This window comes from Tachysurus fulvidraco, chromosome 10, assembly GCF_022655615.1.
Source record: "Tachysurus fulvidraco isolate hzauxx_2018 chromosome 10, HZAU_PFXX_2.0, whole genome shotgun sequence".
Classification (NCBI taxonomy): domain Eukaryota; kingdom Metazoa; phylum Chordata; class Actinopteri; order Siluriformes; family Bagridae; genus Tachysurus; species Tachysurus fulvidraco.
In genome coordinates this window covers 6,676,285-6,748,373 of record NC_062527.1, presented here as the reverse complement: position 1 = coordinate 6,748,373, position 72,089 = coordinate 6,676,285, and the positions used below count along the sequence as shown (strand labels likewise).

General features: G+C 40.0%; 2 protein-coding genes across 3 annotated transcripts in view; one reads left to right on the top strand and one right to left on the bottom strand.

The window, feature by feature from the left end:
- Positions 1-10,769, top strand: part of snx33 (sorting nexin 33) — a 19,741-nt gene extending 8,972 nt beyond the window's left edge. For both annotated transcript variants that reach the window (XM_027173064.2, XM_047819374.1), the window contains one exon: positions 8,438-10,769. In XM_027173064.2, coding sequence (XP_027028865.1) covers positions 8,438-8,691 — 254 coding nt within the window. In that variant the 3' untranslated portion in view covers positions 8,692-10,769. The remainder of the gene's footprint in view (positions 1-8,437) is intronic.
- Positions 10,770-21,283: 10,514 nt separating this feature from the next.
- cspg4 (chondroitin sulfate proteoglycan 4) lies at positions 21,284-67,513 on the bottom strand. The gene is made up of 10 exons (XM_027173486.2): positions 67,215-67,513; positions 41,326-41,489; positions 37,245-40,802; positions 35,646-36,116; positions 33,272-33,448; positions 29,206-29,404; positions 26,654-26,785; positions 25,604-25,764; positions 24,593-24,776; positions 21,284-24,499 (listed from the first exon to the last, which is right to left on the bottom strand). Exons 1-10 carry the CDS (start codon positions 67,282-67,284, stop codon positions 22,668-22,670), a joined length of 6,948 nt encoding a protein of 2,315 aa, XP_027029287.2. The 5' UTR covers positions 67,285-67,513; the 3' UTR covers positions 21,284-22,667.
- Between the last annotated feature and the right edge of the window lie 4,576 nt (positions 67,514-72,089).

The following is a 72,089-nucleotide window of genomic DNA, read 5'->3' as shown; positions in this document are numbered from 1 at the left end:
GACGCCGATGTCATGTGCGCCAACTTTCTGATGACACTTCGGCTAAGCATTCAGCACGTTGCGAGTCGACGATGGTATAAGTTTTCCGGGAACGTTCTTCAAATCATCTGCTGATTTTGAAAGATCTGTCTTTCCAGAAGAGAGAAATAAATATCCCCAGATGTCTGATGTACAGATTCATTCTGCTGTAAATCGGTCTGAACTTGTTTTAGCTGCTTTCCTTCACGTCAGCATCTCGTCCTCTGGTAGATCAACGAGGCTACGTGTCACGTTCACGCAGTCAGGCAGGACTTTACATTCTGCTTTAGGGAAGCCACGTTGTCTCAAAGCAGCTATACAGACGTATAGAAACATCTAGTTACTATATATCTCGAACATCTATCCCCGATGAGCAAGCCAGAGGCGACGGTGGCGAGGAAAAATTCCCTGAGATGATATGAGGCAAAACCCTTGAGAGGAACCAGACTCAGAAGTGAACCTCTCCTCATTTGGAAGACTCTGGTCAGTAAATAACCTAAATGTAAATAATGTCCGTCCTGCAACTGTTTGGAATGAACACTTAAGGGGTGAATCACCTTCAACCGCACTTTCAGTTTTGCTTTAAACTCGATTCATTTACTAACTTTTTGTCCCCTGATGCTTTAGAACCTTGCAGCAGAAGGTTTCATTGTTTAAGGATTTAACATTTTTTCATTCAATGCTCGGTTTATTTTTGATGTTGGGTTTTACTTTCTGTACATCTGCAACATTCAAAACTGCCAACGAATGCCGCGTCAGTGTCTAAACGTTGCCGTTTATCTGCTTTCCAAGTGATTTAGCGACATCCTGACCAGCTCTTTAAAAACGTCCTGATCGGTGTCGTGTGCTATGTCTCAAATCGTAAACTCATAGCCTTTACTACCGAAGAAAATCCAGAAGACTGTTACGCAATACAGATCGTTTCATCTGTAGGTTCCATGGTTTGATGTTTTAAAATACAACCTCTAAGCATAATAGGAAAACGAGTTGGTGTTCAGTAACACTCTGGAATAGCTGAAGCGAGTTTACAGAGCTCGAGCTTTTTCAGCTGCCTCGTCGAGACCACAAAAAATCGGTTGCCGTGTAGAAAGCTGAATTGTAGCTCAGCCCGTTCTCTACTAACCCACCAGACCTGAACTCAGGACATGTGGAAATGTAGTGAGTGGAATTCCTGAACTTTAGCTTTACCATATGTGTGATGTAATCAGCGTTGAAAGGTGTTTTACTCGCCATGCTACATTCTTGTAGAAAACGTTTACAGCACAGATCATGTTCGAGGATTGTGCTTTATAAGACTGAATTGTGAAGTTTGCTTTGTGGGCTTGGCTCATATTGGCTCCGAGCTCGCATCGTGCCATTTCGTCATTAAGATTACAGAACAATAAGGTCCAGCTGGGAGGGAACGCTGTGACTTGTGCTATCAGGGTGGGGGTGCGTGAGACCAGTACACTGCTGTGCTTGGCACCGCTGCCACATTTATTCTGTCGTTATTTAACCTTAAACAACAAGACTTAATTTAGACTTTTACAGCTTCTCTAACATGGTAGAGATTATAGAATGCAGAGGCAGCAACGAGGCACGTCATCGTCGTCTTGCATTAGCTCCTGGGCCGGAAACGGACCCAGCGGTGGGTTTCGGTGGATCGAACCGAGTACCTCAATAAATATTAGCGCATGAAGCATAAACGTTCTGCAGTCCAGCAGTTCTAACTCTCAAATCAACCAGGTCGGAAACCGTAGCAGAACCTCAGCTGCGATTTATCCGGCGTCCTACATTTATGGAAATGATTTAGCTGAAGGCTTTTCATCAGAGCAGAGATACAGGCTTTCATCCATATTCAGTTATTCTTTCTCATCTGATCTCCGGCTCATTTGAAATAGTCGGCGAAAAAAAGATGTTTTTAAGGGAAGGAGAAAGAAGTACACATTTATTCTGGCTTCAACACATCCATCGCTCATCTGATATTCAGAGTCCGTGGCATTACAGATGCTCTTTGTCCAGGTCATGTGCTCATTTGTCTCGCTATCTGACAGCAGGTTTTATCTGTAGTCTAATGCAGGGGTGTCTAATCAAATCCTCAGAGGATCGACGTGGCTGCAGGTCTTCATTCCAATCAAGCAGGAGCCACATCTGATTATACCCTTAACCCTCAGTTGCTCAGTTGTAAGTCACTCTGGATAAGAGTGTCTGCTAAATGCCGTAAATGTAAGTGTAAATGTAAACCAGCATCCAAATCAGTTTTTTTTACCGAAAATGACCGATCCCCGAGATTTCAGTAGAAATAACAACACACCACTCTCGTCTAATCCGAGCAGGAGGAAATAACTAGAAATGTTATTGCAGCAAAATCTTCTGGGCTGATTTCATACAGAATTTATTACAGCACTGAAATAATTAAACTGTCCGGAATATCGATCTAAACCTCAACCTTTTTGTCAGTTCTAATGCATGTTAATGTATTAATAAATCTTTTGCTTGTTCAGTAAGTTTCCGTCGCTGGGTTTTTCCCATTCTTCCGTTTTTTTTTTGTTTTTTTTTATGTTTTGCTTTTGAATGTCATTTTAAGGAAGGTGATTTAAACACGCAGCATATTTAGCCAGTGTGTCATTTCCTTGTTCCTGCACACACCCAAATAGTAAATGCTCCTTTATGTACTTTCAGATTTGGTACTTTTGTTGTCTAATTTTATACAGAATGTCCTGTCGCAGGGTTTTTCTTTTACACACGTGACGTGTCGTGTCCGTTCATTTAAAGTGATCATAAAGAGTTCTAAAGATCAGAGCCTGCATTCATGAAAACTCTCAGTACAGAGTCGCTCCTGGTGACGATGGTATAAGGAAATTCTTAGAAATTTGGCCATTTCACTTTCAAATGAAAGAGAAGATCAACTTAAAGATAAAAGTTATGCATGAAGCATCTTAACCCCTTAAAAGAGCTCATAAGGTCAAAACGTGTAGTGAGGAGGACTTTTAATAGGTTTAAGAGTTTCTTTAAAGGAGGAGAAAATGGCCGAAAGGTGAAGATCAAGAGAAACTATTTTATAAATAAATATAAATATTTTATTTTATTTAAAGAACAGAGATTGATCAAAGCGGGGTGCACGGTGGCTTAGTGGTTAGCCCGTTCGCCTCACACCTCCAGGGTCGGGGTTCGATTCCCGCCTCTGCCTTGTGTGTGGAGTTTGCATGTTCTCCCCGTGACTCGGGGGTTTCATCCGGGTACTCCGGTTTCCTCCCCCAGTCCAAAGACATGCATGGTAGGTTGATTGTCATCTCCGGAAAATTGTCCGTAGTGTGTGAGTGTGTGAGTGAATGAGTGTGTGTGTGCCCTGCCGTGGGTTGGCACTCCGTCCAGTGTGTATCCTGCCTTGATGCCCGATGACGCCTGAGATAGGCACAGGCTCCCCGTGACCCGAGGTAGTTCGGATAAGTGGTAGAAAATGAGTGAGTGAGTGAGATTGATCAAAGTCTGACGTTCATGACGTGTGCTTGTGGAAGGGGATCATTGTTGATTTCTGAAGAACTTTACACAAAAAGTCATTGTTGCTCATCAGGCTGGAAAAGGGTACAAAATCCTCTCGGGTTTGGACTCGTAGTCATATAGATTCTGTACAAATGGAGGAAATTTAAGACCATTGGTACATTCCCAGAAGTGGTCAACCAACAAAGATCACTCATGTAATATTCTGTTGGGTCAGAAAGGAATACAGGATAACTTCTAAGCAACTAAAGGTTAATGTTTGAGTCTGGCATCAGGTGAACACTGGACAACGTTGGTGTACGAGGCAGAGTTGGCAATAGGAGGAAGCCATTACTCTCCAAAAAGAACATTGCTGCCTATGAAGATCATGTGGACAAGCCAGAGGACTATTGGAAAAATAATCTGTGGAGGAATGAGCACGAAATAAAACCTTGTTTGAAAATTAGAAGCATTATTTTTAGAGGAACGAAAGTACTGAATTCCACCATAAGAACCTTTTACCGTCTGTGAAACATGGTGGTGGTAGTGCTTTGGGACCCTGTTGCTGAATCTGGGTCAGGAAAACTTGCCATCATTAATTCAGAATTATTGCAGTGATCTCTAAATGAAAATGGCAAGACATCTGTCCATGAACCGAATCTCAAGAAATAATGAGTCATACACCAAGACAACGAACTCAAGCACTCAAGTCTGTCTAACAAAAAAAAAGATTAATGAGGACCAGAGATAATGTTTTAGAATGGCCAAGTCAATGTCCTGACTTTAGTCCAAAAGAAAAATTGTGGAGGTCCTGAAGCAAGCAGTTTAAGTGAGGACACCCGATAAAATCCGAGTGTTGAACCCTAACCCCCAAATATTTATAAATAAAAATCATGGAAATTGTCAGGGGTTCCTAAACTTTTGCATAAGACTGTGTATGTATATGTGTGTGTGTGTGTATGTATGTATGTGTGTGTGTGTGTGTATATATGTATATGTATGTGTGTATATATGTATATGTATGTGTGTATGTATATATATATATATATATATATATATATATATATATATATATATATATATATATATATATATATATATATATATATGTATATGTATGTATGTGTGTGTGTGTGTGTGTGTGTGTGTAGAATGAGAGTGTGTGTGTGTGTGTGTGTGTGTGTAGAATGAGAGTGTGTGTGTGTGTGTGTGTGTGTGTGTGTGTGTGTGTGTGTGTGTGTGTGTGTGTAGAATGAGAGTGTGTGTGCCCTGCGATGGGTTGGCACTCCGTCCAGTGTGTATCCTGCCTTGATGCCCGATGACGCCTGAGATAGGCACAGGCTCCCCGTGACCCGAGAAGTTTGGGTAAGCGATAGAAAATGAGTGAGATGAGTGATATATACATACGTATATACATGTGTGTATATATGTATGTATATGTACACACATTTATATTAGTTATGTACAGGTGTTAAAATTTTAGCACATCTCTAATATGATGTCACAAACATGAAGGCTTATAATAGACCAGATTTTAAAAGCGTACCTATTTTATTTATTTATTTATTTATTTTTTGGACAACCAATCACAGACTTTAAAAGAATGTGTTAAGCCCCGCCTCCTCTCTAAGATAAAAGTCGCTGTATTGTCCTTGCTTAGAGTTGCTCTGAGATTGGTCCCGAATCACTTTTAAGCTAAGCTAATTAGGCTAAGTTAGACATTTTTAAGCTTAATTTGGAGCTTCCTGAGGTCAGTCTTAGACTCTTTATGAATATCGGCCCTGGACACTTTAAGCCACCCCGAATGTGATTCACATTTAATCCTCACAAACAGAGCTATAATCTCATGACATGATCCAGTGACCTCTTCTAACTTTTAGCACTAATTACTCTACAGTATTAATATTATTCTATTGTTACTTGTAGAATATATATTGTTAAAACTGAGCTTAACTTGTCATCAATATTTCTATCACAGTCTCACAATCGCCCTGCGATGCCGTCCTTTATAGATGCCCTAAAACTAATAAAATGTTGGCACCTTTCCACAGCTGAAGCAAGCTTTACACTCCAGGTTAATAGAATCGGGGAGAACGTTAATAGAACAATAGATAAAAAAACGGATCGATTTCAGGCAGACGAGGACAAAAATCTTCACTCACCTTCTACATAAAAGTTATTTATGGACTTGGTGGAAATATTTAGTTCAGCGTGACTCCATGAATGCATTGATTAATAGATAAAAGGTTGATAAATGAGGCCCAGAGTCCCATTTCAGCCTGAACGATGGCGTATTTTTGCGTTTGGAGCTTCGAGGAATTGATATACGCGACCCTGATATCATCGACATTCATTTTAATGTTGTCTAAAGTACATTATGAAGAATATTTTCTGTCATGGTCTGATTCATGGATGTTTTTTTTTTTCCAAATCATTAAACTCTGTATATAGAACATCAAATAAAGTTAGAAATAAACAGGTAGCACGTATCAGTAATCGTTTACAACCATAACAATCTACTGACATTAGTAGAAGAGGTCGGCTTAGAGATTTTGGTTCGTCTGCCATTTTTTTCCTGAGCTCAGAGGCTTGTTGAGCATATGATGAGAAAGACAGAGAGAGAGAGAAAGAATGATAGAGACATAGAGACCTTATAATGTTCTGTGCCCTGACTACTGAACTACAGAGCTGATGGAGACACACAGAACCTTCTCGAATTTGACTCAGTTGTTACTGTGGAAATCTTTATCATAATCCAAATCAAATTTTCTCGCCCAGCACTATACGTCTTTATATATATATACGGTTAAAAGTATGTGCACCCCTGACCATCAGGTTCTTTACCAAACTTGCCACAAAGTTGGAAGAATGCGCTTGTATAGAACAGCATACAAAAATGAAGCTACTGAAAATAAGATGATTGCACCTCAGACCTCCTCGCTAATGCTCTCGTAGCCGAATGATCGTGAATCCCCACAACCACGCTTCAACGTCTATGGAACACTTTCCCTGAAGTTTAGAGCTTTTTTTATTTATAAGAGCAGAAGTGGAACGCGTCTGGAATGAGACGATCAACAAGCACATACGTGTTCTATTCAGGTGTGCACATACTTTTAAACCTTTAGTTGTACTTGCTGTATGAAGATATAGGGTTTAGGATTTGATTAACACTGTGGGATTGAGTCACCATTTTTGTTCATTTCTTGCTGTGACCTCATCTGAGAAGATTGTACACAATTGTAAGGTGTCATTTAAAACCTGCCTGGGATTTTGAGCTTAATTCCAGCTTGATTAAAGCCGAGAGCTCGTATGACACTTCTCAAAGCTTTCCCTCAATGTGATTTAATCTTGAATGGGCAACTTAGATTAATACCTAAACAATGATTCTGTATAAACTGGACGAACATTACAGATTAACCCTACATAGTTTAATTTTCTCCCACAAACATGTAGAATACGTTTAGGTGACGTTCGTCTCTAATAATTAAGAAGTCAAACATTTTTACTATTTAGATCTTCCCTCCACAAGGAACGGAAAGGAAGTCAAGTTCCTTCTGTGATTGGTGCGTTCGAGGAAACAAACATCTCAATCAGCCAATCACAGTGGAGGAGGGTGGGAAACCTGTCCACAAACGCAGAACTTCACATCATCCAAAGTGCCATAAATAGATGATTACACAGCCAGAGGTATAATTACATGCCAATGAACTGTGACGATGTCGAGGACACGAGGGCACGTTAGTGGTCACATAGACACAAAACCGACTTGGTAAACAAACCTAATGAAGCTTTTAAAGCTGAACGTGTGTGTGTTTATTCAGACATGAGCGCTGTTCTGCCTGTAGCTCTTTAACACCACAGCATATGATTCTGTATTACATTCTCAGGCTATGATAATATATCTCTAATTATTAACCAGGGCCAAAGTGAACAGAAAGCGAGGGGTGACGTGTCCACAGGCGTGATGTAAGAGTAAATAACAACAACGTGATGTAAGAGTAAATAACAACAATGTGATGTAAGAGTAAATAACAACAACGTGATGTAAGAGTAAATAACAACAACGTGATGTCAGAGTAAATAACAACAACGTGATGTCAAAGTAAATAACAACGTGATGTAAGAGTAAATAACAACAATGTGATGTAATGGTAAATAACAACAATGTGATGTCAGAGTAAATAACAACAATGTGATGTAAAAGTAAATAACAATAATGTGATGTAAAAGTAAATAACAACAATGTGATGTAAGAGTAAATAACAACAACGTGATGTCAGAGTAAATAACAACAACGTGATGTCAGAGTAAAGAACAACAACGTGATGTCAGAGTAAAGAACAACAACGTGATGTAAGAGTAAGTAACAACAACGTGATGTAAACGTAAATAACAATGTGATGTAAACGTAAATAACAACGTGATGTAAACGTAAATAACAACGTGATGTAAACGTAAATAACAATGTGATGTAAACGTAAATAACAACGTGATGTAAGAGTAAATAACAATGTGACGTAAAAGTAAATAACAACAACATGATGTAAAAGTAAATAACAACAATGTGATGTAAGAGTAACAACAACAACAACGTGTTGTAAGAGTAAATAACAACAACAACAACAATGTAATTTCAGAGTAAACAACATCAACAACAACACTGGGATTTCAGAGTAAATAATTAGATCAGATTAGATTAGATTCAACTTTATTGTCATTGTGTACAGTACATGTACAAGAGCCAATGAAATGATGTGACAATGTGATTTAAGAGTAAACTCATTCCGACTCTTAATAATGAAATAGTTTCTGTAGCGTTTTTCAGCACGCCACAGACACGGTTGGCTGTTTACTTCTTGTCCAATGTACTACCCTGTCAGATGAAACAATAGCCCAGCATTCTCTAGTTCTTCGTTGTTACCTTCCTTGACTCTGTGACTCTTTTCCTTTCACATTTCAGGTGCGTTCGCGAAGGTAAAAGAGTCCCAGCGCATGAGCGACGAAGGAAAGATGGATCAGGATGAGGCAGACGGTATCCGGAAGCGCTGCAGGACAGTGGGCTTCGCCTTGCAGGCTGAGATGAACCATTTCCACCAGCGCAGGGAGGTGGACTTTAAAGACATGATGCAGGCCTACTTACGTCAGCAGATCTCCTTCTACCAGCGCGTAGTGCAACAGCTCGAGAGAACCCTGCACATGTACGACAGCCTGTAGATCACAACCGACGACAACATCATTAGGATGCAGGAAGGCCGTGTCAAGAGCTCATCCTGCTTCTGCACAAGAGCTACTTCTTCTGTCTTCAACTCCTGGTTTACAAAGACACCCACAGCTGAGAAGTGACCAACAGATTCCTGGACTCGGTCAAGCCAATAGAATATATGCACACGTGGACCAAACACTAGCTCATGCACTTAAAATGTCACTTTCTTGGCCGTCTTTCACGGCCAAAGCGCACGATTCTAGGGACTTGCACGGTTGCCTTGATAAACACATCCAACATTTTGTTTCTCATATACCATTTAATTTAATTATATTTGCTAAAAGTATTTTTAGATCATGACCTCATCAGCAGCAGCAGACGTTATTAACCCTGCTAGCACGTTCGGCACGTGGCGTAAACGACTCCTTCATTTTCTAGTTTATTTACTATTTTCAGCCGATGATCTAGAGCTCACCGAATCCTGCCGTCGGAGGAGGAGAGCGAAGCGTCCGGCTTTTAATTTAAAAGTGCTTTCTGAAACACAAGCTTGCGATAGACGAACTTGAATAAAGTTAGCAGGAGTAGCTTTCATTTATCGATTAAACATATCATGCTTGAACGTTTTTCAAATGAAAACCTGGACACTGACAGATTATCCTGATAATATTTAAACAGCTGAACGCATACATCCCAACCCTCTAAATGTCTGAAAGTATATTTTAAAAAAATGATTAAGAATGAATTTATAAAAGTTGCCCCCGTACACTGACTGATGAACGTACACTGTATTAATCAAGGGCTTTGGAGACGTGTTCATCTTGCTTGTAGAGAAGAACAAGGTGACTCTTTATATAGGAAGTATTTGAAAGAACTGCTACTTGTAGTGGTATGTTTATTTTCCTGGTTATGTTTTTGGGTTAAAAAATGTTCCACTTTTTTACTCTTTTCATTTTTCTGCTGAGATTTTAATAAAAGTACGTTAGCGTGCTCAGGGGTGGTGTGCTTCTGAGCAGTAGATCGTCCTGGGACACGATGACAGATGATAGATGTTAGCTGATGATGTTTTGCGGTGCAGATCCATCGCCTTGATTCCTATAGGTGTTAGAGGTTCAGGTGAGGTTAGAGGGTTTAATAATGTAATAATTCTATGTTTTTTTTTATTTTTTATCGTAGCTTCATTTGTGAAATCGGGCTATTTCAGGTCATTTCTACATTTCTCATTTGGAGCTCTTTATTTATTTACCAGATCACAAATCATCCATTACTGGCTAAATTAGATGCTTTTACCACCAAATAAACAAAATACTTTAACGGTAAAAGATTCCACGGTGGGGATTTTGCATCTCCTGGTCCAGCTTTATGTATATGAGGTCATGGCTCAAATGACAAGATCATCATTTGCATAAGCATTTTGTTTCTCTCTCCTGTTTCTTCTCTGGCATTTGGCTTTGCTTCACAACACAGTGACATGTAACTGTAGTGTAGCTGAAGGAAAGCAGGATGATCTATTATGGTATCGTATTACTGCCACATGAAAAAATAACTGTTTAGGGGGAAAAGAAGGCCATGGAGTGAGTCAAGACTGTTTGTGTCCATTTGGGCAATGAAGCACATTCTTAGATGGAGCTGATTTTTTGAGTAATGGGAAAATAAAGTGTTGCTGCTTCATTTGCAAGCTGTGTAACTGCTATCAGACCAAAGTATCACCGTTTGTAGTTGGAGTCAAATAAATAAGGACTATTTTTTCCCATATCTCACATTTGGGTACAAAAAGGCTCAGAAAATGCCGGAAGTGTGACATTACGGATCTGGAAACAGTCGAGACGGCAGAATAAACAGAGAGGACGATGATACCGGAACGATGGCGTCGTGCCACGATTGCTAAGTCAGACCTCTAAAGGACCATAAGCTTCACATGGATGATTTGAACACTTAAAATGTTGTGAGGTCGGCTGTAAAAAAATGTACATGTGAATGATGTCTTTTAGAAAGCAGTCGCAAAAAAAAAACAACTAAAAAAACAAACGAAAAAAAATTGTTTCTACTCCAGACCATGCTGAGTCTTAATAAAAAAAATTTCAAAAGTAAACCTCAAGGGATTGTTCATGTTTGACTAGTATTATGTCTAACAGTCAACACCAAGCCACACCAAGCCCTCTGACTTCACACTCATACCTTGAAAATGAGATCAGGAGCTGAGACGGAGACGACACAGCTGTTCGTATTGAGGAGAGATTTGGTGTTTCAACAGGATCCTTTGGAACGGTTCATGTATGAGAAGCTGCCCATTGAGAACAGAGTCTCGCACCTATCGTATGCAGAGCACATGACTGTTTAGATGCAGATCTTAAAGGCTTTTTGCAGCAGAATACTTGCTAACTTGCTAACGGATTAGCTAATAAATATGCCGACGTCTCAGGTTGCATTTATTTTTTTTTTTCACCATGCACAGAAAGACACATGGGAAACACATTAAAAGCAAAAGTGCTGCACATGTCCTTCAAAGCGGTGACATGCAAGAGACGACGGAAACCGACGCTCTTTTAGTTCGGCAGAAAAGATTGTAAATATGCCTCGCATAGCTGGGGCATGATTAAGCATTTTTTCCTTCTCTCTAGAGGAAGGATTGAAATATAATGAAGTGTAGTCGCCAGTTTTCTTTTAAAATAGTTATTTATGAGAATTGGCAGACCGATGCTTAAAACATTTGGTTTTATGAACCAACACAAATGCACTCCAACTGTTTGCCGGGACGTCCGGTCTTTCTAATCACGTTCACTTCTGAGTCTGACACGTTACAACGTTTGCTGGTTTATGAACTCTCTCTCAGTGCAGCAGTTTAATGACTCCTCATAATGCGTGATAATTCAGTTTTTCACTTCAATTCACTTTTTTAATTAGAAAGGTTAGAAAGCACTTTCTAGGCACGTCAAAACCCAAGATCTAAATTTTCCATACAAATTGTTTATTTATCTAAAGGCAGAGGTTTCCACTGATAATTAAAAGACTGTGACTATTGCTGCCTTCATACACACTGATTTTATCCCTGCAAATCTCCAGTTGATGTACTATGAAGTTCCTTCTACTAGTAACAGCGTTTCTCATTGGGTGGCGCAAGTAGCTTTCCGGATCGGTTTTCTTGCAGCTAAAATAAAACGTCCTGTAGAGACGTCTGGTGTTTGTATATAAAATCCAGCAGTATATCTGCATCATATCATGCTAGATGAAGGCAAATCGGTTCTTTATCATGTGTGTCGTGACCATTACTGTTCACTCACAGTGCATTGAATTGCTGCATGTAAAAATGAATCTCCAGGAGCTCTGATGTCCCGAGTCATTGTATGTGAACATTGGAAGTGTCTGAGTGCCCTGAAATATAAATCATAAGGCATTCCAATGATATTATTCCATAGCTGGGAAGCGTTAAAGGAAAAACCTCAAGATTTCTGTAATCTAGGTACTAATAATGAACCTGCACCATTTGATTGAAGCGGATGCTGTGGATCAAAATTTCCCTCAGGTACTTAAAGCATTCAAAGGTCAATAGTAGTATTTTATAATCAGTGTGACAATTCTGTTAGCCACAGTGTTGTGGAAAAGGCAGATGTAATATAATGAAACTTTTAGGTGTAACTCTTACTACAGTAGCTGTTGTATTCTGAACTAACTGAAGCTGCAAAGCTTTTATAGAGATGTTAAAAGCTTCATTTGGTTTTCATCATGCTATGACTTCATACTGATGCTATTTATGCTTTGGTGGTGGTCTTAACTACTGGTCTTCCTACTGTACTAAATAAGAGTACTGGATTGTTTTTTATTGTCCTATTGAAACCTTTTTGTATTTAGGGAAACTGTCCATAAATGCAATTTTTCATTCATTCATTCACTACCGCTTATCTGAACTACCTCGGGTCACGGGGGGCACTCTCTCATTCACTCACCCACTCATACACTACGGACAATTTCCCAGAGATGCCACTCAACCTACCATGCATGTCTTTGGAGCGGGGGAGAAAACCAGAGTACCCGGAGGAAACCCCTGAGGCACGGAGAGAACATGCAAACTCCACACACACAAGGCGGAGGCGGGAATCGAACCCCCAACCCTGGAGGTGTGAGGCGAACGTGCTAACCACTAAGCCACCGCCCCCCCCATATGCAATTTTTAAATCCTGAAATTTCCATCTAATCCGCCTGCATCGTGTCAGCATTGTACCACGGTGCATTTTTTCCACACAACAACGTACTGTCAGCAAAGTTCAAATATTCTGGCAAAAATCCATTTCAAATGAAACGAGATCATGATTATCAATCATTTCAGACTGGGATAGTTTGAATATTGTTTGTGATATTTATTTATTTATTTATTTATTTATTCATAATAATTTTCAGTATTAACTCTGCTAGTACTGTGCTTTGATAATGAAAGATGGCTTTAATGAGCATTACTGAACCCTGCGGGAATGTGACGGAAATGTTCTCTCCCCCAATGCTGAACTCACACTTCTACAGTCATCTGGTAATTATCAGTGTTGACAAGGCTGAATAATGTGTCCAGTGTATCCTGTTTTTTAAGAACATTACCAGTCATTATGTAAAGTCTGTGCAAAGCTATATACTGTACATATAGAGTGTATACATATAGACTGGCTCCAGAAACCATTAACCCCGGCGATTATTTCCCTTTTTTTGCTGAGTTCTAACATCAAATTGAAGTACACTAGGTTGACATTTTTTTTGTGCCAAGATCCTTGCTGTGCTCTCCAAAGAAAGAACTATTAATAACTAAATTAAATAAAAAAAAAACACCTAAATACTACTTGACTTACTTCATAAGTTTTCACCCACTAGATTCAATACTTAATGCAGCAAGTCCGGTTTCTGTGAATTGCCTCGGTTACAGTAGGTCTCTGTGAACCTTTGCACTTATGCACATTTTAATTGTGCTATTTTCTCTCATTCCTCAAAGCAAATTTTCTCCAAGAATCCCAAGGGAAGTGGAGAATGTTGGTGGACTGCAATTCAGGTCATGCCACATATTTCCAATTGGATGTGTCTGGCTTTTGACTCAGCTGTTCCAAAACAAACCTTCACTTTTCTAGAAATTGCTTCGTCGATTTTGCTCCGTGCTTTGGCTCATTGTCCGTTTGGGATGTAAATTTTCACCCTGGACATATTTCTGGCTGAGTGGATTTTAAACAAAAATAAAAATTGTATGGCTGCTTGTATTTGGTGCTCGATCGCAACAAGATTTCTGCTGGAAAGCAGCCCCAGACTGTGATGCTACCACCACCATGTTTGATGGTAGGAATGATTTTGCCTCTGTGTTGGGAATGTATTTGGCCTGCACCAAACATAACTCACAGATTTTGTCACATGCCCTCTAGCAAACTCCAGACTTCCATTTTACGTTTGCCTTTATCAGCATCGGCTTCCGTTCGGTTGCTCTCCCCTAGAGGCTGGCTTGTTCATCTACTGTTTCATCCAGTGAGCTCTGTAACCCCTTCAAAGTTCTAGTTCTCTTATTGAACACTTTTCTGACAGCTGCCCTTCCTGCCCGTGTGCTTGGTTTATAGAAGCACAGCCTGATCTTGGCAGAGGCTGCCATATTTTTTCCACTTAGTTATAATGGATTTCACAGCACTCCAAGAAAAGTTCAAAGCTTTTCTCGTCTTTTTAAAAATCGCCTCCATCTTTTATTCTCCTAACAACTTTATTGCAAAGCCTCAGAAGCATCTACACGACTGATCTGAGCTGTCGTTTTAGATGTCAGAGCTTCCAGACGTCAGAGATATTTATTGTGCAAGCCTGCATTTAGCCAGGGGTGGATTTTATAATGAATACACCCTGTTTAAAATAACTACTCTGAGCGCTCAAGGAAATGAATTACTTTATTGTACTAACGAAAAGATTATTTATTCATTCAAAAATATATCTGAAAACATCTAATTAACTGATTTAATGTTATTTCTGTTGAAATAAAGAGACACTTATATACTAATATAGTTAAATGTGATTTTGCAGCAAAAACAGCAAAAAGCTGTGCAATTATTTACTGTTAAAAAAGCCTTATTTGCAACCTCTTTTCTTGTGCGATGATGTTTTGCTAATATATTTCCATGTGGCAAAATAATACATGAACTTTGGTGGCCGTTATGTAAAAAAATGTCGACTTTAAAGGCTGCTCCTTACACTGACTTAAAAAAAATCTCTTTTTTCCCCCAATCTTTGGAGCCCTAAAACTAGAATTTCAGGTCAGACAGCAGTATGAGAGAAGAGACACACCTTTAAGCTCTGTTTGCTCCTGGCTCAAGACACATGCATGATAAAATTCTGTGATTCACAAAGCTGCATGCTGTGAGATATTAGGTGGATCTTATGTGTCAGAAGGGGTGAGTCAGGATTGTGGGGAAAAGCATGAAGCAACGGCGTCATCTAACTGACAATGTTATCGCTGAGCTCATAGACAGGTAACAGTCACAGGCAACACTATCTAGATGCAGAAATATCAGTATACCTGCTTCACAGGTTATCGAATAAAACCTTAAAAGCTGTTTATTCAACTGGAATATCGGATAATGTCGGTTGTTTGGCCTCACCATGCATGAAAAAGAGTTCTGTACTCTAGCACATGGTTCCTATCATGTAGTGTAATTACAGATCCCCACCTGCTGTTACGTCATTTTATCAGTGACTCCAAGTATCCTTTTTATTTTATTTTATTATTATTTTTTTTTACTATAAATTACGTGAACATGAAAGAGACACTAAACCATCAAAGATCAAGGAAAGACTTTCACTTTTGGCCTCATGGCTGCTTCATGCAAGTACGCTGTTCCCAAATACTGTAGCTTTCCCCTCGTCATGCCTCAAGTAGCTCCTCCTCCGGCTCCTCCCACGATCCGTCCCCTTATTCCCACCCACAGCCCTGGAGCCAGATTGAGATCCCAGAGGAGACAACAGCCACTTCCTTAGAACACGAAGTCCACATTCCCCACATTCTCTCTGACCTCGACAAACAACATTCCAGTTTTGGGAAAAGGCAGTCTATCACTATTTCTCCTCCTTCTCTCTCTCTCTCTCTCTCTCTCTCTCTCTCTCTCTCTCTCTCTCTCTCTCTCTCTCTCTCTCTCTCTCTCTCTCTCTCTCTCTCTCTCACTGTCTGTCTCTTGCTTCAGATTCAGATCCATCATCCATCAAATCCAGGGTCAAATATATAGTACAGTGGGGTTTTTTCAAGCTTGCGTCTGCCTGTCAGGTCAATCTGTTGGCCATTATTTACACCCAGTGTATACAGGATACAGTCGCTACTTGAATCAGCAGAGACCTCATGCAAACAAACAAAAGAGATAAAAAAGCAATACTGCAGAACTGTTATGCTTTTGGCTTTAAGACCGTTGCGTGAGTTGGTTAACAAAAACGGGGTAGTGTGTGATTTGCAAGTCAGAATTCTATTAACGAAGAGCTGCGTACTTCCTGTTTACAATAATCTCATGGGCCAGAATTAGTTTTAACAACATGCTGTGTAAATGAATACATATTTGACTGACTCAGCTTCAGTCTCCGAAAAGCAGGAACACAGATTTAAAAAAAAAAAATCAGCTTGAAATAAAACCGATAGATATGATCTACAAACAAATATTATACAGTAGGTCTATGCCGTGTTGACATAACACTGTTTGAGCCTGAGTAAATGAAGACGAAACTATTTCTGACTAATAGCAGGTTCTTTCCTACACAGTGAAACCAAGGTTATTTGACCTGTATTTAAAGTCTAAATCCTGCCTCCACAAGCCACTATTGTTGTTGCTAATATACGTTGGTTGGTGTACTATTTCCACAATAAGAGAGAGTGTTGTGTAAGTGTTAGTTTAATCAGATGTAAAATGATAAAGAGAGAACATGCTGCATGTTGCTTTTGTTTTTGTTCTTTAATTTTTAGTATTATGGTCTGTATGTGTATCTGGGGTTCAAAGCGAGAGAGAGAAAGAGAGAGAGAGAGAGAGAGAGAGAGAGAGAGAGAGAGAGAGAGAGAGAGTCTGCCAGACGGTTGACACATACTGAGAGATAATACATAAAACGGATTATGAAAATACATTTGGAGCACAGATTTATAGAGGAAAATAGTAATTGTTTACACTATCCTGTGAACCGCCCATTTTTATGACGACAGAATAAAAGTCTCAGCGTGTTTAATGTAGAGATAACATTGCTACAGTTGCCCAAAGACAAAACCACAACAAATTTATAACCTTGAGCTCTCTTTGCGCTTTTGTGTTGGTCGTTGTGTACGAGGGCCGCAACCGAGAGTTAACCACTCAGTGGCTGTGCTGGTTCAAATCGAATCCGGGCTGTGGCAACGAGAGGGTGGGATCTTGCAGCTAGACCATCAGATGACCCATAGATTAAACATGTACCTGTATATATATTTACTGTTCATGCTGTGGGGCACGGTGGCTTAGTGGTTAGCACGTTCGCCTCACACCTCCAGAGTTGGGGGTTCGATTCCTGCCTCCGCCTTGTGTGTGTGGAGTTTGCATGTTCTCCCCGTGCCTCGGGGGTTTCCTCTGGGTACTCCGGTTTCCTCCCCCGGTCCAAAGACATGCATGGTAGGTTGATTGGCATCTCTGGAAAATTGTCCATAGTGTGTGATTGCGTGAGTGAATGAGAGTGTGTGTGCCCTGCGATGGGTTGGCACTCCGTCCAGGGTGTATCCTGCCTCGATGCCTGATGACGCCTGAGATAAGCACAGGCTCCCCGTGACCCAAGAAGTTCGGATAGGCGGTCGAAAATGAATGAATGCTGTGATCATATCGCTTGTGTTGACCTTTTACGAGTAATGACCTTTATTTGTACGCAGCATTTGAAACACAAAGGAAGAGGCAGACCAGCTTATTTTGTTCCCTATTTACAAAGAGAAAATGAAAACGAGAAATAAGATGGTGGAGTTACATGAAAGCATTCAATTTAAAAACCATTTATATCTCTTTGTAATCCTTGGACAAAGAGTAACAAAGGTCTAGAGCAAGATTCCCAACACTACAATGACTGAACACAGGCTTGCTCGTGATAAAGTGAGCGAAGCTTCGGCATGACGTCTGTTTGCTCTGCAGTTACGTCGTATTGTTTGTGGAAGCCACCCGAATATCATCTCTGCTTGAAGCATTGAAGATTCTCTCCAGAAATGGCGTGCTAAAATAACAGGCTGATCTCCACATGTTTATTCTCCAAAAACAACAACAACAACAACAAAAAAGCACCACATTCACCCAGAAATGGTTACAACATGTCCAAGCTCTCAGTAGGATGTCATACCACTTTGGTGTTTCAGCTTTGGACCTGGGGCACTTACCTATGGCAAGATAAATGTGAAAAGCGATTTTAAAACTCCCTTAAAAATCACATTTGCTTAAATAACATTTATTTAGTTAGTCTGTTACATGATGTCACATTTTGATTGGTTGTCTGATTAAACGTGTCTCACGTATTAGCCTATGCTAGGTTGTGCTACGTTACCTTAAATTTCTTGTGGTACACTGCATTTTATTTTCGGTTTTGGAAATAGATTAAATAGACAGCTTTGGGTCGTGATAAAAGTGTGTGTTATAGTAAACAGACATAATTTATTTAGTTGATCCTCTGTGGTGAGCCTGAACATGGTGATAAAGGACAACAACCACATTTCCTGGAGTAAGATTATTCAGGACTCTTAAATAAAACTCTTAAAATAAAGCTTTTTATTTTCATGTTGTAGTACTAAAAAAAAATAAGAAAAAGGTTTTCAGGGAGTTTCTCTGCAGGAGTGGAAATAAAGGATGTGTGTAAAAGTGCTTCGAGGTACAACCGGACTCCATTTACACAAAGACAAGCATCTTCTCTCCAAACACTCCACTAGTTCTTACCAATAGAGACCAGTTTAATAAATATTTGTGTTTGACCACAAATTCAGACTAAATTATGTATAATTAGTGAGCATCATACATCATCAGAAATTGCTTTTTGTTTTCTCAGAATGACTATGAGGCATCATCAAGTGAGTCAGTGGTTAGATTGTTAAAAAAATAAAACTGCCCCACTAGTGCAGTCTAGTACAATGTGTCACAGTAGCCAAAGGCCAAACACACACACACACACACACACACACACACACACACACACACACACACACACACACACACACACACACACACACACACACACACACACACACACACACACACACACACACACACACAAAATGATTTGCCTAACTTCCTGGTCACAGGGCAGCTGATGTTGTCACTTCAAGCATAACAGTGCTAGCTGTGGAACATTTGCTGTTCACTGTGGTAAGTAAAAGAATGAGTCTTTATTCCATTCAGAGTGAACACAGGCCCAGTGTTTGACCCCGATGCACCCAGATTCGCCCCTGCAGAGCTCCGTGGTTTGTAGCTGGTCTCAACGAATCATAGTCTAAAGACTCTCCAGAGCTCGCCAGCTGTCTTGAAGTTCAGCGTCATATGTTCTCATGCTAAGTGCCACACTTAACACGGCTGCTTCGAACAGCTGTCTGAAGATCTGCTGGAACACCACAGGCTTTCGGAACGTTACATGTTATGTTATTCATCGATTTTCTATATTTAGAGAGAATCCCATGGAGTCTGTTATTCTTAGAAAGTCAAAAAGACCAAATTAGCTATTTGGTTTGACTGTAAATTGTTTTGCCAGTTGACTTGATGACTTTAACATGGCAACACATTGTAAAAAAACAAAAAAAAACCCCCACAATAATGCACAATAAAACTCACTTATAGCGTTCTTATAGAAGTCATCTGTCTAGATGCAGTTTCATGTCTGGAGGCTGTCAGACAACTTCAAAGCTAAACTGCATGGACTCATTTTAGATTCTAAAACTGTCTGAAGCTGTAAATCCTTACACAAACGCACTGGGCTTTCTGGTTTGATTAGCAGAGTAAACGCAGTAGTTTAACTCGAAAACCAGGAACAATAAGGTACAGAAAAAGCAATAAGTCACTGTAGATAAAAGGACTATAGCTTCTCGTATGGATTATTACATTTTATATCCAGAACATTTTCTTCCAGCTTCTTAAAGGCAATAATAGTAAATATAAACATTTTAAAGTTATACATTTTATAGTTAGAACAATTGTTAAAGGAAGAAAAAGGTCTAAATAGATTCAAAGACACATAACAGTCACAAAAAGGAAGATTACAATAAAAATGACTTATTTAAGATTCTATCAGATTATATCCTAGAAGACTGAGCATGTCTAAAGCATGAGCAAGAAACGCCAAAACTTCGATATGAAGGAATTAACATAAATTAAGGTGTGTATATATAAGGGAGTCTGGGGCACTTTTGAGTTGCCCAGTTGGCTTTAATAGGTAACTTCTGCAGAAAAAAAAACTTGTCAAAATGCTGAAATGTGCAGCAAGAGAAAATGCCGTATGTAGGAAGGAATGAGTGCAGCTCAGAGGCTTGTTAAAAGCTGACCAATGACTTGTTTCATGACTGAAGAATTTCACACGTGTCACTGCGCCACCTGCTGTTCACTACGCGCGCAGCACACACTGGGGTTTAGCATGAACCAAAATACAGTATAAAGAAAAGCAGCAAACATCTGCATAATAATACATTTATAAGTGACATCATTTGTACTAATGGAAATGGCAACAATGATCGCAAAATCTGAAAAAAAAAAACATTGTTTCCTTTCTCTCTTTCTTTCTTTTTTCTTATTTTCTTTTTTTTTAAATTTATTTTGTTTTGTTCAGCAATATCGACAAAGAATATCAAGCCTGGAATGCAACAATAAATAAGGAAAAAACCAAAAAAAAAAAAAAAAAAACCTAGTTACATGAGCACACCACAGAATTTTGCATGTTTAGCCAGTCTGAAAAAAATTTTTTTTATATTTACAAAGAACACTGACATTAAAAAGGGCTGGTTGATAGCAAAAGAAATGCAACCCTGTTTGCAATATATTCTTGATAAATCATGGTATAAATTCTCTAAACCTAAAACCTGAGTTATATTTCATTCTCTAATTAGATAACAGTTAATAAGAGCTCCCAGGGCTTAATGCCAGCTACACAAACACACACTAGTAGTAAATTTAAAGAATCTTTTAAAAGATACTAGCTATTAATTTCTACTTTCAGGGAAAAGAAATATTAAATGAGTTAATGATGTAGACTAAATAATGCAAAATATGATAAATATTGATTTCAGTGAATTTAAACTGTAAGAATGGAACTCAGTGACATTACTTTCTGTGTCCAAATGTCTGCATGGACAATTTAAAAATGTGAGAAAAAAAAATATATATATAACACGTGAACAAACCAAATACACCAGAGAAAATAACAAGGATTGGGTTTTTGGAATAAACTGAACTTCATTCCCAAATCCTAGTCTTACTTTTAAGAAAGATTGTGACAATTCTTCATATAGGTGTATTTTCTCCTTATTTTCAACATATATCACATTAATATATGAAACAAAACAACTCCATCGGCTAGGGAATGTGTACACGTAGGTCACGGACAATGGGCCGAGTCACTGAGGTGCTTTAGGAGAAATAAAATCCACTGGGCAAACCATATAGTCTTATTTTTTATAAAAAAACAAACAATTCTCTAAAACACAAGTAGAAGTGGTACAGTATGTACTAGAAAATATAGAAAGTATGTGAAACCCTTAGAGCAAAGAATAAAAAAAATAGGCAAAGTCACTAAAATCAGCCAGATGAGAATACCTCAGACCCTTGAAATATAATATATCTGGAAATGTTAAAATGACAAAAGCACATTTTCCACGCTTGTGAAATACAATACAAGGGAATTGCTCATCAGCCCATATTTTCCTGTGACTAAATACATAATTATAGCTTTATTTTTGATTACATAAATGGAAAATGGAGCCACCAGTTTAGAATAATGACCTCATCAGCCATATCGACCAGTAGAGATGCTGAGTCACTTCCTTTAGGCTTCAGTAATATATATTTCTAGACTTGTATAGAAATTGTCATTCAGTGCCTTAAATCAGTCCAGTGGATGTATGGATAAAATCTCAGCTGTTTCAGTTGTTACATCACTAAAGCACTGAGGGTTTTTACGGCACAATGTGCTACAGATAGATTGAAACAAATTGATATTTTTAGGCAAAAAAATAAAATAAAAAAATCATATATTCTCTTTTAGATGTTATAAAAAACAATTATATATATATAATTATATATATAATTATATATATACCCACCACCATATGTTTTGGTGAGTAATTTTTACACTAAAAATTCTGTTTTCAGTTTACTAAATCATATGGGGCATATTTCATCATGCATCATTATAATTACTATTATTATGAAAAATGTACAATTTATTTACTTTCAAAATACATACAAGTTTTTCAAACATAGTGAGTAATGTTCATGTCCAAAAGATCAATTTAAATATTAAAAATGAATGTCAGTCTATCAATTGCTTGTTCTCTATCTGGATAAAAACAACAACAAAGAAACAAACCAAAAAAACCTTCTTAAAACATCTTCATTGCTGTAATGTACATTGTACAATGTTTTGGCAACTAACTTGATGTTTAACCTTATTAACTAGTAACGGAACACGCTAACATATTTAGGCTCTAATCGGACATTACTGAGTCTTTTTAGGCGAACCTTTATGTAAATCGGTTTCTGACAATGAAAAGGTGCATAAACCAGTCCTCATAAAACTTGGTCCTTCATCAGTGTAAGACGGAAGCAGATTCATGTGTTGGCATGCACTCATCGCTTATGACAACTAATGGATCAAAAGTTAATTAATCCAACAACATGATTTTTCTCAGCCTCTTGTATCTTTATAATACTGTTAGGAATGACTCTTGAAAGTTTTTAGAACAAACAAAATCCTATGTGTGAATCTGTCACTACAAACTAAATGTCAATACAGCATGATGAATCAGAGTCCTAGTTTTCTTCTCTCATACCCAGTACTGGTTCTTTTTCAGGGGTGGGTTCGTTGTCCGACAGTGCTGCAATAATTCAGGATCTGTGTCTTTAGACTCCACATTGGACATGGGGATGTTATTAGCTGGATCAGTTTTTCTGAAGGTTTCCTGAGCAACCTCTCCATTTTTTGGCTTGCTGGCAGCATTCTGGACATTGTGCTTTCCAGTTTTGTTGCGACGCACCAAGTAGTATGCTAGCATACCAGCTATGAGCAGTAGAAGGAGGATAACTAATATGGGGATAAGGATGGCCCATAGTGAGTTCCGTCTAGAAACAGGGGATTTATGGGAGCTGGTAGAAGGTGTGGTGGGACCTCCTTCATATGTCCAGTTATCGTCCCCTCTCCATCTGGCATCAGGCTGGCCTGATTTACTTTTGTCAGAGGTGTCCACAGATGTAGGGACCTTAAGCACTGTAGCACCATAGATTCCTTTTGCGTCATAAGGCACTGTCTGGAAGGAAAGAATGCACTCTGCTGGAGGGACTCCATGTGCCTTAAGGAGGAAGTGAGCCTCATCCTGATCTTGACCTTTATCCTTTGCATCCCCAGTGGAGTTCAGCTCTAGAGCCACTCGTCCCTCATCGAGATCTCTCTGGGAAAAGGATTCCACAGGCTGGCCATCCGCAGAACCTCCTCTTCTTATGAACCTTGCTCCCTTTGGCTGCTTTGTCACGGTGAAGGTTGGTGAAGTTTTAGTCTTGTTGGCAAGTGAGGTTGCATCTAACAGCTTTCTGTCCACCAGAACTACAGTGCCGCGTGGGAGTAAGGGATTCTTGGCCAATTTTACTAAGGGTTTGACTCTGATGTTGAGGCTGGAGGAAACATTAGCTGCGCTGCTGCGGGCTACAAAAGAAAAACTGTCATTTGAAGATGTGGACTTGATAAAGCGAACACTAACTCTCCCTTCCGTAATCTGTCTTTGGGTAAAGGCAGAAGTAGGCTGCCTGTCCACCATCACTACTGCATACTTGGGAACATTTGTAATTTTAAATATTACTTCTTCATCTACTGGCCCTCCTGTGGTTGCTTTCAGCATGGCTTCTGTGATAGGAGTCTCATCATCTCCCTGCTTGACTTGGATCTCTGGAACCTTATTAAGCACGAGTTTCTTAGCCAAAATGCCGATGTGCAACATGTATGGTTCTGACTGGTGCTTCCCATCAGAAACAGTGAACTCCATAATGCCATCAGACAAGGTACCATCGCTCACAAATGCCACCTGGCCCATGTTCACCTCCTCTTGGGTGAAATGTGTGATCCTGTCCCCAGTATCCTTGTGGATGATGTTTCCATTAATAGGGCTTTTTAAGATGGTGAACCTGACCTCATCTGGTGTACTGTCTTGGTCTATAGTATTTAGGTACTGCTTGGACAGTACAGTAGTAGATCCTTGCAGAGCCTCCAGCAGAAGGTCCAGACTGACTAGCTCTGGAGGGCTGGAGTCCCTTCGTCTGACAGAGATAAGAAAGACCTCCTCCAGCATCACGCCACCTGCTACAGCCTGAGGGGGGCGACCATGGGGGTTCAGCCGCACACGGAAAGAAAAACTGTCTGAAGATGCTCCTGAGTCATCATGATAGTATTCCAGCTTCCCTTTAACAATGTCCTCTTGCATGAAATATGGTGCATCACGGGGAAGGTCATCACCTCCAAGAGCGAGTCGGCCATGTTTCGGGAACTGCCGTATCTCAAAAACTATGTCCTGGCCTATTCTTTTTTCCTGTGGTACACTGCCTCGCAGGTTGGATGCATCCAGAATGGAGACATCAAACACCTTAGATTGCCCCTGCACCACTGACATACCTGAAATCGAAGAACAAAGCAAAACATCATGAATATACTGCACACCAGGAGGTAAGCTGTTTAGAAACTAATTTAACAGATGTAGCGTGGTACCTTTGTTCTTCCACAGCTGTGAAGACACATTGCGATGGGTGGCGTAGTATGACACTGTAACAGGGAGAGTGTGTTGGAGCTTTGCCGCTGGTGGTGATGACAGCTCAAGTTCTACAGCGTCTTTAACCACCCAGAAGGCCTCTGATGGCATCTGGTGTTCATAATAAACTGCACCAGCATCCAGCTAACGAATAAATCAAGAAAGAAATGAATAATGGATAACAAATCAAAGGTTTATTATGGTATAGTTATTAGGATATGATCAAATCTAAATGTACTCTCTCTTAGTGGAACTAAAATGAACCAGGATTATCGGTGACATATCCTCACTAACAGCATCATTTTATCGATAGGTTTTTATCTCAAATTCAAACAGATTATTTTTAAACAGCTCATTCACACCTGGGGGAAACACGGGCATCACCGATCCACCTATTGAGGTGTTTGGTATTTGGGAGGAAACATCAGAACACTGGGGAGACAGTGGAGCTGTGAGGATGCACTGTGAGGATACTACCTAGCGCACCACCATGCTACTGTACAACCACCTTGTTTTGTTAATTACCTTAATTTAGTTGAGGTCTTCAAGCACATTATACATGTGACTTTCTACTTTACACAGTCCCTGCTGTACAGTACTACCTCACATTTTTCAATCTAGCCTGTAATATTTGCTCAGAAACCTGAATTAGTGACTTTGCAGATGGGTCATCATCTACTGTTAACTGTTTTTATGTCAGTTAATCCGTACTCAGTCCATGTTGTCATTGTTAATAATGTATACTTATCATTATTATCATACTTATGTTTTGTATTGTGAAGAGGTAAACTATATGGCAAAAAAAAGCAGTCTAATTTTCGGCGTGACCGGAGGGCCGTTCTTTGAAAACTCTAAGATCATTACATCCTCAGATGAAGTGCGACCAATAAACATTTTAGCAAACCACTGAATCCCGGACAAACTAACTTTAAACACACTGAAACAACCACACAGATGTGAGATCCGCTCACCTCGGTTTGCGTAAATTGGCTGATTTCCTCAAATTGTCCACTCTGGTTGGGCTTAATGAGTCGTCCTAGTCGTGGAGGCCTAACAAGAGAATAGTTTATATCATCCCCATCCTCACTGGTGATTGCTCGCAGGATATCACTGTTGATGACTTGCCTGGTGCCTGGGACAACAGCAACACAAATACATGAATTCAGGTAAACATACAGAAATTAGGGTTTTTATGCAACTGAGCAATTGAAGGTTAAGGTCTTTCCTCAAGGGCCTTGCATTTGTCACGTGGTAAACCTGGGATTTGAACTCACAACCTTATAATCAGTGGTCCACCAGTTCAAACTTTACGCTTCCACATCCCAAAGCTTGTATACATTTATACCCTACATAAAATGTTGCTATATTACACAATTGCTTACACTTTACTGATGCAATAGCTTTCCTGGACATCACAGTTCTGTGATCCTCATGTATCGATGGTCCCGTGTGTTCACTGTTCTGTGCTTGTATATCCTGTACTTATCTCATACTGTTACATTTTTGCATTATGGTCCCGGACAAATGATATTTGCTTGTATACATTGGAAAGAAATGAAATTTGTCCAGAACCATGGTCCTGAACTAGATGCTGAGATTTAGTTTAAAAAGTCTTCAACTCCATTTCTGAAAGTGAAATACATATTCTCAAATAACTTTGGTTTCATAAGTAGCTACTAGCTATCACTCGCTGTATATATATTCCATTAATTTCATTAAAAATCACAGCTATAATCTTCTAGAATAAGTGGCAAATATATCTGGCATTTCTATACCGGATTATCAGATTACTATTCTTGCTTTGCAGACCAAGACCTATATTTGCCTTGATGCATGTGTGTAGAAAACATACACAGGCCACTGAAAGTGAACAGGATGCTCACACATACAGTACTAAGTGTTCTCACCATACTTTACCCTACAGGCCCAGAACAGAAGTTTGTATGTTCCTCTCTGGGGAACTCTCTGACATGGCTTTTTGGGTTTGAGTTTAAAGATAGAATTACTAAGAGACAACGTACCAGGAAAGACCAATAGCTCGCCTTGTACTTCCACGGAGATCGTCAGCTGCCGGACAGTAACGACGAAGCGGTGAAGAGGAGATGTGTGGTCTCCGTCTGTCACCGTGAAACTGAAACCACCAGATTCAGATCCTGATGGATAAAACATGAAAACTTTGGTTAGACAAACATGAATGACATAACTTGAATGAAGTTTACATTACTGTGTTTTGGACGTGTATTTTTCTGATCTTGATCTTTTTTGCACAGAAGAAACTCTGTAAACATGGAATGAAACAGTGGGGCTGTATCTCACCCCCGATTGTGGGGTATTTTTCCTAAACAGAATGTTTTAAAGTGTTTTATTCAGGTTGTGATGGTGGTGGGGCTTGAACCCTTGACCATCCCATCGACAAGCCAGAGCCTTAATCATCAAGCAACCACTGCCCTTATGTAGGCCCTATGTATGCTTTATGGCCATAATAATCTATACAATGTTTTTATAATATATAATATAAAATCCAAAAAAAGGAGGGGGTCACAACTAGAATATGTTTAGTATATGCAGACACCTTTATCCAGAACAACTTGCATTACATACAACTGAAGATTAAGGTCCTTGTGAAATAGACTGGTATGCTTTGTCTGGTGGACCTGGGATTTGAACTCACAGCCTTCGGGATGGTTGCCTAACACCTTAACCACTAGGCTACCACATCCCGCTCAGACTGAGAACCGTGGAAAGTTTTTTTTTAATGATAGTCAGACAACTTACAGTAGCTAATATGTAGGTAATCTGAGGTTATTATCTATAGCTAGCCAACAATTGTTCAATTTCTAGTTCTCATGTAATGTGTGTGTTCTACTAGATTTGTTTTAGTCCATATATGCATGTGGTCTTGTGTGTTTTGTCTTCTAGTTTCTTTCTTTATTTAGATAGATAGCTCGCTAATGTTCGGCTTGTGTAGCAGAACAATAAGCAAGTACAAACACGCCATGGCAATGAGAGATGAGGTGGCCAGATGTGAACAGTCTGTCGAGGGACCAGAGCTAATCTCCTTGTCTCCTTGCTGTGGCTTCAGCAGAGGTGTGTCTGGGACTGTTATTTATTTATTTATTTATTTATTTATTTATTTATTTATTTATTTATTTAATCCAATTTCCTCCCATACTCACAGACACTACTGACTCATTCCATCTGCTCAGGCAGCTGATAGTTCTACTGTTACTACAGTATTTCTCAGAATATAAACAAAACAAGTCATTTCATCCACCTCGACCCTGATCAGGATTAAGAAACACTATAAGTTACATGTTCCTCAGTGCTGCATGCACACCCATTAACATCTCATCCTTACTTTGGCCAACCTTCATATTTGACTTCATATCTTAGCTTAAGAGTTTCAAGGTTAAGATTCAGGACCAATCTTAGAGCAACTCTGAGCAAAGGAAAATACAAGAACTTTTATCTTAGAGAGGAGGCGGGAGTTAGAGAGGAGGCGGGGCTAAACCTGTTACTAGGTATGACATTCTTTTGAAGACTGTGATTGGTTGTCCGATAAATAAAAAAAGGAGCGCTTTTAAAATCTGGTCTATTAAAGGCCTACACATTGTCCATGTGTTAAGATATTTGTCTATATCCTGCAGATATTATGTTCGTCACCGATCATATTAGAGATGCGACAACATCGGTATAATTGTAATAAATGTAATGTAAATGTAAACATAGCGCAGATGGTATGAGATGTTAGCATATCTCTAAATGCCATACAATACATTTCTTCTTCCTCTTCACCTTTTGGCTGTTTTCTCCCTTCTTAATAGATGTATGTCCCTTAAATGGACACTTTATAAGAACTGGGTTTTCTTTATCAATACTAAAATGTCCTGGAACGACTACTTGAGTAAAACTGTTTTTTTTTCTTTTCTTCACACAATCACAAAATAAAAAAGGTTGTTGATGGAGGAATTAAAAAAGAGTTAAACAAACAGAAATGCTTCTGAGTATCTGAATGGAAGGCAGAATGGTACATTTTTGGTTTCCTGAAATGGTGAAAACAATAATAAATGAATTAATAAATATAGTATCAAATATGATATAAAATGAAAAACATATATGCAAATTAGGCACATTTAAAGGGTGAAAAACGGTTTTAAAGAAATGTTAAAAATCTAAAATTCATCTGATATTTCATGCTTTACATGAGAATAATCTCATAATTTCATTAAAAATTTAATTTAAACACTGTGGTATATATTTTATCTTACATTATCTTCATCTTGTTATATTAGGGCAGCATTATCTCGCCATTTCATATGATCTCATTTTTATCTTTATTTTATCTTATGATTAAGGATTTTTGCATCCTTGCTGAAAATAAACCAACAACCGTCAGTGGCGATGATAATAGCGAACAACTTCTAATTCAACAAAAATATCTCTTAATGGTGTTGAAAAGAGACACGTGTTTAGCCGTGTAGGATCAATTCAATTTGACGTTGTTCTCATAACTTTTCTATCCACTTATCCCACTCCAAGCAAACACAAGGACATTTGTAATGGCCTACAGTACCTTTATGGAGGAAAATGACTTCGCCATTGTTGATCTGAGCTTGGGTGAATTTTTCAACACTGTAATCAGGTGACTCTTTCAGAGCAATGATGCCACTCGTGGTTGCCTCGATGTTGAATACCAGCTCGTCTGGAGGGGTGTCCATATCTTCGGCGCTCAATGATTTGCTTGTGATTTCTGTTTCTTCACCAACAAGAAGCTGAGCAGAAAGGGATTAGGGGTGAGGGAAAATACAAAACATGGTTAGGGGCGGAAAAAAAATAAAACAAACCGACTGTGGATTCCCTAAAAATGGATTTCTTTGTTTGTTGTAACATCATGGCATGTTATCCAAAGATAAAGTGCATTGCTGAAACGGTTAGGTCTCTCAGGCCTCGATGAGCTCTAATGGACCTGTAATGGCTGGAGAGCTGAATGGAACATTAATTGAAAGAGCCCGAGCTGAGAGCAGAGCTCCTGAAAGACATTCTTAAATAGCAGGAATCAGCAGGGAGAACAGAGAGGCGTGTACTGAAAGGCTCATATCGATTTATTCAGGCTCTCTCTCTCCACTGTTGCCTTCATCTACTGCTTTCTAGACACAACCAGAGAGGTTTAAAAAAGGAGCTGGCACAGAAATTTATGAAGCAGTGGACTGAACAAGCAAGTACTACAATTCCATTACATTTATCCAAGCTATTTCCATTCAACACATGCCTACCATTACAGCACCTACTTACTTGAACACCATGAACAATGTGTTACAAAATATTCAGAGTAATCTGTCAGAAACTAAGCCAGGAGGAAGGCCTGAAGTGGTCTACACCCCAAATATAGATTGACAGGTAATAGATTATTGCATGGATTCCATGTCAATGCCCAGATCCTGTCTCAGTCAGGGTCACAGTTGGATCTGATGTACATTCCAGGAACATTTATGACCCTTCTCGGGAACAACATACATTTTTAACTGATTTGTAGATTAGATGCAATTTGTGGTCTGGCAGTGACAACATGATGGATCTGGTATTCAATCTCCCAAAATTCTGATCAGTAGTCCAACACCTTAACCACTAAGCTACCACATACAGTACACCATAGATAGGACATGAGTGAAAATGGATAACCCCAAAGAAAACCACCCAGATATGTGGAGAACATGTACAGAAACCACACCGAGATCGACTCGAGGTCAGAATCAATAGAGATGGAGCTGTGCACCAACATGCTGCCTACATAGATTTAAGTTTTTGCCATCATCCATCCATCATAGTTGTTATCCTACACAGAGTCACAGAGAACCAGTTGTCAATCCCAAAGTCTCAAGAGGAATAAGGCAGGGGACACACTGGACACACAGGACACACAGGACGGAGTGCCAACTCATCAAACAAGTTTGACAAGATGCCAATCATTCTAAAAAGCATGTATTTGGACTGGGAACCAGAATACACAGAGGAAACATTGGAACTCCAAACACACACACAGGGTAGATATGAGAATCAAACTCTTAACACCGGGACGTTTGAGTCAAACGTGCTAACCACTAAGCCTCCATGCCTTGCACAATAAGTCTCACTACACTTAAAAAATATGCAGTGCATAGAAATTAGTTTGTTTAATTCTAAACACAGGTGGCTTAGTGGTTAGCACGTTCGCCTCACACCTCCAGGGTTGGGGGTTCGATTCCCGCCTCCGCCTTGTGTGTGTGGAGTTTGCCTGTTCTCCCCGTGCCTCGCCGGTTTCCTCCCCCGGTCCAAAGACATGCATGGTAGGTTGATTGGTATCTCAGGAAAATTGTCCGTAGTGTGTGATTGCGTGGGTGAATGAGAGTGTGTGTGCCCTGCGATGGGTTGGCACTCCGTCCAGGGTGTATCCTGCCTTGATGCCCGATGACGCCTGAGATAGGCACAGGCTCCCCGTGACCTGAGAAGTTCGGATAAGCGGTAGAAAATGAATGAATTCTAAAAACAGTCTGTTACAAACTGAAAGCACCATCAATGTGATAGCAAAAAGTCAAATGCTTGCTTAGGAGGAAAAATAGACCATGATTTAATATGCATTAGACTTTTTGATTTAGAATTTTTTTTTGTGAAGGCTAGTTATTGCATTGTGGATATCCATGAAATAAAAGTAAACTTTGACACGATGCCATGGCAAAGTTTTTTGAGATATCAAAAATCCGTTTGTAATTTCGCATTAGATTCAATCGCATAAATCCTCTAGGAGGAGTATTTAAATGTTCAATGCATGCGACTGTGAAAAAATCCACCTTTGTGACTGACACACTTCCTGGGGCCTGTTGGTGGCGCTATACCCAAGACTCACAATAGGCACATCGATGCGATCGGAATCCTTGGCCGAACATACACACCGCGTGTCATCCCAATAAGACATTTTTTGCTTTGATATTAGACATTTCCTGTTTCTCTGTATTCACCATTACTTAGTCGCCTCGCCATGGCAGCACCGTTCGAGATATCAAAAATCCCTTCACAATTTAGCAAGTGCAATGTCTCGGCATCATGTTCACCACGTTTGGTGTCAATCAATGAATTCCCTAGGAGGAGTATTTAAAAGTTCACCGCATGCACTGTGAAAACATTCACACGCATCCTGTTGGGTGGAGCTCATAGTTTAGAGCGCGAAAGTTGTTCGGGTCGATGCGTACCAACTCTCGTACATGTGCGTACATAATTGCTCGATCTTTGCACAAATGTTTGTTTTTGCATTACAGGGGGCGCTACAGAGCCCCCCTGCCACGCCCGTATTCCAGCCTTTGCCCAAGCCTAGCGTCGCCTGACTCTGACATGTGTGCCAAAGAGTTTTAAGAGTTTTCGAGCATGTTAAGGGACCCCAATTGGCCAATTTGTGCACAAAAAAAGAAGAAAATAATAAACCTGAGCAAAAACAATAGGGCTTTGCACCAGTCGGTGCTCGGGCCCTAATAATTCACAGCATTAGTCACATTAACTTTGCACTTCCCCATGTCTGGACTGAAGGTGTCACTAGTATTTCTACCACACAAATGAACACTGCAGATTTAATGACACGTCTTCCACCACTTGGTGGCAGTGTTACTATATATTTGTGTCCAAACTGTGATTGAAATCGTGCTGGAAATTTATATTTTTACACAATGTATAACGCATATAACATTGATCAGAAGCTGTGCAGCAAATTTAATTTAAGCTCACAGTGGGAGAAGGGCTGTGCTTGAAAGAGACTTAACAAGCCATCATTAGAGCAATTAGTAATCAGTGTCTGATTGAACTACTGGGTCTCCTAGATTTTAGATAATGCAGAGACTCCACAGGCTGCTGGAATGAGAATGTGCAGTGTGTGTGTGTGTGTGTGTGTGTGTGTGTGTGTGTGTGTGTGTGTGTGTGTGTGTGTGTGTGTGTGTGTGTGTGAGAGAGAGAGAGATCCTGTTGTACTTGTGCATGTTAAATAAATGAGATAGGCGTATGATTGAGGCTTCGCATTAAATAAGAGCACGAGGCAGACAGACACGGTGCTGAGTATGTGTTTGGAGGAAGGATCTCTAATGAACACCAGCTGGAGTCTGACTGGACAGGATCTGAGGCCCTGAGCCTGTGTCCTCACTATGTTATTCATCATGTCTGATCATCTGCTGTAGGTCAGACAACACTGAACTTTCCTGCTTTAAATCAATGCTAGCTCGAAAGCAAAGAAATGAATACATGGGAGAAGAACAGGGAAGCGAGGAGTAAAAAAGAGAGAGAGAGAGATAGTATACACAGTGTACGCCTGGAAAAAGGCATATCATTACTTCACATTCTGTGGGAAAGTAATGGAGAATGATGATTGGCTGGCTTGATCTGTCTCCTAAAATCCAAATTCCTGCCACAGACATGGTTTTTCCAAAAATATGAGCTCCCAAGCTGATGTGAGACCACAGACAACGTCGGAAAACAAAACAAAAAAGATACTCAACTTTTCCTGTTGGTATTTTCCAACCCTGTATCTGCTCCAGAGCCTTTGAGGTTTTTGAGTCACCCTTTAATTCTAGAAAGATTTCGGAGTTATAACAAGTGGAGCTGAGATATTTAACGCTGTACTGTACCTCCAGGCCTGTGTTGTGTATCAGCTGCGGCGCCTCGTCGTTGACAGGGATCACCGTGATGCTGATGGTGATGGGGAGACTGCGGCGCATTAACTCAAAAGCAGTGGCTATGAACGTGAAGTTGTCCTTTGTGGACTCGCTGCTGTCATGAAGGTAGTAGACAGTTCCCTGCTGCACCTGAATACAGCACAGTAGAGAAAGCACACAACTCAGACATACTTTATATAATAATAATAATAATAATAATAATAATAATAATAATAATAATAATAATAATAATAATAGAAGCATACTCATGCACAGGAAATAGAAACTGTATGTTCAGACTGTAGGGAGCTGCCGCTTAACACAGCAAGATGTACAACAAACAATCACATCCTACACATCGAAGAGCACATTAAAGTAGCAATAAGCTAATATAAATAGTTAGAACACACCATACTACACTACAGCAAAGGAATATCTCTCATAACCTGGGCTGGATTATAAGAGTAATATTTAATCATTGCACACTCATGCAGATATAAACAAAGCTTGTGTTTATATACATTTATTGTAGGCGTTTAATGCTGATGTGTTGATGTGCTTTTACCCCAGGGGCTGTAACAAAGAAATGATAGCAGATTGAACACAGTGCTGTGTGCAGATTTTAAATGGCCTCCAGATGATTGCCGCCTCACCAAGGGAACAGCTTAGTATGTTCTCTGATTGCAAGTGTTTATCTGGTGCCCTGGTCTTTTAGAAAAAAAGCGACTCTACTTATTTTGACACATTTGTTCGACTCGTTCTGTTTCACACTCATGAATTCCAAGTCCTAGTGGCTGTTACGTCTCATGCCAAGCCTAATAGTAGGAGTCTGTTGAGGAACACACAAACTGTTGCAACTGCCCTGGTTTGATATTACACCGAGCCACATGCACAGTACAGTAGCATGAAAAGAGCCACTGGTCCCGCATGAGTGAATGGAGAAATTCTTACTGATGCCTGATAATGAGAATGATGCAGGCCTCCTTCATTTAGGGACCATTATTCTCAGGTTTCAGCTGTTTGCACAGCCAGTTAGCAAATTTTTCCCCCCTCTCTCTCAATATGGAACTCATTTAGACCGCTGCTGAATTCTGTCATCTACGGCTTCTGGTGTTATGGAACAAAGCGCTCTCTAAAGACAGAACAAAAAGGATGCTATAGAGAAAGAAAAACTTGTAACATTTCAGTAGACTAGACTTTATTTGTCCATACATTTTGCAGATGAGCGTTTAGCAAGATTTCAAGGTGTCGGGTGGCGTGAAATTCTTGAGGTACTTTGAAACCCTGACATTTATCCCTAATGTATCCAAGAGGATCTCACAAGAATTCTCCTAAGAGATCTCAATTTATGTGAAAAGTAGCAGAGGTTAAGGATGAGTAAGGGTTTGTAGGTTTTTCTCATGGAAACCTTCTGATTCAAAGCAGCTCCTAGTATAATCGAATAATCCTAGAAATATCATACACAAACACCGAAATAAAACTACAGAACATTTCACTTTCAATTTTTCTGTTCCAGTCCGTTTATTACGACATTGAATCAAAACGAAGTTCAGGTTTACGATTCTCCCAATCTGGAACTACACAGTCCGTCCTAACAGAGGAGTTATTGACAGGCTGGCACTGCACAGTCAGAGCTGTGTGTGGACGCTTTATTATAGGATTATATGGGCCAGTTTATTTTGGCTTGGGGCAACCGGACATCTCCGTCAGAGTTTCCACTGGTTCTTACACAGAGGAGGAGCTGAGGCCAAGCCCCATACTTTACCGTTAGGAACAGTGTCTAACCACCTCCCTGAGGCTCAGCACTGCTCAGCACTTAGTGCTTTTCCACCAGAGACCAGTTATTTTACTCTCACACTTTCCACTAGCAGACATTTGGACCAATGCGGTAAGCATCCCACAGATAGCAGCTTCGGCAAAGCCTATTCTGAGAGGATTCAAAGAGCACTAAGATCACTGTGAACACTGTGAGATGTGAGAAATAGAAAGGAAGAAAGAGGGAAGACATTGATTCCTTTTGTCACTGGAACACAAAGAGCACCAATGCTCTGCATTACAAACAAGTGGCATGATTAAAGTCTGGCATGGCTATTGTTCAGTGAATGGCTTATAATTAAGACGGTATTTTATTTTATGCTTGTCTGGTTTAAATGATGTCGTTAATCTGGAGAGAAAATCTATTTGTCTCAAATAATATACGTTTCAGTCGTCGTCTTTTTAATTGATACAAAAATATCCTCAGTTTTCCCTGCCTTTTTGTCATCAGGGTTATGAAAGATTTCCGAGCAGAACAGAATGGTGGGATCCACATAGCACTCTGCAAACAGAGAAAATAACGTGTACTCACATCATCCCAGGTGAAAGACACAAGCCCTTCTTCATCTCTGTTCTGATATCTGATTTGTCCATGCAGAGGTGCCTCCTCCATAAGGAATTCGATATGAACGGACCGGTAGAAAGGGTGCGTGATGTTGAGAATGTCTTCGGAAAGAGTCACGGCATCTCCTTCCCTCACTGTGAGGTTGGCCACTTGGACAGGTATGATCCGGGGCATGACCTCTACCTGCACCTCGAGGTCCTTGATTGTAGTGAAGCCATTACTGACATCTAGAATGAACCTGTCTTGACCCTGTAGTGAGACTGACACATATAAGACCGTGCCCATGTTTATGTCCTCTTGTGTGAAAGACTGGATATAGTCCAGCACAGGAGACATTGTGCTTTCTGTATCATTGGTCAGTTTGACCAAATGGCCGAGCAATGGAGTTTCTTTAATGCTGAACACTATCTCAGTAGGCGAGATGTCGGCCTGCTCCACCTGAAAGAAACGTACGATGACATAAATCTTAAATTGCTACTAGATAACATTCATTCATTTTCTACCACTTATCCGAACTACCTCGGGTCATGGGGAGCCTGTGCCTATCTCAGGCGTCATCGGGCATCAAGGCAGGATACACCTTGGACGGAGTGCCAACCCATCACAGGGCACACACACACTCTCATTCACTCACACACTCACACACTACGGACAATTTTCCAGAGATGCCAATCAACCTACCATGCATGTCTTTGGACCGGGGGAGGAAACCAGAGTACCTGGAGGAAACCCCCGAGGCACGGTAAGAACATGCAAACTCCACACACAAGGCGGAGGCGGGAATCGAACCCCCAACCCTGGAGGTGTGAGGCGAACGTGCTAACCTCTAAGCCACCGAGCCACTAGATAACATATTAATATAATTATACTTTATATACTGTAAAAATGTGATCTGTGTTTCTCTTCAGGTCATATGCATTCTTTTTAAATCCCTAAGTTTAGTATAAATACATGTTCAGACAATTCAGTCTCCTATTCAGATGGACTCATAGCTTATAATGATAGATTTTAGGGAAAGCTGGCACAGAAATTGTAAGCAGGCTCTATTTTTTACCATCTATTATGCATGTCATGAACCTGAATAATATTAAAGACAGGGTCTTGTGATTCAAATAGAAAGTTCAACCTGTCATTAATCTAATTGTCAGGCTTAAAACCATTTTTAAACATTTGTTAAATATTTGACCTCATTTAAATGAATCAGATTTCACAAATGTAAGCTTTTCTCTGCACTCGAATGACCATTTATCACCTTGTGAGATTTAAATCTCGCTTTGACGTGCGAGTCAAGAAAAATGAATAATAGTGGATGTACTACAGTCAGGTCAGTTTAAGCTTTGACGAAACATATTTACACTTCTTTCAACATAATTTCCATACAGTTTATGTGTTACACACTTTATGTACTTTATCAAACCGATACTCTAAGTTTTATGTTGCGATTTTATGCGATTCTGCACTGATGAATAATTTTGTACCCCATTAATTGTGGTATTCTTATTATAAAAAGCCGTCATAAAGTTGTAAACCAAACGAGAAATAAGATGTCCTCAAATACGCCCTTACCCTGAGATGATCTTGATCGATGACTGAATGTTCACCTTCATATGCAATGAGCATTACGTTGGAGGTAACTTGAGGTTCAGACATATATCCTTGCTTGAGTATCTTAATTCTGAAAGTGCCTTTCATTGACATGTTCTTTGCGCTCACGGTGAAGGTGAAGGAGTCCGTGGACCGGAGGCTCTGGTCACTGTGCTCATAGGAAACTACACCTTTCTTGAGGTCTTCCTGAGTGAACTGGTTAGCCTCAACACCACTGACTATAATTCTGCCATCTCTAGGAGGAGTGTTTATTTCATATATCATTTCTGAAGCACTCCTAATGTCCATGTTGGACTCTGTGCCCAGAAGACTGGTGTCCAGAGTCATGGTGCTGCCGTAGTCCATGACAACCATTGTGTTATTGACTACATGCAGGTACGGATCACCTGCCTGCACCTCTAACAGTGCTGTGGTCTTGTGCAATCCATCAGACACTTGAAGCTGAAACAGATCCCGGTCAGCACCATGATGGACAAAGAGAACATTCCCATCTCTCAGGTCTGCCTGTGTGAAGCGGTAGAGAGGTTGTGAAGTGTCTGTCGAAGACACGATGTTACCTGAGAGAATTCCCATTCGAACATAAACCAGTTGAGTGTCATTAAAGCCGGAGTCATCATCCCTGAATAGTATGTCATCAGTGGTCAGTAAACGTTGGCCATTTCTTTCCACATGAAAAGGTTTATTAATGACTCTTTGAGGTACATAATCATTTCTGGATTGAATTGCTATATTAAACGTTCCTTTGAGCACCTCCTGTCTTCCGGTCTGAACATTAGCGCTAGCTGTATTTACTTCGAAGACGAGAAAGGTGAATTGGTCATGGTTGGTCTCTGAGCCATCGTGTTTATAGATGAGCCTGTTTAAGAGTATATCTTCGTTACTGAAGACTTGAATTGCACCGTCGAACCTTTGCACGCCAGGAGGCGAGTCCCGAATGAGATGTCCATGCACAGGGTCTTCTATGATCCTGTAGACAAAGTCTGTGGACTGCGGAGACTGCACCCAGAGGTGTTCTTTACTAAGGCCACTTTCATTCCCTTCTAGCACCAGCAGTCTCTCATTTGTTAGTACAGGTATATTGGAGACAGCCTTGACACTGATTGGGTATGTGTATAATTGAGAGTACTCATCCTCTGCGAAAACCTTAAACTGAAAATTGTCCTCCGTATCAAAAGCCCTGTGAATTGTGGGTCTGTAACTGATATGTCCAGCCTCAATATCATGTTGGGTGAAGCTGTCTTTATCTGAAAGATCTCTATCCCGCAACATCAAGGAACCTAGTATCGGACGCTTCCAAATGACGTATCTGATAAAAGCCGAGTCAATATTTTTCCCTTTTATCATAGCTTCTAACTCAGATTGTTTGATAACTCTTGATTCCCTTGATACGATTTCAAGAGGGACGATATTTACCGTTACTATCTGAGCAGGCATGATCTTAATGACGAATGTATTGTCTGGAAGAGATAACCGTCCGAGCTGAATGTTAAAACGCATATACTCTGTTTCTGTGGCCTCCAGTTGAGCTGATGTTGTAGTACTGTACATAAGTCTATTCTGCTCCAGATCAGACTGAGAAAATTGTGTCACTCTCTTTGGCACACTGTCATGTCCAATCATTTTCAGTTCTCCAAATCTCAACGGTTGCGTGATATTGAATATGATATCTCCATTTTTGGGAGTGGCAGACACAGCCAGGTTCTCTATCCCTATGGTGGAGTTGCCTCCCTGAATGAGTTGTAGCCCTGTGTTTGTCACCAGGCTCAACTGTGGCTGAGTTACTGCCAGCCCAAAGGTGGCTGAATGGCTGTTCTGATTACTGTCTGAAACTTTTAGGGTAAGTGCATCCACTGAGCCTCCTTTGTGGACATAGTAAATAAGTCCATCCTTGAGCTGTCTGCACGTGAACTCTCTCAGGTTCCTTCCAGGGTGCTCTGAATTCTGAATGTAACCATGAGGGTCTGGATCAGAGGTAACAGTGACAATCAACTTGTCACACCGCTTGTCAGAATCAGCAATTTTGACAAGGTTGGGGCTTAAACGAGTGCGTCCATTTGCTGTGATGGCAATGTCTCCACCGCTAAGCTGGGGTATGTCATTGACAGGAAGAATTTCCACTGGAAGTGTGTATTGGTGGGGGGTTTTCAAACACTCTGGGAGGTTGGAACCATGAGCAACCACTTCTAGTTGGATTTGATCATTGTGCTTTTCAATACCATCATGAAGATACTTAATCTTTTTATTCACAACATCTAGAAGTGTAAATTTCTGAGTGCGCCTAGTGTTGATGTTCATGTCTACTAGCCCAAACCAAGGATCACTCTGAAGGGTGAAGATAATTTGCGACTGTCGTATTCCTGCAGCATTTAGATTGAGCGTTGGGTTCAGGTTGTGTATATCTATAAAAGCTTCTCCCCCCTCTGGAACCAGGAGAGGGGTGATGTCCAAGAGCTTAGAGACATTTCGAAAAATCTCTGGCATGTCTTCTGTTGGTAAACAGTGTCTATAATCTGGGGTTACATAAACATATGTTATCTGTGGCGGGGCTGTAGTTGTGGACGCTTCATCGTAATAGGTGGAATATTCTTCATAATCTTCTCCTTCACATTTGACATGAACATCTTTGGTGATCAGGGCATCCTGAAGACTTCTTTCTTTCTGGTTCACCTTGATTTCTCCTAAGCAGCCAATGAAAGACTCTGATGTTATCTCCTCTTCCATACGAGTCAGATGGCTATCACGGAACACATCTTTCATTTTCCCCTGGATACCTCCTAAGTACAAATTTCCCACAAGGTCCAGTTTTTCTGATCCATCTAGAGGAGCCGAGACCGACTGACTATCCACTGTTATCTCAAAAGTGTTTGAATCAAGCTGCATTCTTATCCTGTGCCACTGATCATCTTCCAGCTTTTCTTTCGTGTTGTACAGAATTTTCATGCCACTGCCCAAATCTGCCACAGCTTTTAAGTACCCTCCATTTATACCCAATGCAATGAAATCAGACCCGTCACCTGGATGAAAGAGAAGCAGAGCATCTTCAATAGTAGTTTTCATCAGAAATTCTATATTGCGAGGACCGCTGTTAGATCTAGTCCAGGTTGGGAAGGATACAAAAGACTCTGGACTGATAAAGTTGGTAGCCTCCCCGTCTCCTGCTTCAAACTCACTGCTGCAACCGTCTTTAGTGTCATGGCAGACAGGTACAGCTGATGATAAAATATTAAACCGATGAGACTCGAACTTTATTTCACTCATACAGCCACGGAGGAAGGGGACAGCGGTGCTGAGGTATTCAACATCCAAGTCTCTTACGCCTCCAAGGAACACTCCCATGTCAATACTGAGGTCCTCTTCCTTTCCAGGCATGTCAGCGAATGTTGAAAAAATCTGATCTACGATCAGGGTGAGTTTGTTTTCTTGTAGCGAAAGAGAAACATGATGATCTATAAGATTGTTAAGTTGCACACCAGAGGAGGAGCTCAGCAACACTTCCCCTGATCCCATATCTATTCTTGCCTGTGGAATCGAGCACAAATTTAAGCATTATTTATTTATATATTTATTACATTTCTTCTGCAAGGCATTAGGATTAATGTAATACAAACCTACACACACACACACACACACACACACACACACACACACACACACACACACACACACACACACACACACACACACACACACACACACACAAAGGACAACCACTTCAGACATATGCCTGGTGTCATTTGGCCTTGAGTCTAAATATTTTCTTTAAGTGCTGACAGATATAAACTCAGATGTTCAGCTCACTCCTACTAAAGGAGACATGAGGACAACATACAAGTCTAAATAAATAGAATGCATCCCAAACCAAATTACTGAAATACAAACAGAGTCTTTCCAAAAAAAAGAGAAATATAATTGAATTACACATAAACTTGATCATCTGTTATCAACAATAAAGAATTTAAGGATTGATATGCCATAGTATTGTTGATATATATTAAAGAAACAATATTGTTTGGTCCCATAACAATGTATTTGCGCTTCTCACCTGTAACCTGCCATTGACGAGCTCCAGAGACAAGTAGTCTCTGTTTCCAGCAGCTAGGAGAAGCAGCCCACTGCGTCTGCTCGTCTTAAACTGGAGTGACAGATGAAAACTTAACAGATCCTGCACCACATCCATCCGGCAGTAACTATCCCCGAAGTATGAAACTGAAAACAGAAAAAGAGTCGCATGATGTATGATGCATTTAGCTCTTACAGCTTTTGTGTAATTCAGAAAAAAAGGAATGTTTTACTATTTACTAACAAATGCTATGTTAAAGCATCTTTTTCTTTTCATACAGAACTCTTTTGCATAAGAGTCTATCAAGCTAACACATTTAGATTTGCCAATTTTATTCCATTCTTCTGTGTAAAGATGCTCCAGCTGTAAAGCGTGTGTGTGTGTGTGTGTGTCCTGTACAACAGCCCTCTTCAAATCATTCCACATTGTTTTTGTTAGGATTTTGATTAACGCTCTGACTGGACATTTCAAGAACATGTATCTTCTTCTCCTGAAGCTGTTTCTTTGTAGAACTGGATTTGTGTTTGAGTTGTTATCACACTGGAGGCTGAGATTGTTCAGGATTTGTTCCAAAATAGATTAGTATTTTATGCTAACCATTATTTTCTCTTTTCTGAGTAAAAGATTCCAAGTCTCAGCTAGGAAAAAAAAGCTCCATAGGATAATGCTGCCACCACCATGCTTCACTGTGGGTATGGGGTTCTGTGGGTGATACTGTAAGCTGTCTTGTTTTTATGCCAAAGATCTTGTAGAATTATGATGAAAGTTCTGAAGTTTTACCTTGGTCTCCTCACACCATAATACATTTTGCGACATGGCGTTTGTTGATTTAGGCAGGCTTGGATCTTCTATTTATTTATTTATTTATTTATTTATTTATTTATTTATTTATTTATTCATTCATTCATTCATTCATTCATTCATTCATTCATTCATTCATTCATTTATTTTGGTGTCTAAACAGCCAACCCCATAACCCAGATGTGAAGAATACATGAGATTGGTGTCACACACAGAGACTAATCAGTGTTGCCAGATATTCCTGCAGCTCTTCTCATGTTGCTGTAGAGCTCCTGGCAGCCTCCTTTAGGAGATTTCGGAGGGACATCCTGTTCTCTGGGATTTTTCTATTTGTTGATGGTAGCCTTTCACAGTGTTACATGTTGCAGCTAATATTTGGAAATTATTTAGCAGTTGGATGAAACCAAGATTATGTAAATAATAAAAAAAAAATCCTACAGAAAGAACAGTGGGGTTTCTGATTATAATCACATTAAATGTGGAAAAAGATTTTCCATGATTTACCAAAGATTAATTTGAGTTGTGTAGTTGTGTAGACTGTCCACTGTATGCTGCTAATGTACAGGACAAATGCTATGATACACCACAGATATATGACTGGTAAGTTGATTGAATCTTACACAGCTGCCAAAAAAAAAGAAAAAAAAATAGGAAAATAGGAAAATGGGAAAATGGGAAAGGTTGTAGAAAATGCTTAGATGATTCATAACCCCATGAGGATGTTTGGCTGCCAGCAGTGCTACAGATTTTCCCAGGCTTTGGCTGCGTGATGTCTGACTCTGTGCAAATTCAGCCACCTGTTCAGCACAAATCTCATCAGAAAAAAAAACTCAAACACAACAGACTCTTCCCCCTCTTCCAATAGTATATACACAGGAAATGAATTGTTTCCCATTGCTTTCACTCTTGAACTGAGCTGAGCAACAGCACTAGGTCTCATAGGCAAGCGTTTCCAAAGGCCTGAGCCAAGCGATAGAGATTAATGCACATTTTACAACCTCCTACGCAATCTACATACTAGAAGTCACTTCACTATGACCCCTGGAAATACCCTCCATGCAGTTTTAACACTGGAATAGAGCTTCGTGGCCTACATATGCGTATGAGAATAGTTTCCAAAAGAGATGATTTTATCAGGGATTATACACAGACAGCATGAAAGCCTTCAATCTTTCATTAATGGCTCACAATACAAAACTTTCAAAGACTTCATATCTGTTGGAGTAAAATGACTTCAAGCAATAGTAGAAACACAGTATTTCATGTACTGAAGCCTTTCTGTATCTCTTATGAAGTTTCACATGTCAAGCTGTCATTTTCTCATTGAATCATGCTCGGTCGTTTCATATGACATGTGAATTGCTGCTAATCTGCAACTCTTTTTCATATCTAATCATCTGGGATGTGGTTTGGCTTCAGCAGGTCAAAAGAAAAGCAAAGGAAGAAATAAGTATCGGCACTCCAGAAAGTAACGCACATAGAAAGACACATAAAATGACTCGATTGGACGGCACTTTTAATCCACAATAAAATTCTAGACATAAATATGCAGGATGCAAATATGCAGTGTCATATGAGGTGAAGTCATCTTTTAGCAGTGAGCAAGCGGGATGTGTTTTAGAGTTGACTAAAATACTAACCGAAACGTTAGGAGGAAATATACAGGGGTAAACACAGAGCTTGAACAACTTAGTTGTATAATTGACTGGATATACAGTAGTCATATTTCTCCCTTGTAGGTTTGCATGTAACAGTGTAGGTTTGGAAATTCAGGAGCAACACATAAGTAGTTGGAAGAGGAATTAATATGGTTAATTTACAACAGCTTCACATTTTGTACATAATGGATAGCTCCAAAACATCTATTATTACAGTTCATGTAATATAGTGCATTATATAAGCAGTAGGGACCCATTATGAATTCATTTTCACGGCGCACACTGCAAATAATGACGTCTCAGCAGTACAGATATCCTGAATCGAGGTTCATTGCTGCAAACTGTACACTTTGCTTTACTTTGGTTATGTTAATAAACCTGTGGTTAGAGAACAATAACATTGCAGAACAATCCTGCTAGCTAACATTAGCAACTTTTCTTAAATGTAATCAAATCAAATTTTATTCGTCACATACACATACATACAGAGTACGACATGCAGTGAAATGCTTTTTACATCTGTCCGGTATTCAAGAATAGACACTTTGTTTTTGTATTCACTCATTCGTTCATTCATTCATTTTCTACCGCTTACCCGAACTACCTCGGGTCACGGGGAGCCTGTGCCTATCTCAGGCGTCATCGGGCATCAAGGCAGGATACACCCTGGACTGAGTGCCAACCCATCGCAGGGCACACACACACACTCTCATTCACTCACACACTCACATACTACGGACAATTTTCCAGAGATGCCAATCAAAATCAAAGTCTTTGGACCGGAGGAGGAAACTGGAGTACCCGGAGGAAACCTCCGAGGCACGGGGAGAACATGCAAACTCCACACACACAAGGTTCACACACCAAGGTTCTGGAATATTTTAGAATTATCGAACGTTTTCCATAAATGAGTATACGTTACAGCAAAAAACAACACATGTTGGCAGTGCAACGGCAATCCAGCTCAGCAGGAACCACACGTTTGGCAAGACTAGCTATATAACACTGAGCAACATGTACAGAGTTTATTAACTCCTGGTTGTAAATGTACAGTCAAACCCAAAGGCTGAAGTTTAATACATTGAACCTATTATGTAACTACCTTCTCATTACTCCTTCTTTTTTTGTGCTGACTTTACATTTTTTGCTCTTACAAATGCAAATATATGAGAGAGCTACACAGCATGTTGTTTAAATTGTGCAAGATCGTGCCTTAGTTTTGTACATAACAAGCAATGTATACATTTTCATACAGGATGTAGCCTATTTACACTGTATGTTTATATAGATATGTGTGTGTGTGTGTGTGTGTGTGTGTGTGTGTGTGTGTGTGTGTGTGTGTGTGTGTGTGTGTGTTTGGCTATAGCCATGTCTGATGGCTACGAAGGATGATGAATGGCCCAGTTTATGTTTACAGATCTCATGAGGAACTTTGCATGCCTTTCTTTATACACTTTCACGAATCTTCCCCTCGTCTCAATCCCTCAATCCCAACTCCAACTCTCCCTGCTGCTTTCAGTGGCCTATCACATGTCTGAAATGAGAAACAACCACAGTAAAGCTGCAGAAAGTTCCACTCAGCCAGTTCTAAGCATTAAAAAAAAAATAAATCTGTACATGTTACATTTCTATGAAGGATCACCATGGCAACCGTTTTACTTTCTAAGCAAACCGTCAGCTTGTGTTCGTGCTACACAATTATGGACCTCAGCCTATAAATAGTGGTTACATTGGTTTGCTGATATTTTGTTCTGGTAGTGATGCTATGCTGGTAATTATAGGACACATAAGACAGAATAAGGCACTGTGTATGACAACCTTCTGTGTATTTAGCAACCGTTAACGTGGTTGCAAATGAGCTCGGAGTTACTGACACATAAATACAAAGCCAATCATGAGGAAAATAAAAAGCATGCATGTCTATACTGTGTGTACTTGTTACACACAGCCTAGGTAGTGTATAGAAGGCTCCGTTTAATGTGAATCAGCTTCAGGCAAAGTCGAAATATTACATCACTCCATAATGAACTCAGACATGAAAACAGATAATCAGTAAATTAAGCGAGTGGTGGTGGTGCTGCTTGATTCATGGCTATTCTCACCCATAAAACATTCATAATGAAGTGCACCATCGACTAGGCCCCTTTATTAGAAATAATTAAGACCGCTCAGGGATTGAGCCAGGCGCTGTTTGTTTGTTAATGTTATTTAAAGCAGCTGTAGCATGTAGATTTTTTTTCTGTGTGAAGACAACCTGGAATGTTACTCTGGTGTTTTATAGAGCCAAAGAATTCTGTTTTGCTTTCCTCTACGAGGCTCTGGTTTTACAACCGACCTGAAATCTGCACAGTAACATCAAATCAAACTGCAAACCAACTCAGCATCCCTTAGCGCTCCAATTCACAAAGATCCTCAGAGGAGTCCAGGCATGAGTGGAATAAAAAATACAGGTCTGGCTATAATCCATAACGGCAACCTACATTCTCTTGGAGAGAACTCTGTGAGGATATGTAAGGTCCTCAAAAAAAAAACAAAAAAAAACCCCCACAGTACTGTGTTAAAAAAGAAACTTTTATGGCTCACTATCATTCCTTATTAAAATTACAAACTAATTTCGCTTACTACAAGAAGATGTATGAGACAGGATGCATTATCTGTGTTAGTGACACATATATGTACATAGGTGGTATTTTTTGTATTGTATTTTCCTCACTGCATTGTGCAACCTTGGGGGTGAGTAAGATTGAAGGGTGAGAGGTGACTGGTGCGGGAAAAGTCCTCCATCTGGAGAGAAAATCACCTTAAAACTTTCCAGAACCTCTTTTCCCTTCCCCCTACTTTCTGTGTAAAACAATCCAAACCTCACAGGCCTTAATCGAATTCATATTGAACTCATGGTAAGTGCCGGGTTTCATGTTTACTTTGCAGTACCTCGTATATAAAGCTTCGGGGAAAACCAGGGGGCTCCGTCATGCGTTACACTACTACAGTACTGTATTCCTGTACTCCCAAGTCACTCCATGCTGTGTGAACAGACTTAGTATGAGCTGCAGCACATCACTCTGAGAGACTCACGACATTCATCATAAACAGTGCTGCTGTATGATCTCACTCACCTATCAGCATTTTGTAAGAAAAACAGCAGGCGGATGGGTCGCACTGTGTGAACGAGAGCAGGACTGCATTCTGACTCCTCAGCACAAAGAGCTGCTCTGTGGGCTGCTGACAGTCACACTAGTGTTTCGACTCACCGAGCGGCAGGGTGGTGCCGCTGAAGGCACTGTAATTATTACCAAACTGTCGAGAAACAAATGTTTATTTATTCTGGGTTGATGTGTGCGTAAAGAAGGAGTGTAACTCTTCTGTCTTGTCCAGACGTGAAAGTGTCCAATGGCAGATGCTTGAGCAGCGTTTACTTGTACTGTGTGTGTGTGTGTGTGTGTGTGTGTGTGTGTGTGTGTGTGTGTGTGTGTGTCTTGTAACAGGGAATACATCCATGTTTATACCTGCTTTACTTCCCTGCTTGGATTCTGACCCCTGTGACTCCTAATATCTGGGACCACATGCTTGCTGCCCATTTGTTTTCAGGACACTGACAACGTCCTGGAGAGGAGATGAGGAGAACGGAGGAGGGGAGGGGTCAGGAAGGGCAGGAAATGCTGACGTCTGGACCTCCTTACCAAAGGTTTTAGAAACATGTGTCCTATTATATCTTGGGGATTCTGTTGGTTTCTTCCGTAGCTGACAATAATAACGACTACGCCAGTCGCGCTAAACACAGTGCGTCTTTGTGCAGCTGCATGGCATAATCAAACTGTGAACGATCTCTGAAGTGCTTAACACTGTACAATGGTAACTTTGTGCTCAACATTTCCACTGACAGTGTGTAAACCCGTACATTGTATCACTGAGCATGCTCACGAATGAGCAAAAATCGCAGGAGATTTAACCTCCGCCCTGCTGCTTTTTGCTGAAATTGTTTTCTTTGCTCTTTCTGAAACTGTACTGAAAAGTGTGCAAACGTGTATCTGTCTTTTCTACGCATGTATTAGAAATAGTTTTTCAACATTCAAGCATTTGATCAAAATGAGAATTTAATTCTTTGCAGCTGAAAGCACAGGATGCTCAGTCGACCCTGCTCAGGCCCCTTGCTTATGTTATGTCTTCAGGAAGGCTCATAAATGCTTTTCCAGCAGAACCCCCAGCTCCCAAACCTTCCCTAAAGCCTTCAGGGAACTCCCTCTTTAGCAGTAGCTGCTTACGCCACTGTTTCCACCAGCTACTGTTTCTCCACCGCACCCAGTTCTCGTCTACTCTCTTGTACCCAGTCATTAGTAAGACATCACGACCTCACTGCCTCCTGGCTCTCTCACACTGCTAAAAAGAAACACTCTGCTCAGTTGGAGCTATGTATCTGAAGTCACAGTATTTAGTTTGTCAGCAACAGACAGCGTCACTCTGACGTCAGCCGTGCCTCCTAAGTCCAGAAACAAAGCTGGAGACGATCGAGCAAGGCAGATTTTTTTCAAGGTTACATTGTGCTGCTTTAAAATTGTTCATAAAGACCTTTCCAAACCAACAGAAGATGGTTGTGGTTACAGTCAGTTAGGTGAGACTCTTTGCAATGGTTTCAGGTAAGACGCTAACTAAGAATTAGCAGGTTTAGCTTGCTAGTTAGCTAATGTCGGAACTCAGAGCCCGCCTCCGAGTGGACACATCACAGGGTGAATCGCACTTTTAGACTTTTAGCCGAATATTGAATACTATTTAAATGAACTATTTAAGTAGTTACTATAAAATTAACCATTTGCATTAACTATTAAACAATTTATCTAAACTAAACTTTACTGTTACACTATAATTGATACAAATTAAACAATGAGAAGACTTTCCAAACCTGGATGAGAATGAGCAAACTTCTTTATTGCCGCCAATCAGCCAACAATTCCATTGAGTCAAAAGTCAAAAGTAATCGAACAAAAACCCAAAAGAACCCATGCCACCCAAAAGAGTTCAAACACAAAAAAGCAAGCAAGCAAGAGCAAGAGCTCCCTCCAAAGGAGTCTCCTCAATATATAACCTGGCACCTCTAGGTGCGTCTATACCTTCTTACGTCAATCCACCTGACCTGTCTGGGTTTTTTCCCTGACTCTACAGAATCGCCCCGTGACCCCCCTCATTTCCCCGAAAAACAAGTCTGCCCTTTTACCGAAAACCAAGTCTGGCCTTTAGTTTTTTCTGTTGTTTTTCCCGACTTACTTCTGCCTTTATAATTAAAAAATATGCTGCATTGTCAAAACTGTTGTTAAAAATGTGCTCAAGAACTTCTCGTACTCTTCCATGTCACGTATCACACAGAAGACGTGTCTCGTGGAACAATCTCCCAATCTCCCTTTACAGTTACAATGAGTGAGTTATCATCTATCTTTTTCTATATTTTGTCTGTATATGATTTCCACTGATCATACGCCCATATACGTACACACACACACACACACACACACACACACACACACACACACACACACACACACACACACACACACACACACACACACACACACACAAATAAAATAACCCTCTGGTCCAGAATCAACTGGATCATATATTAGTGGTATTTGACTTATTATTACACTTTGTTTGATTAGTATAAGTGTACTGCACTATTACTAAGCTAAGCTTTTGCATTTTATAATTTTGTTTAGCATATATGTGGAGGTCTGTTTATGCTGACTCCTAAAGTTTGCTAGACTTGTGATCTCAGTCTGTCTTGTTTGTCCAGATTGGGCCTGCACATGCATTTTTATTTTTAAGCCTTAGTTCCTCTCTTCTAAAGGACAGTTCCCCTTTTCTTGTTTTTCTCAGATTCTTAGAGTTTTGAGTACTGAGTATTATAACTTCAATAAACCCAATAAACCACCTTATCTCTGTTAATACTTGTCTCAAGGTGTCTAACATTATATATATATATATGTTATATGTTATATATGTTGTAATAGTTCATATAATAAGAGCACATATCAAGATTTTTCCCAACACTAACATGTCTAATTTATAGGGCAGGCACTAAATTCCAGGGGTTTCGTTACCACGACATCATTGGGCGTGTTTCCGGAGGTCTTGGGAAAACGCCTTCGTTCAAAAAAAACCCAGCATACTATGAAGGACAAAACAGTCATACAGGTTGATTTATTTTAGAAAACAAATAAACAACCAAAAACTAGGGTTAGGGTTAGGGTTAGATTATCAAATAAGCCATGCCTACCTGATAACGCAATATCTGTTATGCTGTACTGAAATCCCTGGAAATAAGTGCCTGCCTAATTTATAGTGCCTTCACAAACCTACATAGCTTGCCTAAAACCTAAGGCTAGATAGCTAGGTCAGGTTCTTTCTGAGAAGCAGACATGTTAAACTAGTTACAACTTTCTTCAGCATAACAAATGAGTTTATGGAGACTTGTTGGGCAGCACCTTGGTTTTTTTAATGCAACGACGATATCCTTGATCTTGTTATTGTAAAACGTTCTCATACATAAAATCTGGGATTTTACTTATTATTGTTTTAGAACTTTGGAATATTTAAAACAAATAAAGTAACTCTCCAGTATCTTGAATGTCTAATATGGGAATGTTGTACTATTTCTAGCTTCCTATTAAAATGTTTGTGTGTTTCAACAGTCCTATTAAATGTTATTAAAATGCGTGATATTGTTTGTTAACTGCTTTGTACAAAAGGTCAGATTTGATCTAGAAAAGGATCATAAGGTTTTGCATTAAACATGTAGAGTCTGTGTAGCTTGAGTGCAGTGTCATTACAGTAAAAACAGTGACAAACAAAATACTAAGAAAGTCATCATTTAAACTGAAATTCATCTAAATAGAGTGCTTTAAAGTACTTTTCACTCAAAAAGAATTGTTGGAAAGAATAAAAAAAAAAAAAACAGAAGTTGACATGTTCTCAGTTTTGTATATGTTCAGTCACTGCAGAACTGTCTTTAGCTGCGGACAGTTAGCTGAGCGTTAACATCTCCCAGACCAGAAAATGTCAGTTTAACACCAAGAGGATGTCAAATTTTAGCTGACGTGTCAAGTCAAAGAATCTTTTAGAAGTGACCCCAGTCAGGTTTTTGTCTGCAGTAACGACTGTGTGTGTGTTATTTCATATAAAATGCACCGGATGTGTATTAGCGATCTGTTAAATGCATACGCACATAGAGTCGAATAGCACTTCCTGTCTTTTAGCGCAAATACAAAATAATAATCGAATAACATTTCAACTAAAAAATGTCAAACCGAATTCTTGAGAATTTCTTCAGCAAGTCTCTAAAAGTATCATTAGGTTGCTAGGCAACTCAGGTCATTTTGCAAACATGTTGTATGTGCAGTGTTGTATAAAGTACTAGAAAGCAATACTTGAGTAAAAGTACAAGTATCGTACTAGAAAAAGACTTTGGTAGAAGTGAAAGTTGCCTTTTAGAATATTACTCAAGTAAAAGTCTTAAAGTATCTGATATTTACTGTACTTAAGTATCAAAAGTAATTTTCTGATATTTAATGTACTTAAGTATTTGAAGTAAAAGTAAAAAGTAAAATTTCAGTGATTTTCGGTAGGTATAAGAGCAGGGGAGGTTCTAGGGTTTCATCTTCAGGGGTTTTAGCCCTCAGTGAGAATTTAAAACAAGAAGAGTTTTATATTATACATTACATGACTACATAGTAAGCCAAAAGTTATGGTGTTATTAAGTGGCAAAAGTGGACACCAAAATTTTATGCATGATGTAATAATGCCAGTGTCGAATGAAATCAGTTCATGTATGTGTGCATTCTCTACAAACAGTGTGTCCAATGAATGCAGTCACTCAGTCTTTTTCTTCCGCTTATCCACAAACTACCTCAGGTCACGGGGAGCCTGTGCCTATCTCAGGCTTCAAGACCAAATCAATAAATGTTATTTTTATTTAGTATTGAATGGAATGTTTGCATTAATATTTTGTTTGTGCTACAACTCTGGTAATAAGCATAGCGAAATTTCACTGCTTTTGGTCGCCGATTAACGTTATAAATGCCTCCAGCTCTGACTGCGCGTGCACGCTGCGCGTACCTGTGCCTCTCCGTAGAGCGTGCGGAGCGTAATGCAATCTAGGAGCAGTGACTCGCCAAACCTCCCTTATTGCAGTCACACACATTTCTTCTGATTTTATTTTGTAGTAATGAGTAACGAAGATGCTTATTGGAAATATAACAAAGTAAAAGTATACATTTTATCTAGAAAATGTAGTGGAGTAAAAGTGAAAGTTGACATAAATTTAAATAGTAAATACAGATACGTGAAATTTCTACTTAAGTACAGTAACGAAGTGTTTTTACTTCGTTACATTACAACACTGTGTATGTGCACCACTTTTTGGCAACAAACACTGAAGGCGTTTACGGGCTAGTCTTAGCCATAGACGCGTGACCCCTCCCACAAGTCATTACAGTAAGTATCTGATATCATTTGTAGATTTTTCCTGACCTATGCTGCATCTGAATAAAAATTTTTCAACATCTAAATCGGAGAAACCAAAGAAAACCCAGATCCTATTAAGGATATTGAGATGGTCTCCTCAAACCTGAGTTCAACAAGTGACTTTGAATCAACATGGCTGCTCACAATAGTGTTTTTTACCTTAAAGGGAGTTATACTGTATATACTAGTATTTAGTTTAGTTCCATCAGCATACAGACATTTTCATTCAAACCAGTCCTCACTGTTGAAAATGATGTAAGTGAAATAAGCTTCCAGATCTTACAAGCTGTCTGCTGTCTTCCGAGTAGAGGATTGAACTAGAAATGCTGTTTAGCTGATTCCCTTAAGCTAAGCTTACAGATGTCAGATGAAATATTATGCAAGCTACTTCCCTGACAATTCCCACCAAGTGTACATGGCTCGTTCACCATTAAAGTGCACATAGTTTAGCGCCTTATCGGGCCATGATACGAGGTGACGGATCTCCCTGTTACATTTCAACCTCTGTTAGTTCCTCACAGCGGTGGATCACTCTCGCACTCCGCTGGGACATTCAGCTTCATGGTTTAAACGTGTGCTCAGCAAGGGATCCTACATCCCCAGCACGACTGTAACAGCCTCTCATTTCCAGACATCCATTTCATTTTTCTGTCTTGCACGTCTCCTGCTCTATTCTCACGGCTGATCACTTTGCAAACATATATACGTTACACACAGAAGAAAAGAAAATAACTCGCAGGCATCTGTTGATGGCTGTTCTCTTCTCTATTAACAGGAAGATATTTATTAGAAGTCTTTAGCATGCCCAGGCTGCAGATGTCTGCCAGACATCCACAACTAAAGCACCAATAAAACACAGCTTTACATATTATGTCGACAAGATCACAGATTTGTTCAGATGAAGGCTCTGGCTCTGTTGGTCGACTGGCTTTATGCCTGCATGCATTTCATTGTATTGACATCTCTCGATCTCTAACTTGTTAGAATTTACAACACTAGGACATATGAGAGACTTATTGGTGGTGCTTTTCTCATCCTCACTGTGAATATTATGAAGAATTACACGCAAGTCTATAGACATCTCAGTCCATCCTATGTGTTTGTGTGTGCTACTACAAGCCTTTTGTGAATGAAAGGAACACTAGCAAAAGTCAAAGAAACTTTTAGAAGTAAAGATTTTGTCCGCAATGGTCAACAACTCTGTGTGTGTTCTTTCATATGAAATGCACCAGAAGTGCATTAGACCTCTGTAAAAAGCATACACACATATAGTCGAATAGCACTTCCTGACTTTTAGTGATAAAATATAATAATAAACGTATGACATTTAGCCAAAATGTCAATCCGATTTCTTAAAAAAATGCTTGAAAGATTCTTCAGTCTGATTATAAAAGTATCGGCAGGTTGCTAGGCAACTCAGGTCAGACATCGAAGGAGATTATATGTTAGTCTCAGGCTTAGAAACGTGACTCCGCCCACAGGACACGATTTATCTGATATCTTTTCTATACTTTCCTTGACATGTTACTTGTTCGACTAAAGATCGTCCGACATCTAACTTGGAGAACATTATTGTGTAAACATTCATTCATTTTCTACCGCTTATCCGAACTACCTCGGGTCACGGGAAGCCTGTGCCTATCTCAGGCATCATCGGGCATCAAGGCAGGATACACCCTGGACGGAGTGCCAACCCATCGCAGGGCACACACACACACACTCTCATTCACTCACGCAATCACACACTACGGACAATTTCCCAGAGATGCCAATCAACCTACCATGCATGTCTTTGGACCGGGGGAGGAAACCGGAGTACCCGGAGGAAACCCCCGAGACACGGGGAGAACATGCAAACTCCACACACACAAGGCGGAGGTGGGAATCGAACCCCCAACCATGGAGATGTGAGGCGAATGTGCTAACCACTAAGCCACTGTGCCCCCTATTGTGAAAAACAAATATTAAAAATTATTTGTGAATAGAAATGTACGTGACATTAACTTGTGCACACTGGAAATAAAAATACCAAATGTTTAATTTATAATCTGATTTACAAGGCAGAACTCACGTACAACACTACAGTCTCGCTAAACATCTCCCATTGTTCCTGCTGCAAAAATATTCAGCTGTATACAGCGAAAGAGGTGAAAAAAAGAGTCTTCGTTCTAATCAGATGCTAACTACAGGCAGACTCAATATTCCATCATAGCTAATGTGACTTTTAACAGTATTCTGGGACTGTTTATCCAGCACGTTACTTCTCGAAGAGGTGAAAACATCTTATTTGTTAAACATAATTTACCAACAGACGGCACGAGGTACCAATTTGCGAAGCGCTTTAACATTATTAAAATTTGTGCTGCATATTCCGACGTATTCTGTCACATTTCAGGGGCCTGCTGGGTGAACAGCAATACTTCCTGCGTCTAATTTGTGATTTCTAATTTCACGGTCGCTTAATAGGAAGCGGTGAGGTGTGCCTGCTTCGCCGTTTGTGGTGGGTGGGTGGTGTGGGGTGGGTGCTGGCGAGATAGAGAAGGACATACATTCAGGCAGATCCATTAGCATTCATTAGGAGAAAGCGGATCAGCAGCCTCTAGCGCACACGGCCTGCTTATTAAACACGCTGCTTTGCCTTTCACTTCATCTGAGCTTAACCTGACTCTCAGGGAGGACAGACACGAAATAGTGAGATTATCAGAGATCATCAGTTTTCCTCTTACTGAACATGAGGTCAGGATTTCATCAATTCAGACTCAGTTTCTTTCGTAAAAGAAGAAAACACACCAGCACCAGAGGTAAAATTCTTCACATTTCTGGTGCCATTTGAGAGCAAATTTAAATACACGATATGTGATGATAAATCTGAAAATTAGGAAATGTGTGCGATTAAAGTAACGATCATGATTAGGATCCTAGGGATTAATTCTAAACTGTTGTTGGGGTTTCAGCAGTCAAACCTAGCCAGAGCATCAGAAGGTCCGAACTCCAGAGCAGCTTTTATTGGCCAAGGATCGTTCAACAGAAACAGACCAGCGTGCAACCGTAGTTCGTTCATTTAAGAAAGTCATGTAAATGAAGTAGTCTGTACCATGAACTTCACATCATTTGGAAACTCCAGCATTTATCAGTTTCCTTCTTCCACAGGGGAAGTAGAGCATCACGATGGCATTGATTCCAGGCCAAACATTAAAAAATGTGCCTCCTGGAAATCCAGTAAACTCCAACCAATCCAATCAGATCACGACTTCTAGAAGTGTTTCTAATTTAATATCTAATATCTTAATCTAATATAATATAAATCAGATGTTCAGACAAAGGTTTACTGGGCGGGATGTCTGAGGCTAGGGATTAAGTAGCTTGCTAGGTTAGCTAGTTAACTCATGTAAATTTAGACGTTTCAGGATATCTAGCAAAAACTACCAGTGACCAAACAACTATTTTAATTTTAATACTACAAAATAATGCTTTACCACTGCAAATTATTGAACATTCTGGCTAACTAGCACAGCTCGCTCAGCTAGGTTTCAGATCCTCAGAGAGTTCTTTGCCATGGGACCTGAGACCTCGTAACAGTAACACGTCACATGACACCGGGGTGAGAAAATGACTAATTTGGACCAGTTTGGACATTTTCACTTAGGGGTGTACTCACTTTTGTGGTCAGCGGTTTAGACGTTAATGGCTGTGTGTTGAGTTATTTTGAGGGGACAGCAAATCTACACTGTTATACAAACTGTACACTCACCACTTTACAATCGTAGCAAAGTGTCATTTCTTCAGTGAAAATATATAATAAAATATGTACAAAAATGTGAGGGGTGTATTTACTTCTGTGAGATACTGTACATGCATGAAACAAAGTCAATTCACAGAAGCTGTGTTTGATTAAATAATGATAAATAAAGCAAGTGTGTTTGAAATGTCTCCACCGTTCATGGTCATTTTGTTCTGTCTCTCAGCTTGTTTGGATTTTGATAGCCTTTACTCCAAACTGCTAAACATCTGGCAGCTGCAGAAACTTCTCACATGCTAATTTGTCATAATGGGAGAGAATCATTTGGTCTGGATCAATGAATAGAAAAGATTGTGCCATCAAAGATAATGGCAAGTAGAAATTTGTGTGTGTGTGTGTGTGTGTGTGTGTGTGTGTGTGTGTGTGTGTGTGTGTGTGTGTGTGTGTGAGAGAGACCACAGAATGACGACACCACCTTTCCACTTGTCTGCTACTGCAGTCCTCCCATGAGCCCAAAAACCACACTAACAGCACACATTGTGGTATAATTACTACACACCCAGCCAGGCTCAAGCAATTATACATGTACAAACTGAAGGTCACTGAAACTAAATGTCCTTGTTTATCGTGTAGCCAAGGCAGTCCATGTTTTAGTGCATTCGTGTGTCCGTATCCGTCTTCCCGTCTGCCCGAACCCTTTACAGATGTACAGTATAAGGAACTAGAGAAAGCTTGAAATCTCTCATACTAAGTGAAGCCAAGCCAAAGAGCAGCCTTTCACTTCCAAAAGCTCTTAAATTAATATATTTGTGTGCACGCGCCCGAGTCTAATCACAGCCTGTGGTCTGCTTGTTTTGCCTCAGTGGTGGTCTCTCTTTTCTCTCCATCTATTACTCCGTCCCTACTTAGGGCCATGTGGTAGTTCAGAGCCTAAACATGACTCCAAACACACTAATTTCCCCTTAATACACGAACATTATAGTAAATTAAGCCATTAAATCCTGGGCTTAGAGCAAACATGCCCTCTTATCCGTGTCATCAGACCGTGCAGGCTATGATAGGGGAAAGTTGAATTGTGGACTCTCCCACTCTCCTGTCTATCCTAGGACCAAGGGATGTGGACCGTGTTCAAATCTATGACTTCGTTCAACCGTTAGGGATGGTTTATACAGAAGACAGTTTCCTTTTTTGATTCTTTACAAGGTAGTGGGCGATCCCACTCAACGAAGTTGAACAGGGTGGAACAGGAAAACCATGCATGGTAAGTAAGGTTATTTGTCACTGGACGAATACAAGAAAGACGCTTTGTCCTGACTGAGTGCTGCAGCTTCAGAAAGTACACACATGTGGAAACTACCCAAGGGAAAGGAAATAAAGAATTTTTAGCTCTACAACTACCAAAAAAGGAGAGAACTTTGCCAAAGTCAGTAGCAGGAGTAATTGAGTAACAGTCGCTTGAAAAAGCGGGATCCCCTCATGCTGCCAGATGGTCTGGCTCCCAGTTAAGGGCGTTGGCTGTCTGCAGCACAGTGACTCTCACTGCCCATGACAGCAATACAACCCCATAACACTGTTTATAACAGGTTTATTCATTTCTATTTTAAACAGCATCTCACATAGCAAAAAAAAAAAAAAAAAAAAAAAAAAGCCCTGCACCTTGAAAAACAAACAAATGCCATCCCGATGCTGTTCGTGTATGCCATGCACACTGCAAATGTCCAAACATAATATTTACAATTGGTTATATAACTCAGAATTGCTCAAATAGACTTCCTTAATAGCCTAATTTTCCTCTCCAGTGAACAAACACAGTTCTTAAAGATTTCTCCTTCATTTCCTCTGTCTTGTACGCTAGGATATTTATTTGAATATGCCGCCGATTTACGATGCTTGAGCTGAGGGCAAAATAACGTTTGAATATCAATGAAAAGCCGTATTATTGATAGCTGGTGCACTGAGTCAAGAACAGTTTCATGTGTGAAATGACAAGTGAGGGAGTGTTAAGGCTGCAGCCAGGATGGGCTGCCGGTTTGGTTTGTACATCAAGTACAGTTAATGTATTCATCTGTAGACTAACAATAAAATCTAGAATAACAACATTGCTGGTCCGCTTGTAAAAGAGAAAATAATTAAATCTAGAAAAGTGAAGAGTTCTTCGGTTGTCTTAAAAATTAAGAACCCAACAACTGTTTATCACAAGGCTACATTCTGAAGGTGCTGAGAACCCACGACTATACAAAGTCTAAACCTTGGGTACGATGCGAGTTAATAAACGCTCATCTGTTTTGAGTTCATATCTATGATCCCTAGGGATCGATTCATTTCCTTCTCCAGGATCACATTTGTCCAGACATAAATTAGTTCACCTGCAGTGATTTGGAAAGAAAATATACGTTTATATTTAAAAAGTTAAAATCCTCATGACATCTAAGCAGAAGACGCCAGCATAAGAAGATAGATCAGAGCAGCTTCACAGTCAGCACTTCCTGTTCCTCTAGCTTTTTAATATAAAATTCATCTACTCATATGTTCTAACTCTGAAGGCTAGATGCACAAAGATGTTTGAACTGCATTCTGCATGTGTGTGTGTTTCACCGTACAAGCCTAAATGGTCCGTTTGTGTGCTGTGCATGTGGAGACATGGAAAGTTCTGGATCGTTCCTTCATACATAATCATTTGAGGGAGAACTGGATAAAAATCTGGAAGCTGCTCCAAAACAGACAAAGAAATAAGAAGTGCATGTGATTACATATTCCTGAAATAAGCAGCAGCCCAACTCTTCTTAGACAACATACAGTACTATACAAAACAAAAAGTATATGTTTTCTTCTTTTAATTGAACAGTGTCAGCATTATTCACACATCACATTTCATCACGATTCAAAATAAAAACCAGTGTCACATGTCTTATATATACATATATATATATATATATATATATATATATATATATATATATATATATATATATATATATACGTTTATATTTTTTTTCAAAATGTAGAAGCCCTTTTTCCATCACTGGAATGAACGGTTTTCTGGCTGTGAGTCTGATCTAAAATGAGTAAGGACTTCTTGTTCTTTCAGTGTGGGACGTGTGTCTGTCCCTCTGTTGATAACCTAACACAGACTTTTAGTGATGAAGATAAATTTGAACTGATTATGAACGTCTGGGGTTTTATATCATCATTTAATCTGAATATACAAACATGTGTGTGGATATGTTTATAACTTTTCCATGAATATATCACCCTTAGTATTCTAGAGAAAAACAAAAATACTGATGAAAATCTACAAATTCTAAAGTTCTGAGTGTCTACTTTAAATTTATGAGCTTCATATTAACACCACTGTGGAGTAAGAAATGAAAAAAAAAAATCACACAATCAACAACATGAACACACTGTAGTATACTGTATCTAACAAACCATCTACTGTACTTACTCTGAGACCTTTCACTTACATATGACACATGATCTTAGTCCTGAGCTTTTCTTACACGTATTTACATTCATTTCACACTGACTACGTTACATGAGTAAACTGAGTGTTGACGGCTTTTTTGTGGCCTCACGGCTATGTTTTATGTTGTGTATCCTAACATACATACAGCTGGTCCTGAATCCATTACTGTACAAGAGACATGCACATAAATAAAAGGCCTGTGCTGGGGCTTGGACTTGCTTGAAGCTGACGTGCCTGCTAATGAATCCACCTGTGTGTGGTTGTGTGGTGTAGCATTGATTCAGAGTATTTTACCACCTCACCTGAATGTGGTGTACTGAATTAAGGGTGTAGCAATGTAGCATATATCGTATTATTAATATGCTAGAACCATTCGGTTTGTGCTCGGCTCTTCATCTACAGACTTCAGCAGGAAGGAATTAGTGTTAAGTCTGTAATGAACTCTAAAATGACCCTGATCTATGTATTAGTTCCCAAGGAGCTCTTGGTTGCACAATTCTACTCAACTATTGTAGAAAGGACATTATTTACATTTACATTATTTACTGTCCAGTTTTACCCAAATGAGGATGAGCGTCCCTTCTGCGTCTGGTTCCTCTGAAGGTTTCTGCCTCATACCATCTCAGAGAAATTTTCCTTGCCACTGTCACCTCAGGCTTGATCATTAGATATAAACTTTAGAATTTTTATTCTACGATTCTATACTTTTGTAAAGCTGTTTCAAGACAATGTCTAATGTTAACAGTGTTACATACTGTAAGTACATTAAACGGAACTGAATATGAGGCTCTCAATTTGCTGTCTGAATATCAAACAATACATTCAACCTAATATCAAACACTCGGGTCACATTCCCTTTTCTGAAGCAGTAACTATCTCACTCCTTAAGCATGCTAAGCACTACATGCATAATATTTGACCATACTAGCCTATTAGCTTGTGCAAAACAGCAATGGCTTCGTATTCTGGGTTGATAGGAGTGCATCTCGATGCGGTCTTCTGATGTTGTAACTCATCCACTTGAACGTTTTGCGATGCTTTTCTGCTCAGCAGTGTTGTAATTTGAACCAATTTGTGTTCTCTGACCTCTCTGATCTGCCAGCAGATCCTTGTATTTTTTAAGAAAATGCTTTTCTGAAATTCTCCAATCGTCCTGAGATGACATTTCCCCATTCTGCTGTTGACTGAAGCTCTTGCATATCTGTCTGAATCTGCTTGATACTACACACAGAGCTTCTGCCACGTACTATATGCTGCCATATTTAAAACCAGCCCAAATCAGGCCTTATCGGTGCTTGGCACATATATAAAAAGCCACACTAGTAGCTGTCTGTCTCTAGGAGAGTTTGCTTTGTCACCAACGCCTGAAGCATTCACACTGAGGTATTCCAGCAACTCGTCCTTTTCAGCATCGAGCGTGCAGCCTGCCATTTCCTCTAGTTTATTTTAAGCCCTCATACATTCTCGATGACGACACGAGTCACCGTATGCACTGGCTCCCATCACACTCTATCTAGGGATCTTTTACACCTCTGTTCCTTTCAACTGCCTGTGAGACCATGTTTTTCTTTTCTTTTCTTTTCTTTTCTTTTCTTTTCTGCTTTAACTATATTTCTCCAGATCACTCTATGCGATAATATATAAGGTATCAATCAGAATCTCTTTCCATATCTTCATTCCGTCTCTGGGGAGCAGCCGTGTGAAAAGATATTTGCAAACTTCCCAAAGCACCACCACTTATCCTGCGATGTAGATTAGTGCTGGAACAAGCGCTGATAGTTAAATATGCTAACAGCTGTGCATTGCTCCCAGCGGAAAGCAACTCAATTGCCCTTCAAACCAGTTGAAAACTTTAGGCATGTGACAGTAGTTTTAGATTACCATTTTGAAGAGGCTAAGAAGCACAGCTAAATGGAATTTTATGCTGCAATTTTGTGATATTAGTACATTTTCAAAACCTTAGGTAACCTCTTACAATACAGACATTGTGTGTGTTGAAGCATCCAGAACAGCGGTGTTTTTGATATAAATCAGAGCTCATTATTTATATTATTGAAGATTCAATCGGGTGTTAAAATAAAACACATCCATAATCACGATCTAAATCATTTTCAAGCATCCAGCCTACCTATGCTTCAGGCTGCTCCCTGTGCTGATGCTGTAGATCCTCAAGAGAATATGCTTGCCAAAAGATGACCCAGTTTCCTTATTAATAGCGAGGGAAGTAATTTACCAGGTATGATGTGCTGTTATCCCCACAGCCATTTCCTGGTGGTGACTGAATATTGGTTTTCTACCACCAGCAGCAGCAGCTTACCATCACCAACAAAGCACCTTCCTAATCTTGTTACAATTGCAGTTAGATGGAAACAAAGCCATTACACAGCTTGACATTTAATTATCCAGCAAAAGCACAGACACCCATCAGTGGTGCATTCTGGTCATACACCATTAACATTTATCTTCACAATTAAAGGAATGTGCTATCAACAAGCATGGCATTTATCAACCCGTTCTTCTACACTTATAGCTCTCCTTCCTGTTAGAGAAACACTCTTTGGTATAGTTTGACATAAAAACTTTAAGGGCTCTCCAAGAGGAACAATCAAAGCACCCTTAAAGTCGACGTTCTGGATATAGATGCCGTGTGGCATAAACAGCTTTACCCAAAGTGGATGCTGAGCTCAAAGTCGCAACAGATCAGATTACACTAAAGTCAATGTTCTCAGGCACTTTTATGATGAACGCAGCCGTTCCTTTGCCACTGATACACAGAAAATGATCGAGGTGCGATAAAGTGTAACCAATTAAAGGGTTTAAAACTAAAAACTATTCTAAATTTTGGGATTTGTGAAGTTATGCTTGTTTGATATTAGAGCCTAATTGTATGCACACAATAACATATATAGAACATAAAATACAATAAATACATGAATTCAATGATCAACAGTTGGTTCCAGTCCAGGAATTTGATTAGACGGGAGGTTTTGTGTTCCAAGACCACCGATATTTCCCATAACCGCATTTAACAAGAAATTGAATATTTGTTTTATGAATATGAAATTCTGGGCTTAAAATATGACAGCTTATCTTATTGCACAATATTCCACCTTTAACATGAACACGTAGAAATCTGTGACATACTGTAGCTAGCCAATCCGACGGGATGTTTACATTTACAGCATTTAGCCGACGCCCTTATCCAGAGTGACTAATATTTTTTCTCTTTTTTATACAACTGAGCAATTAAGGGGTTAAGGGCCTTGCTCAGGGGCCCAGCATTTGGCAACCTGGTGGACATGGGAATCGAACTCACAGCCTTCCGATTGTGTCCAGCACCTTAACCATTAGGCTACCACATCCCACATCACATGTCATGAATGTGCCGTCTCCTGGATCTACTATTTCCAGAAGCAGAGCCGAAACAAAGATTTTTTTTTTTAAAAAAAAAACAAAAATATTTGTTACTCAGTATTAATAACTTCTTAATAAATCTGTTGTGTAACAGCAACTCACACTAGTGATCATGTTGTTATAGTGAATATCAGCTTGGCTGTGATCGATTACAGCATTTGGACAGTTGGCTCGTGCCAACGGTCAAATAACAGCCATGTAGACATTCAGTAAAACAACACGACTACAACACTAGTGCAATGTTGCTTAAAAACACAAAGCTTCCTTGTGAGATTTCTCACAATTCTATTCATTTCGAAGGATAATTTTAGGATTAAGGTTAGCAAAAAAAAAGCTTATACATTTTTCCATGAGATTGGATTTGTATATATGATGTAGCGCAGCAGCAGTGAATACAGCTGTTACCTTGTTTGCTGTCATGCTGTATGAAATCTGGGTCTGTGTTAAGCTTTAATATGTGAACTGACAGATGTATTTAGCTGTAATACAAACACAGGCTCTGAGTGCCACACCCAGCATCTGTCTCTCTGTCTCTCAGTGTGTGTGTGTGTGTGTGTGTGTGTGTGTGTGTGGCTGATGCCACACTCTTCCTTATAGCATTCTTTCAGTGAGTTCTAGACATGCAAGGATTCAGACACCTGGTTCTATATTATTCTCAATCCAGGAAAATTCTCCACAAGTCTGTTTTGAATGAAGGCCATTAACGTGATCACTGTGGGAGAAAAGTGCAGTGCAACAGTTCCACAATCACGCTCTTTGAGCTTGATTTTGTGATAAAAAAAACAATTGCTGTTATTTTCCCTGATGCAGAAAAAACTCTAATAGCCTTTAAGAGCTAAAAAAAAAATGGGTCGGGTCCCAAGAGTGATGAACATACCTTGCAATCTGAGAACAAATGATTCAGACATATGGGTGTGCTGTGTGACACACTGCACTGCGATGCAAAAAACACAAGCGTTCCATTAATGATGGATTAATCGCACACAGAGGACATGATCTGTGCAACCTAAAGGGTTAAATTACATAGAAAACACACTTGTGCAGATCCTGCACCATTACTGAAAATCATCTGCACTTGTGAAGTGACCAGGAATAGGCCACAGTAGTCGTGCATTTTAGCCGACTTTGGAGCTCTATTTCGGCTATAGGGCATCAAGACAGGATACACCCTGGACGGAGTGCCAACCCATCGCAGGGCACACACACACTCTCGTTCACTCACACACTATGGACAATTTTCCAGAGATACCAATCAACCTACCATGCATGTCTTTGAACCGGGGGATGAAACCGGAGTACCCGGAGGAAACCCCGAGGCACGGGGAGAACATGCAAACTCCACACACACAAGGTGGAGGCGGGAATTGAACCCCCAACCCTGGAGGTGTGAGGCGAACATGCTAACCACTAAGCCACCGTGCCCCCCCGTTTACAATACAGAAATAAGGAAATAAATCTTTTCCATTATCCTATTGTTCTTTGATTGAATCACGTGTGTCATGATTATCATTCCACCTGAGATCAAACAGAGTCCTATTAAACAAGATACAAATTCTTCTACGATATTTATTTTTCTTATTTACCCTTAGACAATGAACATTTTTGTTTCTTTGCTCATTAAACACACCTATGTGCGAAGCCCTTCGTGACGGTGAATCAGAAAACAAACATCACCGGTGCTCTGTTCTCCACGGCAACAGACTGAAGCCTGTCTTACTCAGATGGGTGAGTAATATGCACCGTCATGAAGCTCGACTCATTAAAGTTCGTTTGTAACCGATATTCTCCGACACCACAGCCGTCAATCTACTTCATGATTCTGCACTGATTTGATGTGGCAGTAGAACCGGCACAAAAAAAAGTTTAGACAACAGCTACATTTAGGCTCATCCTGTATATCTAGGACCTGTTGGTTTATTTGAGAACTTTGACTTAAATGTAATCTGATCTGTTGTGACATTGAGCTCAGGAGCCACTTTGGGAAAGGCTGTTTATGCCACACTGCATCTATATCCAGAATGTCGCCATAAGCATCAGGGACAATCTGCCAATCTAAAATGTCAATAAATTGGACAGAAGGCTACATCTTCCATATATGCATGAGCAATGCGAGAGAGCCTCCGGCATGGATTATGACTGGCAAAGATAAATGGATGTGTAATTATTTACTCTTTATGTCATGTGTGTGTCTGTGTGTGTGTCTGTGTGTACAAGCTAAATCAAGATACTAATTCCATTTCAACAATTATTATGTAGAGACAGAAAATTTTTGCAGATATTTTGTTTATTGGCTTACAAAGAGACATCTTAACACTTTTCCCCTGCCAAGTACCTAATCCTTCTCTGTCTCCGTCTCCCCTCACACACTCCTTGTATAGCCTCAGAAACTTGCCTGCAGAAATTTTGTTTGTGTCGAGTGTTCCTGCAGTGACATAGCAAAGGAACAACTGAGAGGAGACAGAAGCTTTGCTCGGGTATTGCTCGGAGTTACGTAATATTTCACTCTTACCTAAAATTATAGGACACTGTTTATTCGAACAGAACTTCAGTTCAGGTGGTGTGTGACTGCGTATAAAAAAACATATAAGTATTAATATAACGTGAGATATAAATTGTAAATCATTAAAAGTGCTTTTACGGTGGCTTAGTGGTTAGCACGTTCGCCTCACACCTCCAGGGTCAGGGTTCGATTCCTGCCTCCGCCTTGTGTGTGTGGAGTTTGCATGTTCTCCCCGTGCCTCTGGGGTTTCCTCCGGGTACTCCGGTTTCCTCCCCCGGTTCAAAGACATGCATGGTAGGTTGATTGGCATCTCTGGAAAATTGTCCGTAGTGTGTGATTGCGTGAGTGAATGTGTGTGTGTGCGCCCTGTGGGACCTGAGTAGTGTATTTGATAGAATGGCCACACCCATGCTGTCTCGGTATCTGGGACCTGAGTAGTGTATTTGATAGAATGGCCACACCCATGCTGTCTCGGTTTGATTGACTACCACGCATCACGGCTGAGCTGAGAATACCACCCTCATGGGAGCTCTGCGTCTCATTCCGAAGCTTTTCGGATGGTGCTCATGTTACGAGGCAGTAAGGAAATATAAACAATTTTAAGGAAGTGAGGTCATTTCAGATTAAAACATTCCAGGTGTTTTATGAAGTGTTCATCTGTTCCCCGGACAGCTCGGGGTTCATGAACAGAGCCATACACTGAAGACACAGCACATAGACACAGAAAGAAGGATTTCACTTGCACTTGTGACAATTGCTGAGCAATTTAACACAACCCTAAACATTTTCTCCGCCACCCTAAAGTTTTCCCTTTAGAGTTTTGATCTGCTGCCAACCTAACGATCCGATGCCCGACTTCAATACCCGGTTTCATTTCCTTTGAAATGAAATGTAGCTTTTGGAGTCACTCGGAGGATGTGAAAGCATCTGAAAGCTGTTCGAGCTGGAGTGATGTGAGTAGAGATCTGTGCTCCTCAGGCAGCTCTCAAAGGCTCTCTTCATTCAGTCTGGCCTTCTGCAAGCCACAATTCTTGGCTATGATGGAGTTCCCACCCTGAGGAACATGCCGGATGTCTGCAGCACCCCCCCATACCCCACCCCCTCACACACCACCCTCCACTTCCATACCAATGCCAATGATCAAACGCCTTGGTTTGGAGAAAAAAAAAACATACTTAATGAGAGAGAGAGAGAGAGAGAGAGAGAGAGAGAGAGAGAGAGAGAGAGAGAGAGAGATTAATTACACATAGTACTATGGCAGCATTGTATTTCTTTCCTCTTTTTTCTATTCCCCCTGTGTGGATGAATAAGCCTTTCACAAGGATATATAGGCACTTCCTGCCAGCTCTTACACCTTGACTTCACCTTTAACTGTGATATTTGCACACCTCCGGGACATCAGCACACAGCAGTCCCTCTCACCTCATACAGCTCTCATTGGCACCATAAACTTTTTCTTTTCACATTCTCACTATTTTCTACTCACTAAAAATCTCCTTAAATAGAAATATCAGCACTTCATTTAGCATTAACATGCTTATGAGCGGTGACACGCACCGCTGCCTGTAGTCTATTCATACTCCACGTAATTCATCTGTCAGTAAGCCGAGAAACATATAAATAAACAAACAGTTCATGCAGCTGCAGTCTTAGTTACATCATAGCCACGTCTGGGAGGAAAGGACAGTTTGCAAAGAGAAAAGTGATAAAAAAAAAAAAAGTATGATTTCAGACAGAGTTTGGCTTTGATTAAAAGTTTTTTCTGAACTTGGACTGTCTTACCTCCATAGCTTGCCTGAGGCAGCCCTAGAAGGGTCAGTACAGCGCACAGGACTAAACGCAGCACTATCATGTTGCCGGTATGTTCTGCAGTCTCCTCGTCTAGCTTTCCATTCACAGCACTGCCTGCGTTTAGGGACCCGGAGGTCTGTGCTGGGTATTCTCATAGAGGGGGCGGACCAACCAGACCTGAAGGGGACACCCTGAACTCCCTAAAACGTTCAGAGTATCCACCTCCTACCCCTTTACTTTAAAAACACACCCCATGCATCCAAAGCTCAGCCCTGTGATAGCCAGAAGAAGAAACTACTTCACATTTTCATCTTTTCCCCTCTCTCTCTCTCTCTCTCTCTCTCTCTCTCTCTCTCTCTCTCTCTCTCTCTCTCTCTCTCTCTCTCTCTCTCTCTGTGGGATCAAAATATGTCTGTCAGGTCAGATTTGTGCAGAAGGAAGAGAGAAGCTACCATTGTTCCAATATTCTTCCTTTTATTATATTTTAACATGAAGCTGTCAAAGAGCATTTACTTTTATTGCCAGTGATGTTCTATAGTGAAAGTTGAAAGCGATTAACTTAGAAAAATAAAATAAAATAAAATAAAAGTTAAAAAAAACAAACAATAAACAGCGATCCACTCGTATACAACTGTTGCATGTCTACGGGTCTGACACTAGTTCAGCTCAATCAGAAACGCTTTTCAGCATTATTACGCGGTGAACTCGCACCTAAACCCCCCACCCCTCACCCCCAGTGCCGCCCTCAGTACGCTGGTCTCCAACTCCTCCTTAATTTCAAATTACACAACCTGGTCACTCCTAAAATAAAATGACGTTGTGACTCAACCGTCTGCTAAAAGTTAAATCTGTAAGATGTGCTATAAATAACACAGAAAGCTCTCCATCCTCCTTTCCGCTAGAGTTACTGTATTTGTAACTGCTTACTCATGATGACCATTACTCACAAAGTTGCCTTTTATATCCAAGTTTTCCAGGGACAGAAGAATTCCTCATGATGTTCAGGAATATGTATTTGGTTGAAGTCAATATAGCTTGAGACATAAAGTTCAGAGCTTAGGCAGATACTTGATTCAATTTTTTTTCTCTTTTTTTCTGATTTGTTATCAGAAATTCAGCTCTGAATTAAGCAGACCTGTGTGTGTGTGTGTGTGTGTGTGTGTGTGTGTGTGTCCCTGAGGGTTTCTCCTAACCTTTTTTTTAGTCCTCAAGGGGGAAGAAAGAATCTATAAATGCTTCCAGATGCTTACAAAGGCTCATTGTCATCAATTCATTTCGACAGTGGCAGTAAGCTTTGTACGGCCGGTCCTGCAGACTGCACAAATAGTCATAGATTCCATATGGCCATTTATTTTAACGATAAAGGGTAAGGTTACACACACATCAACCGAGTAAAACAAGTCAACGGACTGAGACAGAATTAAATTTCCTCACTTGCCTTCGTTACAGAAAAATCTCAGTAATAAATCGATAAAAAAAAAAATTTATTCATCCGAGAAATATCATAAAAAGAACAGAACCAGAAACAACTATGCATCTAGAAACCCATCATTCAAAAACCTGTAAACAGTATTGAATTGTAAAGATTTCAAAAACAAAAACAAAACAAAACAAACAAACAAAAAAAACAAAAAAAGTTTTAAAGTCTGTCAGTCTTTTTTTAAAGTTTTTAAATACTATGATTAAAAAACTATATACAGTAATTGACTGAAGTTATGTGGACACCTGACCATCACAACAATATGTGCTTTGTTTGAACATCACAAACCAGATATAGTCCCTCTTTTCTGTTATCATGAGCTCTGCTCTACTCTTCTGAGAAGCTTTTCCACTAGATGCTGGATTGTGGCTGTGTGGATTGGTGCTCCTTTAGCTACAAGAGCATTAACGAGATCAGACACTGATGAGGTAACAGTGAGGAGATCTGGGGTTCAGATATGGGGTTCCAGTTAGAGTCAGAGTCATGGTTGAGTCAGAGTCAGGGCGCTGTACAGGATACTCAAGTTCTTCACTCCAACCTTAAGCAACACACCATGTCTCCTTGAAGCTGCTTTGTGCACATTGTCATTGTCATGTTGGAACAGGGTTCGAGAATCTTAGTTCCGGTGAAGGAGAAGATTAATTCTACAGCATACAAAAAACTTTCAATCTTTGAAGCCAAGTGTTTGGGGAAGAACCGCTGCTGGGTGTAATGGTCAGGTGTCTGCAAACCTTTGGCCATATAGTGGATCACAATCTTGTTCAGATCACTGTAAACAGGTAATTGGTTCACCTGGTGGTCACAAGTCCATAGAAATCCTACATAACTTCATATTTTCAAGATTTTGGCTGACATGGAACATTCCCCTTGAGATCCTAAACATTCATTCATTCATTCATTCATTTTCTACCACTTCTCAGAACTACCTCGGGTCACGGGGAGCCTGTGCCTATCTCAGGCGTCATCAGCCATTGAGGCAGGATACACCCTGGACGGAGTGCCAACCCATCGTAGGGCACACACACACACTCTCATTCACTCACACAATCTCACACTACGGACAATTTTCCAGAGATGCCAATCAACCTACCATGCATGTCTTTGGACCGGGGGAGGAAACCGGAGTACCCGGAGGAAACCCCCGAGACACGGGCGGAGAACATGCAAACTCCACACACACAAGGCGTTGGTGGGAATCGAACCCCCAACTCTGGAAGTGTGAGGCAAGCGTGCTAACCACTAAGCCACTAAGCCACCGTGCCCCCTAGATCCTAAACATGAACATGTAATTAAGATGGCAGATATTTGACCTTTCGTTTTTTTTTTTTATAGAAGATGTAAATAGTTTCTCCAATGATTTTAGTTTAGCATTTAGAGCATTGTATTATGTTTGCTTTTTTGTTCCTGAGGGGCGACTGTATGTTATCTAAAGTTCCTATGTTAACGATAAGTTACCATACAGTAGGAACTTTAGATAACTTACAGTTCATATGTTTGGTCTGTATGACACCATGCCTTAGTTCAGCTCTTTATTTCCCCTAAAACTGTAGAGTACTTATAAACTGTGTTTCTGTGTAATCACCTGATGAAGTAAATATCACCTGGATATTTTCTTGTGCATGTGTATACATGCTAAGACCTTTAACTAAGTCCTGAATTGACCATGCGACATCATATTTGATAAAAAAAAAAATACCACTGGAATATGTAACTAACTAATTTAATCTACTTAACCCATCTAAACTGTTATAATATCACTGGCACTAGATATGCCTCAATGTCTGAGGCACCAACCAACCTAAGGCTCGACTCAAGACGGAGACATTTCTCACAGAATGTGGTGCTGTCCCCTTTTGAATAATACTGTATAGTGGGATTATAAAGTGAAAAAGTGTAAAGTTAGAATTTTAGAAAGTTTCAAGGCAGGTCTAGAAGATATCCCAGGAGCCACAATGTGAGGATTACGCACCGACATCATTTCAGCACCTCAGGCATCAGCAATGCATGTACAGCTTGACAGAAGGAGAGAACAGATTGTTAGGTATTATATATCACTTTGGGCAGAATCCATGCGTTTAGCTTGAGGTCACTCCAGAGTCATCCAGCCATACATGCAAGCAAGGCAAGCTTATTTCAAGGTATACGGTTCTGTCTCATATACAGGCCCGTTTTAGGTCACCGTGCTGAATGGGCTTATAAACGTGTTGGACGGAGGTGTCTCGACTCCTTCAGAAATATTGGAAGTTTATGATCCCACAGTTACACACCATCTATGGGGCTGTACCTTCAGTGTAACATGGGCAGAATCAATGGTAGAGATGGAAATACGTTCAGTAGACAGTGAGGCCGGGTGAAGGACATTGCATTTTGATCCAGGGAGAAGCACATTTGATTTCATTCAACAGGCAGAAAAAAAGCGCTATCGGACTGTTACATTGTTGTTTGATCGGACCGACACGAGGCGGTAAGAATCTAAGGACTAGATCGCCTACTCGCATACTCTGGATCCAAACGCCCCTCAGCCAGATTGAGGCAATTCTCTCAAAAGGAGCACAGTTCCCAGACTGCCTTTGTAAAAAATAAAACACAGGCTCACATCTACAATGAGGATGAGCCTGTGCCTCTGACAGAGACAAGGATACATCTCTGTCTGTGATATTTGGGCTTTAGCTGGCTGTCAGCATTCTTAATTCGACAGACCCAAGGAAATGCTTATTACATACAGTAGTTTGAGTTGCAAGACAATAATTTTTGCCACATGTTGGGATGTTTTGTGTCCTTGAACATATTTAGACTGTGTGTGTGTGTGTGTGTGTGTGTGTGTGTGTGTGTGTGTGTGTGTGTGTGTGTGTGTGTGTGTGTGTGTGTGTGTGTGTGTACAACAGAATCAACAGGGATTGTCGATCAGGAATGACTTATGTAAGTACAGTAGCTCTGTATAATGGTGTCTGTAAATGATGTCATCTGACTGTTTGAACCCATCATCTTAGTCCCAGTTAAAAGCTCACACTTGTTTTGTATATTCCAGTTTTCCAGAGTCTCTGTGCTTTTTTTTTTATATGCTATACGTCCAAAAGTTTGTAGACACCTGACTATTACACTCATGTGCTTTTTTTTGCTACAGTATATCTCATGGAGCTCTGTGCTTTGTGCACAGGGACATTGTCATGCTGGAACGTTCATGTCGATTCTCTTAGTTCCATTGAAAAACTGTAATGCTAAAGGAAAGAAAGACATTCTATTCAGTTGTGTGCTTCCAAATTTGTGGCAACTTGGGGAAGAACCATATACTTTTGCCCAAGTTTGTGATTACCAGGACACACTCGTCTGATATAGATATAGATGGTTTTCCTGAAAGGTCTGTTAAGATGTAGGACAATATCAGA

What these genes read in the sequence shown, in the direction of transcription:
- cspg4 (XM_027173486.2), bottom strand. Translation starts at nt 67,284, where the DNA reads ATGATAGTGCTGCGTTTAGTCCTGTGCGCTGTACTGACCCTTCTAGGG. An exon ending in TGTCTTTCACCTGGGATGAT is followed by an intron (nt 33,449 to 35,645) that starts GTGAGTACACGT and finishes TGCTGTATTCAG; the next exon opens with GTGCAGCAGGGAACTGTCTA. An exon ending in AGTCATTTTCCTCCATAAAG is followed by an intron (nt 26,786 to 29,205) that starts GTACTGTAGGCC and finishes TTTATCCATCAG; the next exon opens with GATCTGAATCTGGTGGTTTC.